This window comes from Mercenaria mercenaria, chromosome 7, assembly GCF_021730395.1.
Source record: "Mercenaria mercenaria strain notata chromosome 7, MADL_Memer_1, whole genome shotgun sequence".
Taxonomy (NCBI): Eukaryota; Metazoa; Mollusca; class Bivalvia; order Venerida; family Veneridae; genus Mercenaria; species Mercenaria mercenaria.
The window spans coordinates 28,542,562-28,603,509 of record NC_069367.1 but is presented as its reverse complement, the minus strand read 5'-3'; the positions used below and the strand labels follow the sequence as shown (position 1 = coordinate 28,603,509).

At 35.7% G+C, this 60,948-nt stretch overlaps 2 protein-coding genes across 7 annotated transcripts in view; one reads left to right on the top strand and one right to left on the bottom strand.

The window, feature by feature from the left end:
- The first annotated feature begins 2,532 nt into the window (after positions 1-2,532).
- LOC128558479 (zinc finger protein 808-like) lies at positions 2,533-50,337 on the top strand. Of its 6 annotated transcripts, none has more exons than XM_053547904.1 (4): positions 2,533-3,027; positions 3,301-3,411; positions 6,204-6,350; positions 48,241-50,337. In XM_053547904.1, the coding sequence occupies exon 4, from the start codon at positions 49,255-49,257 to the stop codon at positions 50,233-50,235; it is 981 nt and encodes a 326-aa protein (XP_053403879.1). In that variant the 5' UTR covers positions 2,533-3,027; positions 3,301-3,411; positions 6,204-6,350; positions 48,241-49,254; the 3' UTR covers positions 50,236-50,337. The 6 variants fall into 6 exon arrangements, with proteins under 6 accessions (XP_053403879.1, XP_053403877.1, XP_053403874.1 ...); XM_053547902.1 differs by lacking the exon at positions 48,241-50,337 and adding an exon at positions 31,978-35,978 and having other exon boundaries at positions 2,533-2,823; XM_053547899.1 differs by lacking the exon at positions 48,241-50,337 and adding an exon at positions 31,978-35,978.
- A 5,797-nt stretch (positions 50,338-56,134) lies between these two features.
- LOC123554498 (spliceosome-associated protein CWC15 homolog) overlaps positions 56,135-60,948 on the bottom strand; it is a 14,861-nt gene continuing 10,047 nt past the window's right edge. The window contains exons 5-7 of the mRNA XM_053547897.1: positions 59,838-59,936; positions 58,947-59,053; positions 56,135-57,794 (exon numbers count right to left, since the gene is read on the bottom strand). Coding sequence (XP_053403872.1) covers positions 57,674-57,794; positions 58,947-59,053; positions 59,838-59,936 — 327 coding nt within the window. The 3' untranslated portion in view covers positions 56,135-57,673. The remainder of the gene's footprint in view (positions 57,795-58,946; positions 59,054-59,837; positions 59,937-60,948) is intronic.

Genomic DNA, 60,948 nt, shown 5'->3' with positions numbered 1-60,948 from the left:
CAAGGATCATGAAAGTTGATAGAGAGGTTGATCATATGCAGCAAATGACCCATATTGATTTTGAGATCAGTAGGCCAAAGGTCATGGTTACAGTGACCCCGATCAGTTTAACCGTTTCTGGATGATAATTCAAGATTACTTGTGCCTAGGATAGGTAGGTTTATCATATGCACTGATGACCCCTATTGATTTTGAGGTCAGTAGGTCAAAGCTTAAGGTCAAATTGACCCTGGACAGTTAAAAGGTTTCCAGATGGTAACTCAAGAATGCTTTGGCCTAGGATTATGGAAGTTGATAAGCAGTTTAATCATGACCAGCAGATGATCCCTTTTTATTTTGAGGTCAGTAAGTGAAAGGTCAAGGTCAAACTGGCCCTTAACAGTTGAATAGGTTTTGGATAATATCTCAAAAACGCTTTGGCCTAGGATCATGTAAGATAGTAAGTAAGTTCATCATGACCAGCAGATGACCACTATTGATTTTGAGATCAGTAGCTCAAAGATCAAGGTCACAGTGACAGGTTAAACAGTCTCCGGGTGGTAACTCAAAAACGCTTAGGCCTAGGATCATGGAAGTTGATTAGGAGGTTAATCATGACCAGCAGATGACCCATATTTATTTTAAGGTGAAAGGTCAAGGCCACACTGGCCCTTAACAGTTGAACAGTTTCCGGATAATATCTCAAGATCACTTTGGCCCTGGATCATGAAAGATAACAAGGAAGTTAATCATGACCAGCAGATGACCACTATTGATTTTGAGGTCAGTAGATCAAAGATCAAGGTCAGAGTGACTCTGAACAGTTAAACAGTTTCCAGAGGATAACTCAAGAATGCTTTGGCCAAGGATCTTGAAAATTATTTAGAAGGTCAGTTATGACCAGCAGATGACACCTATTGATTTTAGGCCAGTAGATCGAAGGTCAAGGTCACAGTGACCCAGATCAAGTAAGCAGTTTTCCAGATGATAGCTTGAGAATGCTTGGCCTAGGATCATGGGAATTAGTAGGTAGGTTGATCATGACCAACACGTACATGACTCCTATTGATTTTGAGGTCAGTAAGTCAAAAGTCAAAGTCACATTAACCCAGAATATTTTTATACAATCATCATATAGTTTATGTTCCATGTGCAATTACTGAATGTATGACAAGGGGGCATTTCATGTTCTGCGAGCTCTTGTTTTTAGTCTATTTTGTATTTCGTAAAATGTGTATTGTCTTGTTTGTTGTTGTTTTTTTCTTCTTCCAACATCCCTCCTCCCATCGTCACTTCTCTCGATCTTTGAAGTATGAGTGAAGTTAGGTTTATGTTATGAAGTTAGTTATGTTTTTTCCTGCTTGTCCATTTGTTTGCTCTGTGTTTAAGGGGAAAGTAATGACCAAAATTTGGGCGGGTTGACCAAGTCTTGATTTGGTTGGGGATAAATGAGTAACCAAATCTGGTGGATAAAATTACTAAATGTGAAAGAGTTGACTAGGTGATAAGTTGCGTGCAAATCATTTGAAATTTTCAATGTGTCAGTTTTGTATCATTCCTGTATAAAAAATAACAAACATAAAATCATGGCAAAAAAAAACAAGAATGTGAGAAACCCTGAGAATACGAGAAACACAGTTGTAGTTATGTTAGTATTTTTCTAATTTTGATAAGAAGACAGCCATGTTATACTAAATGCCCATAAATGGCTTTCATATTATTGACTCTGTGGTGACAAAAATGAGGTCTCAATATTTTATTGTTCATACGAAATAAAGAAGGAACTGAATTGGTAGTATGTAACCTTAAAGGAAAATGCGTGAGCGATTTTTATATCGACACCGGTTAAGGAGGCAGTAAACAGTTTTCTGAGCTTCTCGGCCTAGACTCGCCTACCTAACTTTCAAAACCTCACACAAAAGTCTGTAACCACACACCTGAAATAAAGATATATTGCAACATTAACATCACTGTATGTCTATCGTTACAAACCATCTGCAATACATCTCTAATATCTAGTTTTCTGTTTACAAGACCTGAATTTTGTGCTCTCCCGGTCGCGGAAACTGATGACGAAAAAAGCTAAATTTGCCAACTTTTCAGTCGCTGCAGAAAATTCCCAGAAAATGATAGCCCCAATTGCTACACTGTTCCATACTCCAGTAACACTGTAAAATCTGAAAATAAGCTGAAATATATGGGCCATCCGTACCGTTTTTTCACTATTACACTTTTCCTGAGGCCCCTGCTAAAATGAAAACCCCACTTTACGCTAGCTCAGAGGAAGCATGTATACGCTCCTGCAAGTCATTACGTCATACTATCAAGATCAAGGCTACTCAACTAATTTTCTTTAAATAAATGAAACTCAATTCTAGCCGCTGAAACTTCAATTCTAGCAATTATTATTATTTAGAAGTTCAAATATGCACTTCATTCCGTAAATTGCCTCTTATTTGTAAAGTTCACCCGGCCAATTCGACACTAACAGCTGAAAACTGTTTACTGCCTCCTTAGAGAAAACAAAACAAAGCATTATATAGATGAAGCCGCTGCCTTTCAAAATTTCTTAGTGAAAACGAAGAGATTTTAAAACTAAAAACAACGTCCCTCAAGCTATGTAAATTAAGTAACATGAGTAAAAGTACCAGGAGAATACAGTACCGAGAAGACGACAACAGCACATGTGTTCATTGGCGTCAGTCATCGCCATGACCTTCCGGTCAAAAACAGATCAACAACAACAAGGAGGCAGTAAACAGTTTTCAGCTGTTAGTGTCGAATTGGCCGGGTGAAATTTACAAATAAGAGGGAATTTACGGAATGAAGTGCATATTTGAACTTGTAAATAATAATAATTGCTAGAATTGAAGTTTCAGCGGCTAGAATTGAGTTTCACTTATTTAAAGAAAATCAGTTGAGTAGCCTTGATCTTGATAGTATGACGTAATGACTTGCAGGAGCGTATACATGCTTCCTCTGAGCTGGCTTAAAGTGGGGTTGTCATTTTAGCAGGGGCCTCAGAAAAAGTGGAATAGTGAAAAAACGGTACGGATGGCCCATATATTTCAGCTTATATTCAGATTTTACAGTGTTACTGGAGTATGGAACAGTGTAGCAATTGGGGCTATCATTTTCAGGGAATTTTCTGCAGCGATTGAAAGATTGGCAAATTTAGCTTTTTTCGTCATCAGTTTCCGCGACCGGGAGAGCACAAAATTCAGGTCTTGTAAACAGAAAACTAGATATTAGAGATGTATTGCAGATGGTTTGTAACGATAGACATACAGTGATGTTAATGTTGCAGTATCTTTATTTCAGGTGTGTGGTTACAGACTTTTGTGTGAGGTTTTGAAAGTTAGGTAGGCGACTCTAGGCCGAGAAGCTCAGAAAACTGTTTACTGCCTCCTTAAGAGCAAATCTTGAAAATTTGTAAGTTCTTCCATGTGCATTTATTTGATGTCTTAGAGGATTTTCAGTATGATTTGTGAAGGAATATGAGTTTTAAAGTTAATTTTGAAGCAAAATGAGAGTTTTTAAGAGCAATAACTAAGGGGAGGTAACCGCGATTCAGACATGAAAGTCAGTTTTATAGTGTTTTCCGAGCCGATATAATAAAAGATATATCTGTTATGACACCATTTTACTTAGACATATGCCTACTGTGACATTAAAGTCGTCAAATAAGGCATTTACATGCAAATTCATTGATTTCTATTAATTCAGTAAGCTTTTTAACAGCAAAATAGCGGCTCGGACTGCGGAACAGACCTCGGGGGTACTTTCGGCAGTATGTCCTCTGAATCAGTATTTCGTTGTTCGTTTCAGTTTAGAATTCATGTACATATTGCATATAACATAGACTCCAGTCACAGCACACAAAGTTTAGAGAATAGACATCTTTTTCCCTGAAATAGATGGGTTTTGAAAGGTTTGTCTCAAAAGTAACGTTTTTCTCATATTTCATCACTCGCGGAAAGTGATCATTATCAAATTGAGGTCTTAACATGGACTCGTGGTCTGATGCAGTCAGTTCTATGGGTTGAAAGTCATGTACATCATAGCTAAATATCACAGTGCAGATAATTATCTTCAAATAGACACCATTTAGTGTCTTGGAATAGACAAATTAGCATGTAGTGGTATATTTTGTGAAACGTTAAGACGGTGACATATGGTGCTCATGCATGTGCTTGTAGCTTCCTGGAGTAGGTCCAGCACAGTACCAGTGACTTAAAATTGCTATAATATTCAGCCAGCTTGGCAGCTGAACATATCTAGATACTAAAAACATGGTTGAGACCTCATTTTTGTATGCAATGGGCCTTAAATGAAACTATAATGTTACTAGTTAATTTCGGTACGCGTTCCTGGTAGAATTTTTGCATACATGATGTACTCCAGTTGTCAAAATTTTCAACAGCATATGTTGGATATGTATGAAATTGGGTTTCTTTTGGTCAGAATTGATTAAATTACAAAATAAACAGCAAATGTCATACTATTGGGGTCACTTTTGTCTCCCTTAAGAGCAAATCTTGAAAATTTGTAAGTTCTTCCATGTGCATTTATTTGATGTCTTAGAGGATTTTCAGTATGATTTGTGAAGGAATATGAGTTTTAAAGTTAATTTTGAAGCAAAATGAGAGTTTTTAAGAGCAATAACTAAGGGGAGATAACCGCGATTCAGACATGAAAGTCAGTTTTATAGTGTTTTCCGAGCCGATATAATAAAAGATATATCTGTTATGACACCATTTTACTTAGACATATGCCTACTGTGACATTAAAGTCGTCAAATAAGGCATTTACATGCAAATTCATTGATTTCTATTAATTCAGTAAGCTTTTTAACAGCAAAATAGCGGCTCGGACTGCGGAACAGACCTCGGGGGTACTTTCGGCAGTATGTCCTCTGAATCAGTATTTCGTTGTTCGTTTCAGTTTAGAATTTATGTACATATTGCATATAACATAGACTCCAGTCACAGCACACAAAGTTTAGAGAATAGACATCTTTTTCCCTGAAATAGATGGGTTTTGAAAGGTTTGTCTCAAAAGTAACGTTTTTCTCATATTTCATCACTCGCGGAAAGTGATCATTATCAAATTGAGGTCTTAACATGGACTCGTGGTCTGATGCAGTCAGTTCTATGGGTTGAAAGTCATGTACATCATAGCTAAATAGCACAGTGCAGATAATTATCTTCAAATAGACACCATTTAGTGTCTTGGAATAGACAAATTAGCATGTAGTGGTATATTTTGTGAAACGTTAAGACGGTGACATATGGTGCTCATGCATGTGCTTGTAGCTTCCTGAAGTAGGTCCAGCACAGTACCAGTGACTTAAAATTGCTATAATATTCAGCCAGCTTGGCAGCTGAACATATCTATATACTAAAAACATGGTTGAGACCTCATTTTTGTATGCAACGGGCCTTAAATGAAACTATAATGTTACTAGTTAATTTCGGTACGCGTTCCTGGTAGAATTTTTGCATACATGATGTACTCCAGTTGTCAAAATTTTCAACAGCATATGTTGGATATGTATGAAATTGGGTTTTTTTTGGTCATAATTGATTAAATTACAAAATAAACAGCAAATGTCATACTATTGGGGTCACTTTTGTCTCCCTTAATTAAGGAGGCAGTAAACAGTTTTCAGCTGTTAGTGTCGAATTGGCCGGGGTGAAATTTACAAATAAGAGGGAATTTACGGAATGAAGTGCATATTTGAACTTGTAAATAATAATAATTGCTAGAATTGAAGTTTCAGCGGCTAGAATTGAGTTTCACTTATTTAAAGAAAATCAGTTGAGTAGCCTTGATCTTGATAGTATGACGTAATGACTTGCAGGAGCGTATACATGCTTCCTCTGAGCTGGCTTAAAGTGGGGTTGTCATTTTAGCAGGGGCCTCAGAAAAAGTTGAATAGTGAAAAAACGGTACGGATGGCCCATATATTTCAGCTTATTTTCAGATTTTACAGTGTTACTGGAGTATGGAACAGTGTAGCAATTGGGGCTATCATTTTCAGGGAATTTTCTGCAGCGATTGAAAAATTGGCAAATTTAGCTTTTTTCGTCATCAGTTTCCGCGACCGGGAGAGCACAAAATTCAGGTCTTGTAAACAGAAAACTAGATATTAGAGATGTATTGCAGATGGTTTGTAACGATAGACATACAGTGATGTTAATGTTGCAGTATCTTTATTTCAGGTGTGTGGTTACAGACTTTTGTGTGAGGTTTTGAAAGTTAGGTAGGCGACTCTAGGCCGAGAAGCTCAGAAAACTGTTTACTGCCTCCCAACAACAACAACTTATATAGATTATAGAATATTTGGAGTATTTGACGTTATTGTTAAGGTAAGAGAAAAAAAATCTCATTAGAAGTTGTCATTTAATAGATATGACGATGTATAAGCCCGAGGTTTAGTTGTCTAACATCAGGCTTAATGTAACGATCTCCCCAGTAGTGCACTAGTCCTCGACTGGTAGTGGTATAGTCGAACTAATCCGATGTATACAGTTGTTTTATATTGTGATGGTCAAACTTTAACGCGGTGGCTGCAAAAGTAAATTAAAAGGCAGGCACTCAGCGACAGTAAGCTTGTCTAATAGTGGTAGACCTATACAGTACAAAGTTTTGAAATGCTTACAATTTTCATATTTTCCCATTTAAATATCTTTTTAAAATGAGTATCTGTTTTAAATGACATAAGATTTTAATAGCGGCATAGCGATTCTCCAAACTTTTAGAAAAAACACTGTAAGTAAAGCGTTCATAATCAGTCCATTTAATTTCGAAATTATAATTAAAAGTTAGGCAGTGGCTACCAGTTTGGAGTCTAGATGTCTCTTCTCAAGTGCGCTTCACCTAAGGTGTTCTGTCGGTCCGTTAGTCTTGTGTATCATGAATAATCATTTTTTACCCATCTGATTGAATGTCGCTGGACCATTTCCAGCTTGTGTATGTAAACCTGTGTGTGAGGGGACCATACATATGATGCATATTCTAATTGTGGTCTGACCAGTGTTTTGTATGAAAGTGCTTTGACCTTTTCGTGTTTTGTTTTGATGTTGCGTTTCAGGAAAGGAAGGAAACCTAGTGTTCTGTTTGCATTTGTTGTTATTCTGTTGATATATGTGTTCCAGTTGAGGTTGTTGCTGATATCGACACCAAGGTATTTTGCATCCTTAACTGGGGATAATGTTTGACCATGTAGCTTATTAGGAAACTGGATGGGCTTTCTACTACTTGTGATATGGAGGACCTGGCACTGCTGGGGTTGAATTCCATGTCCCACATTTTTTCCCAACATGCAAGTTACTATCTCCAGAACTAATGCAGGTATTGAATTGAAACTTCATATGTGTCTTTGGGGTTATAAGACTAGTTGATAGCATCAAGTCCCATAACTCTGACCTGCATTTTGGCAAAATTATGCCCCCTTTTGGACTTGGAAGTTCATGGATAAGTTTTGAGTGCAAAAACGTACAGCTATTACTTAAAGGCAAATAGATTTTAAACTTATTTTTTCTTTTTCTAGACCAATAACCAACCTCACTGGGTCTAGCCTCATAACTCCGACATGTATTTTGTGCCAATTATGCCCCCTTTTGGACCTAGAAAATCCTGGTTAAAGTTTTACATGCAAGTTACTGTCTCCAAAACAAATGCAGATATTTTATTGAATTTTCACACGTGTCTTCTGGGTTATTATAACACTACTTGATAGCATCAAGTCCCATAACTCTGACCTGCTTTTTATCCCCCGCTGATGAAATCAGGAGGGAGGTATTGAAATGGCATTGTCTGTGCGTCGTGCGTCCACAGCCATTTCTCAGTAACTAGCTGGTAGAATTTCATGAAACCTGAAATAAACATGAACCAACATACTGAGATGATGCCTGTCTAGTTTTTTTTTTGATCGGTCAATTTCCCTTAGAGTTATTGCCCTTGATTTAATGAAAAATGCCCAAAAATGACCGTCTGCAGCCATTTCTCAGTAACTATCAGGTAGAATTTCAAAAAACTTCAAATAAACATGCACCAACATACTGTGGTGATGCCCGTCAATTTTTTTTTGATTGGTCAATTTCCTTTAGAGTTATTGCCCTTGATTTAATGAAAAATCCACATCTGCAGCCATTTCTCAGTAATAAGCTGATAGATTTTCATGAAACTTGACATTAATATGAACCAACATACCTGTCATTTTTTTTTTCAATTGGTCAATTTTCCTTATATTAAGAGTTATTGCCCTTTAATTGTTTAAAAATCTACAGATTTGTACATAACAAACCAGCCAATTCGTAGACTTTCATTAAACTTCTTTCAATCTTTTCCATGAAGATTTGTTATAAACATGTGAAGTTTTGTACCCACACCTGGTCACCACCTTGCCTTGGTCATCCCCCCACTCCTCCCCCACTCCCCCACCAAAAAAAACAAAATTTCATTCCTTTTTATTATTATGTCTTTTAAAGCCTTCCATGAATATTTATTAGCATGCAAAGTTCCCCCACCTCACTCTCCACTCAATCTTGCACACCACCCCGATCATGCAATCCCATTCCCCACCCATTTTTAGCTCGACTATTCGAAGAATAAGTAGAGCTATCCTACTCACCACGGCATCGGCGTCGGCGTCACACCCTGGTTAAGTTTTTCGTACCACTCCACATTTTGACAAAGTCTTTTGAGATAAAGCTTTGAAACTTTCAACACTTGTTCACCATCACCATGTCCAGTTATAGGCAAGAGTACATAACTCTTTCAAGCATTTTGACTGAATTATGGCCCCTTTTGACTTAAAAATCTTAGTTAAGTTTTTCGTACCAGTTCATATTTTGACAAAGTCTTTTGAGATAAAGCTTTGAAACTTTCAACATTTGTTTACCATCACCATGTCCAGTTGTAGGCAAGAGTACATAACTCCATCAAGCATTTTGGTTGAATTATTGCCCCTTTTTGACTTAGAAATCTTGGTTTTTTCGTACCAGTCTACATTTTGACAAAGTCTTTTGAGATAAAGCTTTGAAACTTTCAACACTTATTTACCATCACCATGTCCAGTTGTAGGCAAGAGTACATAACTCCATTAAGCATTTTGGCTGAATTATGGCTCCTTCTGACTTAGAAATCTTGGTTAAGTTTTTCGTACCAGTTTATATTTTGTGTAAAGTGTTTGACATATGGCTTTGAAACTTTTGTATCTTGTTCAGTATTATAGTCTCTATCAATAGGCAAGAGTACATAACTCTGTCATCTTTTTTGGCTGAATTATGGCCCTTTTTGAACTTGGAAATTGGTTTTGTTTTCGTATATGTCCATGTTTTGTCAAAACTATTTGAACTGTGGCTTTGAAACTTTTAACACTAGTTTATCAACATGATTTCCATCTGTAGGCAAGTGTACATAACTCTGACAACTATTTTGGCTGAATTATGGCCCTTTTTGGACTTGGAAATTAGTTAAATTTTTCATACAAGTCCATATTTTGCCTAACATATAACTTAACATATTTGCCATCATGGTCACACTTTGCCATTTAGTGCAAGACTAATCGAAATCCACAAATACAGGAACATTTTTTGTTTAATCCATTTTTTTCTTTTGTCTGAAAATCTATGGAAATATTTTGACCCCATTCTTCAATCAATTCTTCGAATAGTCGAGCGCGCTGTCATCCGACAGCTCTTGTTTTAGCTCACCTGTCACAAAGTGACAAGGTGAGCTTTTGTGATCGCGCAGCGTCCGTCGTCTGTCTGTGCGTGCGTGCGTGCGTCAGTCCGTAAACTTTTGCTTGTGACCACTCTAGAGGTCACATTTTTCATGGGATCTTTATGAAAGTTGGTCAGAATGTTTATCTTGATGATATCTAGGTCAAGTTTGAAACTGGGTCACGTGCCATCAAAAACTAGGTCAGTAGATCTAAAAATAGAAAAACCTTGTCACCACTCTAGAGGCCATATATTTCACAAGATCTTCATGAAAATTGGTCAGAATGTTCACCTTGATGATATCTAGGTCAAGTTCGAAACTGGGTCACGTGCCATCAAAAACTAGGTCAGTAGATCTAAAAATAGAAAAACCTTGTGACCTCTCTAGAGGCCATATATTTCAAAAGATCTTCATGAAAATTGGTTAGAACATTCACCTTGATGATATCTAGGTCAAGTTCGAAAGTGGGTCACGTGCCGTCAAAAACTAGGTCAGTAGGTCAAATAATAGAAAAACCTTGTGACCTCTCTAAAGGCCATATTTTTCATGGGATCTGTATGAATGTTGGTCTGAATGTTCATCTTGATGATATTTAGGTCAAATTCGAAACTGGGTCACGTGCCATCAAAAACTAGGTCAGTAGGTCAAATAATAGAAAAACCTTGTGACCTCTCTAAAGGCCATATATTTCATGGGATCTATATGAGAGTCGGTCTGAATGTTCATCTTGATGATATCTAGGTCAAGTTCGAAACTGGGTCACGTGCGGTCAAAAACTAGGTCAGTAGGTCTAAAAATAGAAAAACCTTGTTACCTCTCTAGAGGCCATATATCTCATGAGATCTTCATGAAAATTGGTCAGAATGTTCACCTTGATGATATCTAGGTCAAATTCGAAAGTGGGTCATGTGCCTTTAAAAACTAGGTCAGTAGGTCAAATAATAGAAAAACCTTGTGACCTCTCTAAAGGCCATATTTTTCATGGGATCTGTATGAAAGTTGGTCTGAATGTTCATCTTGATGATATCTAGGTCAAGTTCGAAAGTAGGTCACGTGCCATCAAAAACTAGGTCAGTAGGTCAAATAATAGAAAAACCTTGTGACCTCTCTAAAGGCCATATTTTTCATGGGGTCTGTATGAATGTTGGTCTGAATGCTTATCTTGATGATATCTAGGTCAAGTTCGAAACAGAGTCATGTGCGGTCAAAAACTAGGTCAGTAAGTCTAAAAATAGAAAAACCTTGTGACCTCTCTAGAGGCCATACCCTTGAATGGATCTTCATGAAAATTGGTCAGAATGTTCACCTTGATGATATCTAGGTCAAGTTCGAAAGTGGGTCACGTGCCTTAAAAAACTAGGTCAGTAGGTCAAATAATAAAAAAACTTTGTGACCTCTCTAGAGGCCATACTTTCCATGGGATCTGTATGAAAGTTGGTCTGAATGTTCATCTTGATGATATCTAGGTCAGATTTGAAACTGGGTCAACTGCGGTCAAAAACTAGGTCAGTAGGTCTAAAATTAGAAAAATCTTTTGACCTCTCTAGAGGCCATATCTTTCAATGGATCTTCATGAAAATTGATCTGAATGTTCACCTTGATGATATCTAGGTCAGTTACGAAACTGGTTCATGTGCAGTCAAAAACTAGGCCAGTAGGTATAAAAATAGAAAAACCTTGTGACCTCTCTAGAGGCCATACTTTTCATGAGATCTTCATGAAAATTAGTAAGAATGTTCACCTTGATGATATCTAGGTAAAATTCAAAACAGGGTCACGTACCTTCGAAAACTAGGTCAATAGGTCAAATAATAGAAAAACCTTGTGACCTCTCTAGAGACCATATTTTTCATGGGATCTGTATGAAAGTTGGTCTGCATCGTCCATCTTGATGATATCTAGATCAGGTTTGAAACTGGGTCACATGAGCTCAAAAACTAGGTCACTATGTCAAATAATAGAAAAAACGACGTCATACTCAAAACTGGGTCATGTGGGAAGAGGTGAGCGATTCAGGACCATCATGGTCCTCTTGTTTATACCCTCACCTGGTCACCCTGCAGCACCCCCCCCCCCCCCCCCCCACCAAACAAAACATATTTTCTGCTAAAATGATTTTGACTAATGCAATTGCTTCTTAGTAACATACTTCACTTTTTGCCGGATATATTTTTTTGACATTCCTCACCACAAGCCCTTTTGGTGGGGGATACCAATTCATCGAATTTGCTTGTTTGCCAAATTATGCCCCTTTTGAACATAGAAAATCCTTGTTAAAGTTTTGCATGCAAGTACATACAGCTATTACTGAAAGGCAAATTGATTTGAAACTTATTTTTCTTTTTCTAGATCAATTACCAACCTCACTGGGTCAAGTCCCATAACTCGGACATGTAATTTAGGCAAATAATGCCTCTTTTAGCACTTGGAAAATCCTGGTTAAAGTTATACATGCAAGTTACTATCTCAAAAACTAATGCAGATATTGAATTGAAACTTCACATGTGTCTTCAGGGTTATAGAACTAGTTGATAGTATCAAGTCCCATAACTCTGACCTGTATTTTGGGCAAATTATGTCCCCTTTTGGACTTAAAACTGGTTAAAGTTTAACATGCAAGTTACTATCTGCAGAACAAAATTAATGTAGATTTTAAATTGAATCTTTACATGTGCCTTCGGGGTTATGAAACAAGTTGATTGCATCAAGTCCCATAATTCTGACTTGCATTTTGGTCAAATTGTGTCCCCTTTTGAACTTAAAACTTCTGGTTAAAGTTTTGCATGCAAGATGCTCCAAAACTATTTAATGCAGAAATTGGATTTAAACTCTACAGATATTTTAACATTTATGGTAATATTTTCCTGCATCTGAGACAATATTTCGAATAGTCGAATACTGGCTGTCTTACGGACAGCTCTTGTTTAACTATGAGAAATGGAATAAGCCAAGCTTGGCGATTAATGCCTGTGCATGGCTGGAGCCTCACACTTTCCTGTATATTTCATCATTTATTTTCATTGCCAAGCTAGGCTAAACCACATAATTATGTTGGTTAAAAGAATGGTAAGAGAACTACCTTGATAACTCACCTTAACTTTGTTCAAGGTGTATGATAGTATAGATGGATGGCCTGATGTACTGTGTCAATATTTTTACATCTTCTGCACTGACACTACTAGTCAGAATTACACCAAACTTGCTTAGTAGCACTTATCAAATTTGTTCAAATGGTTCATCTAGGGGCTGCCATAACTGAATTTAGAAAATCCTTCTCATGAACTGCTTGATGGATCTTCAACAAACATGGTCTATAGCATCATTATAAGGTCCTCTTCCAATTTTGTTCAAATGGCGGCATTAGTCGTTTTGTATTATAATCAGCAATTTTTCCATATCTTGAAGAAGTATTTAAATTAAAAGTTGACTAATTATATCTTCGAGCTATAACATATCCATCTGTCACAATTCCTTGAAATACTGTTGAAAAACGGCGTTAAACCAAAAACAAACAAACAAGTTGATTATATATCATGAAAACAACTTGTATAAACAATTTTAGACAGGATCAGTATCAGTCAAATCACTGCTGTAAACATAGCTGCAAATTGTCTAGCTGTAGAGTATTTGTTGGATGAGTTGTCTGCAGCTAGGGTTTCAGTTACCAGACCTCTAGACTCTGGCTTTAGAGGTCTGGATACCAATTTTCTAAAAACAACCTGTATATTGACTGTCTAGATGTCTGTGCAGAATACTGAAAATCATATTCAGAATGGATATATTAGTGATATCCATAAGACAATTTCAAATTTACTTTTTTATGCCCCCAAAGGGAGGCATATAGTTTTTGAACTGTCGGTCTGTCAGTCTGTCCGCAATTTTCGTGTCCGGTCCATATCTTTGTCATCGATGGATGGATTTTCAAATAACTTGGCATGAATGTGAACCACAGTAAGACGACATGTTGCGCGCATGACCCAGGTCCGTAGCTCAAAGGTCAAGGTCACACTTAGACGTTAAAGGTCATTTTTCATGATAGTGCATTCGTGTCCAGTCCATATCTTTGTCATCCATGGATGGATTTTCAAATAACTTGGCATGAATGTGTACCACAGTAAGATGACGTGTCCCGCGCAAGACCCAGGTCCGTAGCTCAAAGGTCAAGGTCACACTTAGACGTTAAAGGTCATTTTTCATGATAGTGCATTCGTGTCCGGTCCATATCTTTGTCATCCATGGATGGATTTTCAAATAACTTGGCATGAATGTGTACCACAGGAAGACGGCATGTCGCGCGCAAGACCCAGGTCCATAGCGCAAAGGTCAAGGTCACACTTAGACGTTAAAGGTCATATTTCATCATAGTGCATTGATGGGCGTGTCCGCCCCATATCTTTGTCATTCATGCATGGATTTTAAAATTATTGGGCATGAATGAGTACCACAGTAAGACGACGTGTTGTGCGCAAGACCCAGGTCCGTAGGTCAAAGGTCCTTAACTCTTAACATCGGCCATAACTATTCATTCAAAATGCCATCGGGGGCATGTGTCATCCTATGGAGACAGCTCTTGTTTGTAAATAAGCTTTCATTTGTTTCATTATTTGAACTATTTTACAAATGATAAGAAACATACCTGTAAGTATTCATGATTATTTCATCTCAAATTTAGGGGCCTCTGTGGCTGAGTGGTTAAGGTCATTGATGTGGGTTTGAGTCTCATTCGGGCGCTAAAGCCATCCAGCGGTCGATGGTTCTACCCAGGTGCCTGGTTTTGGTGAAATTATGAGCAGAGGGGCTCCATTGTGTCTTCCACCATCAAAGCTGGGAAGTCACCATATGACCTAAAATTGTGTCGGTGCGACATTAAACTCAGTAAATAAATAATTCCAAATTAGAAATTACTAACATTGCTTATTGGAAATATGTAATTCTTGTAGCATAATTACAGCTTTAATCAAAGTCATGTTTTCTCAAGACTGAAGGATTGAAAAAAAAACAATGAAAAGTAATGATTATGATTTACTTCTGCATTGTTCTCATTGTTCTTATGGACTGTTGAATTTAGTTTACTTTTTAGCTTGACTATTTCAAGAATAGTCTAGCTATTCTTTTCACTCTGGCGTCGGCGTCGGGGTTACACGTTGGTTAATGTTTTGCATGCAAGTTAACATTTGGCTGCCATTTAAAGGCATGTAGCTTTGAAACTTACGTATTGTGAGCAAATTATGCCCCCTTTTGGACTTTGAAAATCCTGGTTAAAGTTTTAAATGCAAGTTACTGCTTAAAGTATCTCCAAATCAAATGCAGATATTTAATTGAAACTTAACATGTGCCTCCGGTGTTATTAAACGAGCTGATTGCATCAAGTGCCATAAGTCCCATTACTCTGAAATGCATTTTGTTCATATTTTGGCTCCTTTTGAACTTCTGGTAAAAGTTTTGCATGCAACTTACTATCTTCAAAGTTAATGCATATACTTGATTGTAACATTTAGGGTAATATTTTCCTGCTCCTGGGACAATAATTCGAATAGTAAAGCATTGGCTGTCTCTTGGACAGCTCTTTTCTTCTTCTAGGTCAATTACAAACCTCACTGGGTCAAGTCCCATAATACTGACATGTGTTTTGAGCAAATAATGTCCCTTTTTGACTTACAAAATCCTGGTTGAAGTTTTACATGCAAGTTACTGTCTCCAAAACAAATGCAGATATTTTATTGAATTTTCACACGTGTCTTCTGGGTTATTATAACATTACTTGATAGCATCAAGTCTCATAACTCTGGACTGATTTTGGCCAAATTATGACCTCTTTTGGACTTAAAAAATTCTGGTTAAAGTTTTGCATTCAAGTACATACAGCTATTACTAAAAGGCATATAGATTTGAAACTTGCGTTTGGGGGCAATGCCCCCAGATTTAACAAACCGTCTTTCAGTTTTCTTGTCGAGCTTATGGCCAAACTGACAACACACAGAAAACAAGTTCCAAAGTATTTACCAAACATAATGTTCATATTGCATTTTGCAATTATATTTTCGATTCAGATATGATTAAATAGATCTATACATTTTATATCAACAACAGTATGTGAAGAAAACTAAACTTCATTATAAATATAAATTATAATAGATCTTCTTAAGCGTAAGAATAATAAAGACGCTTGATTTGATCATGTGATCGATTCTGAAACCGACACTTGTTTTGATCATGTGACCTATTCTGAAATCCAATAACTAGTTTCAATACGCTCAAAAAAATGTGTTCATGATTCTGCCTGAAAATAGCAACTACTAAGGAATTGCAACGCCACTGATAAGCCAATAGATTATTGATTTTCTCATCACCATGCCTCGACACTGTTGTGGATGTGTATTATTGAGAAACTTTATCAGTTTGCGGCGATCAGTACCGTTTATCAGTAGGCGAATCTATAAATATGCGGCAACATCCTACAGATCCCGATTAGCAATCTGTTAAAATATCTTTTCTGCGCAGGTGTTATTTCTAAAATATTATTTCAGAAAATAGAGTGCTGAAATGAAATACTTTTCGCATGTCTAAGAAAATATTTTCAAGAGATATGTTATTTATAAAAATTAATACTATATAAAAGATAATACTAATAAAAATAAAATAAAAAACAGTGGGTTACTTGAAATAGAATAGGTAGAAAAAATTCATTACTTATTCGTCAGTTTGAATTTATGACTTATTTGGTTCGGGGAAGGGGGGGGGGGAAGGGGGGAGAGGGGGGGATGGGGGAATTATTTTGACAGTTTGATTGTGCCCCCCATGAGTGGTGGGGGCATATAGATTTGGTCTTGTCCGTGCATCCGTCCGTGAGTCCGAGCTCACATTTGCATACTTAGGTGGCTATAGGAACAATAGGTAACTGTACTTTTCTTTGATGTCATTCATTCTGTTAGGCTTTTATGTGGCTATTTTTCTCTTACGTGGCTAAAAGAACAATAGAGAGAACAAGAGTAGCCACATAAGTATCCATATGTAGGAACGTCTGTCCATCCATCCGTCCATCCGAAGTTCGTGATGCGCCTAACTTGAAAAGTATTTAATATAAATTGATGAAACCTTTCATGAGTCTTTATCATGATATGAACTTGCGCACCTCCTATTTTTCGTCTGGCTCCGCCCCCTATTTTCAGAGTTATGGCCCCTGAAATAGTCAAAAATGCACATTTTTACCTTGTGACACGCCTAGCTCAAGAAGTATTTGATATAGAGTCATGAAACCTTACATGAGTCTTAATCATGATATGAACTTGCGCACCTCCTATTTTTCAATTGGGACCGCCCCCTATTTTTAGAGTTATGGCCCCTGAAATAGTCAAAAATGCACATTTTTACCTTGTGACACGCCTAGCTCAAGAAGTATTTGATATAGATTCATGAAACCTTGCATGAGTCTTAATCATGATATGAACTTGCGCACCTCCTATTTTTCATCTGGCTCCGCCCCCAATTTTCAGAGTTATGGTCCTTGAAATAGACAAAAATGCACATTTTCACCTTGTGACATGCCTAGCTCAGAATGTATTTGATGTAGATTCATGAAACCTTACACGAGTCTTAATCATGATATGAACTTGCGCACCTCCTATTTTGCAATTGGGACCGCCCCCTATTTTTAGAGTTATGGTCCCTGAAATAGTCAAAAATGTACATTTTCACCTTGTGACGCACCTAGCTCATAAAGTATTTAATATAAATGGTTTAAAACTTACATAAGTCTTTATCATGATATAAACCTGCACACCTCTAATTTTTTGGCTGGCTCCACCCCCTATTTTTAAAGTTATGGCCCCTGAAATAGTAAAAAAATGTACATTTTCACCTAATTATGTGCCTAGCTGAAAAAGTCTTAGATGTAAATTCAGGAAACCTTGCTGGAGTCTTTAACGTGATGTGACCTGGCACACTTGGCATTCTTCTTGAGAATCTAAGCTCTTATTACAGAGTTATGGCTCTTGAAATAGCCAAAATTGTGGATTTTTTTTTGTGATGCTCATAGCTCAAATAGGGCCCAGAATAATGAATCCTTTTCATAAAATGTTTGTTGAGGCTATACCCCATTAAGATTGCAAACGTTTGAATTATTGCCCCTTATTTGTGACAAATGTACCAGTGGGGGGCACACCCTGTGTCCTACAGACTCTAGTTTTTTGTAATTATTATCTAATCTAATAACCGTCAGTAGATAGATTTTTTCTCTCATTGTTCGAATTCATAAAATCAACTATGAACAGATTACTTCTGTTTTACACTAACTGTTAAGAACATTTTAAAGCTTAAAGGCATATTTATGTACTTGGTCGGACCGTCCTTATTCGTGATTGTTTATTATGTATAATTATATATTTTGATCTCGAAATCAGCTGTAAATCGTTGATCAAAATGTCTTGTCCACAGAAGTTGCATAAAAATGAATTGGAATTCAAATAGTTACTAAAATTTATTACACAGTTGCACGGTGCATATCCATATTGGCAGACTCTTTGTGAAATATGCTTTATCGGCGGTTTCTTGGTAGGCACCGGCGATTCTTTGCTATAAACAGGTTGGCAGTTATAAAAAGTCAGATAAACACACCAAATTAATTAAGCTATAATGTTTCCACATAGTCATTAGCCTAGAGCCTCTCTGTGCGTAATGCAGAGAGCCTGCCTGTGCATAAAAAAAAAAAAAAAAAAAAAAATGCAGAGAGACCACCGGTGCCACTTCAAAACCGAAAGTAAGTGGTTTTGAAAAATTCCGTTTACATTTCGGCCTATTTATCTTTATTATTTGGAAGAATATTGATAAATGAATACAAAAAGTGTGCTTGATATGTATGATATCAAAGCAAAAACTGGTTAAAGACTGTGGAATAGTCCGGCTAGTGTTCCATGTCAGTACACCGTCAACAAATTTCATCAAGTTCCGAGCAAAATCGCTGATGATTAAAAAGTAAACACTGTAAAATATAGGAAAGACAATCTTATGTTCCTTGCTCTACTTATTTTGAGCAACATACCTATGATCATGGATGGCAGCTGGATTTTTCGCCTGCCATACCAACCTGGGCACTGTTTATAGCAAAAAATAGCCAGTGCCGATGCAAAGAAACCCCACCAATATAGCGTCGATATGGATATGTACTGTGAATTGGAGAGAGCATCCTGAATATACATGTCATCTAGGGAAGGTTTGAATCCATGGAGATGTTGTCAAAAGTTATGGCATCAGAGTCTTGCGGGCATGCAGTAATTTCAGTTGGAACCACCACGCCACTGCAAATCAGGAGAGATACTTTTTTTTACTTTTTCCTGAAATCCGACCTCACAACAGGGCCAATAGAAACGCGCTTATTCTGGAAAAGTACAGCATTTCCCAAACTGAACATGTGCCCGATTCTTTAGTCTAAAGTTCAGAACATTATGTATATGACGCGTATAACATAATTATAATGTTCGGGAAATCCTTGAAAAAGGACCGAGGAAAAAATTCGTTCCCATATTTTTATTTAAAAAAAAAACACGCCATATACGCTGATCAAACTGGTATTTATCTGCAGGAAAATTAACGTTTAACGTAAAAAGTGCGCTAAATACTGTTATAATTGCGTGTACATATACGTATTTCATCATTTTTCAGACCGAGTAATTTTTGCTATGGGAGGTAATCCACCACTCCGCGATGATAACTTGCCACATGTGCCCGTTATATTTTGGCCTCATTTTCTTGGTAATTATCCCTGCAGATATACATTTATGTTACCAGTTTAATGTATTTCATCTATCTGAGGGTGCAAATGGTTTCTGATGGTGATATTCGAAGGCAGAACCACCAGAAATCTTCTTCTTTTTCCACGGGCGTTTCGTATCCTAATTTACTCGAACCTAACTGTATACGCCAGTTCGGTAGGTTCATTGATACAACGAATCACGGTTTTCATAGTGTTTAATGTATTTCTTATATCATGATATAGATAGTTTGAAATACAGTTGTACATTAAATAACCTAAAATTGAAAAAGACAATGTTATTTTGATCAACAAACATAACAAACAATATGAATAATAATATCATCATATATCATGTATGTTTTTAAGAAAACAGTTACTGAATTTTAGCAATAGTTGGAATGGAAAAAAGGTAGATCTATAAAAATATTTTTTACAGGTGTTTGTGTGTTAACTAATGACAACTCCTTATTAAAATGATGCTTATTTGTAACAAAAAACATTCCTGAATTTTTTAATTGATAAGTATTGTACACATTAGAAAACATAGCCTAGATTTTTTCAATGTCAGTTCAAGGAAATCCTGTTCCTTTAAACTTTCACATATTGGAATATTTTGACTTTCTTTCCAAACTTTCATAAAGTGTTACAAAGTTTGCCTGTTTCTGTTAGACTGTCAATAACACATGATGTCAGGACATAGAGTGCAAACAGAAGTATTGAAGAAATTGAAATACATTGTAGTCAAGTCAAGTCAAGTCAAGTCAAGTCATATTTTTTTAGAGTCTCATCTTTGTGTACATTACAATATACAGATAAAACCATTAACATAACACAAAGCCACTCCTTCATAGGAATTATAAGAGACTATAAAACATCCCTATTAAAAATCATTATTAAAATTCTATTTACATTCTACCAATATTATAACCCGAACAGTTCTGTTCTGTTAAATATTATAACCAATATTTAGCTCATTAATTACGAAGTGTATATATTCTATTTTGTTTGGCTATGATATTATATAGTTATATATATATATATATATATATATATATATATATAAAAAAAAATTAGCTAAAATTTATGACTATTCCTATTTATAATCTTTTAAGCATGATGTACAAAATTCATATTAAGCTAATTCATAATTTCCAATTTTCTTGAGTCATTAGAAGGTATTGATAAAATATATAAACAAACTGCTACTTATTACTGCTAGAGTCATTTCAAACTTACAGCCAAAAATTCATATTATTTTAAAAACTTCTCCTTAAACTAAAATTACTTCTCAAAGGTTCTAAAAGAAAAAATAAAGTTCACAGTGAACACCAGATTTGTCAAAATTATCTGCACCTAAGTTGTAAAATATAAAACCAGAATACTATATATTACAACTATAGAGTCATTTCAGCTTACCATCTTATTTTAAAATTTCTACTTAAACTAAAATTACTTCTCAAAGGTTCTAAAAAGAACAAAGTTCACAGTGAACACCAGATTTGTCAAAATTATCTGCACCTAAGTTGTAAAATATAAAACCAGAATACTATATATTACAACTACAGAGTCATCCATTACACTTATTAAAATTTTACTTAACCAAATACTTTTCAAAGTTCTAAACACAATTTCACGTGAACACGATTTCAATTACTGCACTATTGAAATAAAATCAATACTTATATTTCACTAAGAGTCATTTCGCTTACCATCTTATTTAAATCCTACTTAAACAAAAGTCTTCTCAAAGGTTCTAAAAAAAAAAAAAAAAAAAAAAAAAAATGTCGTGAACACCAGATTTGTCAAAATTATCTGCACCTAAGTTGTAAAATATAAAACCAGAATACTATATATTACAACTACAGAGTCATTTCCGCTTACCATCTTATTTTAAAATTTCTTCTAAAACTTAACATTACTTGTTAAAAGTTCTAAAAACAAAGTTCATCAGTGAACACTGAATTCATAAAATTTATCTCCTGAACAGTTTTAAGCGTCTAAATTGAAGTATTTGGAAGCAGGCTTTGGCAGAAAATTTTACTATATCAGAATTCTGAAGTATAAAGCAAAGTTTCTCTCTATCAGACAACATCTCAAAAGTGTTACAAACATTTCATATTTCCACATACAATTCCTCACGGATTTCATTGTATACCGGACAGTGCAGAAGGACATGGATCTCGTCCTCAACACACAAATTACAATTAAAACATGTTCTACTATTAACATCCAGATTTTCAAACCGACCGGTTTCAAGACGGATTGGTGCCACACCACACCTAAATTTTGACAAAGCACTTCTATGATGAAATGGTAAATTATATTGCAAATATTTTTCAACACCAGGTTCCTCTTTAAACAGTCTATAAGTTCTAAGTTTGTTACCACCACTACTTCTATTTGAGACATTCCTATTTAATAACATTTTCCATTTATCAAGTTCAACTGATACTATTTTACTTTCTACCATGTCAACAACATTCTTTGCACTTAAAACTTGTGTGTTATTAACATCTACATCAATGCTATTAAACATTTTACATATTCTGAAATATTGGTTTTTACACCTGGACGAAGCACTCCGTCTGGCCCAATCAAAGATCTTTTGGTTAAGCCTTCCATTATCCATATTTGACATTCTACAAAGCTGCCGTACAACCGACCCCCATTGCCGTACTATGGATGGTTGTATAGCTTTATCTTTTTCATTTTATCAAACCTGGCAATGAAAGGTTTTTGTTTGTCGATGAACAGCTGCTATTGAACAAGACTAGATTTTTATCTTTACCTTTTGAACAAAATATAGAAGTGTATTGAACACAAAGTTAATAAATTTTATTGTTGTGCACTCTTAAAGTTGCGACCACTCCATTTCTTGCCACACACAAGTGCATTACATAATGCCTGCACGTACTTCCCTGACATGAATGGGTTACATCAAGTCTTGAAACTGCAAAGCATTGCCCCCATCAGTCCTCTCAGTACTTTGATTTCTTTTGCTAGATCACTTGCCAATCTCACTGGGTCAGGTCCCATAACTCGGACATGTGTTTTAGGCAAATTATTTCCTGTTTTGGACCATGAAATTAGATGCAAAGGAAATACTTTTAAATGATCTCACAACATGTGTTTTCCGCAAATTAGTTTCAGAATTAAACAACTACTTAGGAATATATATTAAAATCCTGTGATGGAAAAATTACCCGGCTGTAGAATGTCCATGGCCAGATATTTTTATCCATGATTAAAACATGGATATCCATGGCCAGAGCATGGATATCCAGGTGAATTAGGAGTTTTGCCATGGAAAAGTTGAATCCATGGACAGTTGTCCAGGGATGAAGGCAGGGATATCATGGACATTGTCCATGGAAAGTGAATAGCAGCATGGACATGGTCCATGGTCATGTTTTCTGTTCACACTTAGAAATTCTCTGATGAATAAGGCAGAAAAAGTTCTAAGTCGAAAAAATGGGATTTTTTTTAAAAATTATTAATTCATTACTGTCCTTAGTTTTATGGTCATATAGGTATTCAAATTAATTGAAATGAAACAAGGAATGTAACTAAATAAAATGTTTTCATTTTGCATATTAAAAAAAAATGTAAATTAGAATTACATCATTTTATTAATTCATCCTGACAGTTGATGTAACAAGATATCATACATCATTGAAAATATATCCCACTATATAAGCTATTTATTTCTTTCAGTTTGTTATTGAACATCTCAAACAATGGCACCAAAAAAAATACAGTAGTTCATACGGATTAAATGTCATATAGTCAAAGAAATTGTTATGAAATTATGCTCATATATCTAAACTCATCATATTATAAACTGAATTAGTCTATGCCTTTGATAATCCAGGCAGTGATCAGGCATCGATCTTAACCTACTTTTGCTGGTAGCCAGCAGGGCTACCAACTTGTGAAATCAAGTAGCCCGACCAGGTTTCTGGTAGTCCCGTTTTGGAAAAGAGAAAAATATATTACAGTCTTCGCCTTAATTTTTTTTCAGCACTTGTCCTTTCGGGCAAGTAAGTTAAGAAAACCATTTGCCCGAAAACATTTTTAATTGCCCGAAATCATTTTGTTTATAAATATGATGTATTTTAGTTTGTGCTTGATTCAACATTCAGTTATTTAAATGGTAGGCAACTAACCTACCCACACTACCCATGGGCAGGCTAAACCAACGTAAGTGGATAACCATGTTGCAATATTCAAGTAACTAGCAGACAGAAATTATGGGAGAAAACTGTAGAAAAAAAGTAAGACCTATACCAGTATCTAGTTATATGCCAGACGTGGGGTTCAAATTTGCACTACCCTTCTAAAACTTACTTTTTTAGCCAGGGCCTCTAAAATATAGTGTAGCTGTTCAAAATTAACTGCAATAATGGATCAGCCTGGTTAGCCCCCACCCCTCCACTGCCCCCAACCCCCAAAAAGTAGGTCGGTATATTTTTTTAAAGGGTATCAAGTCAAAACGTCCCCTAGTCAAAACGTCCCCTGGTCAAAACACCCCCCATTTTGGTCAAAACGTCCCCCATTCAGTTTAGAATTTGGTCAAAACGTCCCCCTAATTTTTTTTTGTATTAGATCTATTAATTCTTTTTAATTAATTCATATCTTTTAAAGGGTTTGAAACGTATGGATTATGTTTTGATAATACACAAAATTTTATGATTTATTAGCACCTAAATTAATGCAATCAACACCTATCAACTATACATGGTTGTGCATTAATTGTGCTGAGGGCTTAATATTAGTAGGTGTTATAAACCCATTAATCACCAGTAATAAGGTGTGAACATTTAAGAAGGGAAAATCTTTTCTTCTATACAATCTAAATTTGTGTTGAATGAACAAAAATCCTGATCAGAGTTATAACTTTATTTATAAAACATTAATAACACATCAGAACAGTCACAACTGCATAGTTATTAAGTAAAAATCACATATCGCACTATTCATTCACTGTTCTACACCAAGAAGTCAAATTCACAATATAATAATTCAAAGTGTTCCAGCTACACAATATCAAGAAGTCAAATCCACTCCTATGCTAGTTAATGTTTTTATCACAATTATTCCTCCTCGTGAACTGTTGTAGTGAGCCTGGGTTTGTAAATGGTGCTCATCTTTTTTAGCAAGGAACTTGCAGACATACCCCCTGCACGGTAGCTGTAAAAGACATAAGAAACATTTATAGAAGATAGAAATGACAAATTATGCATAAGTAACTGAAAAAATATAGTAAGAGAATGATATTACTGAAAAGAATGTTAATACATTTTTACACAAACTATAAATAATAATACCTTTTTACACAAACTATAAATAATTTTCCGAAAAAAATCTCTTATCATGCTGTTGCTGGAAGAGAAGAGTCTTATAAAATTCATATTTTGTTTTTATCAAGGCAGTGAAATACTAATAGCATGAACATAATCACCTGTCCAAAGTTGCGAATACTCTGGCCAATGCATTGACCTATACTTTAAGATAATTACTTCAAATTTTAAGATTATAAAGATAAAAGAATGTTCTTAATGAATATTTTGTTATCTTAATTTTGATTTTTTTGGTCACTAATACAGGTTTCCTCATGGAACGACCCATTATTTCTTTTTAATTCTGGTACTTTAAAATAAATATTTTTTATTTATTTCTCATTCCATTCAATATACAGAATCTCTTGATTTAATTAACACCTACTGATAACACATTATCTCCTCTGATTGGATTAACTTGACAATGCATTGATTACTTGTATATTTGAATTTGTTTGCTTTCATAATGTGATTATGATCTGTATATTGTTTATTTCTTTCTGACCAGATTTTACAATATTTTATAAAATAAAATAAAAATATTATTAAATGGTAAAAAGTAGTTAATCAGATTTTGGTCAGCTAATGGAATGTAAATATACAAGCTGTATAACTCCATGTAATGGGTCTTTTTGTTCCTTAAATAATGTATATATCTAAATAATGTATAATTTTATATGATGTATAGTTCAGCCAGAAAATTACATATTTGCCAAAAAAGTAGTTAGACAATTCGGAATATGATAAGTATTCCGCAAAAGATATTGTTAACTGAAGTCTAGTAATTCAAGAAATCAATAATAATAATAATAATAATAATAACATGAATATAACTTACCTGTGTCACAGGTTCTGTGTTGCCAGCTGCCATACGAGTCGCAGGCAATGGCATGTTGACGCGGTCTGACTTTATAAAAGCACCGATATTTAAACAAATAACAATCCAACACACTATTCACAGAGACAGACAGTATACATACACTAGGATACTAAGAAAATTAGTGGTTGAATATAATAGTTATAACTTTTTCCACATTATTTAATTATTGTGCAATTAAACTTCAGATACTTAAAAAAAAATGTTTACAAACATCTTGTTTTATGATCCATTATCCTTTGTCCTCATGCAGTTGTAACAATTTCATTTATAACATAACAACATTATAATTTAATTTAATTTTATTATTAAATAACAGAAACATCACTTTTTCACTATATAAACATCAGATATAATTTCACAACAATGCTATAACATTCTAAAACTAATGGTTTACAACATTCTAATTAAAAACTATGCATGTAAAACAGTATAATGAACATTTAATATTTACCAAATTAACTTTATTACATGTAATATGTATTTACATAATTATGTAATTTTTAAGGGGGGTGTTTTGACCTGGTAATTTTTGGAAGGGGGGTGTTTTGACCAGAAAAGGGGGACGTTTTGACCAAAATGGGGGGTGTTTTGACTTGGTGACGTTTTGACTAGGGGACGTTTTGACTAACATCCTACTCACCCGTGTTTAAAGCGAAAAGAAAAACATTAACAATTATCGGTAATTATTCTGTTTATAAACAAGTAATTGGCCTTGTTTTCATCATCAATTAAAACCCCCTCAAACAGCTAAAAGAAGTGTGTCGGTATCATGGCATCTGAAGTGGAGATCAAAGCGGTTTATTTGCCCGAGATTGTCATGGCATTACGTCATGTTTTCGCGCCATGTGGCACATCACTGTCTGATCGTACGGCCTCGGTTCTTTAGATTGCTGAGAAGAAATCAGTAAAAAAGTATCGTCTTTATTTTTTTTTTAAGCGAATGTGCAATATCCCGTATAAACTGACAGGTAAATGTGTCAAACGATAATAGTTATAGGTTATTAGCTTTGTATCGGGAAATATGCACGAGTTCTTCAGCGGAAATATTGCGCGACTTTAGAAGCGCAATATTCTTCCGCTGAAGAACGAGTGCATATTTCCCGATGCAAAGATAATAACCTTTTTATTACATACGCATCTACACGTATAAATATTATGTAAATATCATAAATATGTTCAACAGCCTGAATAGGATTGACAATACTGAACTAAATAGAAAAAATAGTGCAACTACACACGCTGAATTACGTCACGCACCCGATATGAAATTCAGGCGTCAGTGTATGGAAAAATATTGACTTTTCCGGTATCATTGTAACTTAACGGGGAATAGAAACGAGTATGTAATAATAGATAATATCCTACCTCTGTGACCTATTTGCCCTCAAGGAATTTACATTATTGTTTGAAAAGAATATCTGACATAGTGTCGAGCCAAAAAAGACATGTACAAAGCTTCATTTACTTATTAAACTTATTAAAAACCACAGCGACATCATACTGCTTTATTTTAAAACAATCATTGTTTTTATTTACGTTCACGAGGTCCCGTAACCTATTCATCCGCACTTGCAGAAATCTGTTTGCCAAAAATCGTTTTACTTGATGTATTTAAATTGTTGCCGCTTTTTCATTATTTAAGATTTTTTAATTCTGTTTTTTTTGTACTTTCTTGTCAAAAGTCTGAATTTTATGACCATATTATGAATTATTTATTTACTGTTAGAAAGAAATAAATAATTAAGATCGCGCTGTTTGAAATTTTACAAATAATTGTATGAAACTTCAATCGTTTTTATAGAATTTTGCCTACATTTCTGTCGACATCTTATTAAAATCGTTATAAAATTCAAACTGTATTACTTCTAAAGCGGTGCTGAAAATTTGAAGCGATAATATTAAAAAATGAATGCACTACAAGCGTTTTTTGTGTACGTGTCGATAAACATTTAAGTAACGGCGATACAATAGGTCGCACGTGCTCGTGGAATGGAAAATTACTGGCATGACGTTTTGATATCCTTACGGGTAAATTCCAGTCAATCCGGGTAATTTTTAGGGATGTAATTTCTGAATTTTGTAAAGTTACTTTATATATTGCAAATCTAAAGTCATCAATTCATGCATAAATATACGAAAGCTAGTATTTAGGATGTTCATTTCAGATTCATGAAGTCCTTTTTATAATTATTGTGAAAATTAAGGGATTTAAATTTCGGAAAAATGGCCGACCGGTGTTATGCGGACCGAACATATCGTTGTCATTTAAAAGGAAACATCAGATAAATCGGTGAAATTTCAAGCCTTTATTATTAACATGTTTGAAAACTTAGTAGCCCGACGGACTACCCAGCATGGGAAATTCGGTAGTCCGTCTGAAAAACTGGTAGCCTCGGGCTACCGGGCTACCGTCAAGATCGAGGCCTGGTGATTAATAATCTAGCTTTTACAGCCTTTTAATACACTGCTGTTCAATGTGTACTGTTGTACAAATGAACACACAGAGATAGCTGATAACATCTGGAGATTCTGACCAAGATAAAGACCAATGGAAATGCAGGCTTCTGAAGCCGTTTTACACATGTAGCCCCAAGAAATAATCCCAGTACTTATTATTTATTTTTTTCTCTGTGACCTTTGCAAATTCTGTGAGCAAATAAATGGAAAAATTCTCATGAACTGTATATATATATTTTAAGAACATTCCAGATATTCCCTTCAGTAACTATACTGTACCAAGGAATATTGCTCATGAATACAAAAATTTGAATGTAAACAGGAAGTGCTTTGTTCTCGATGTTGGCATTCTCGCATACCAGAGGTTTACCGTGGTTCCCCGGATGAATGTTCGTCTCGGGAATTTGACGAACATCTGATGGATGAGAATGGATGTTGGAGGCAAAATGGAATGGAGCTAAATAATTTTGTACCTTGAAATTCTAAAATGCTTTTAGAGAGATATCAGGTAAGAACATTAAACTTTCTAAACTAAAATATAATTTAAATCTATATATCATAGAACTAAAACAAATAGACTGAAGCAGGAACTTTATTCATCTCAGTGGCTTAAACTTTCACCTGGTTGCAGGTATTTTTAAGGTATATGTGAATGATACATAATTATGCTTCTGTAGCAACAGTTTATTTAATGCATATAGTTCTTGCAGTTTTCTATTATTCATTTCTTGTAGTTAGTCCTAGCTACAATCACTTGGCTTACAACAAAGTCTAAACATTATGTTGTAATTTTACTTTGCAGATACAAGAGTGTACATATTTAGTTATTAGAAGCATTGTCTTCAACATGTATGAATGAAATGATGTAATCAGAGATAATTGATGGCTTTAGTGACTATATATGCTATATGATGAAATGAGATCACAGACAGAGACCCCATCAAACACTTAACTGTAAGTAAATATTTGCAAACACTTATACTAGTATATTTATTAGCCCACCATCATCAGATGGTGGGCTATTCAAATCACTCTGCGTCCGTGGTCCGTCGTCCTTCCGTCCGTTAACAATTTCTCGTTATCGCATCTCCTCAGAAACTACCTGGGGGATTTTGACCAAACTTTGTCAGAATGATGTATTGGTACCCTAGTTGTGTCCCCCTGAAAATCAGACTGGTTCAACAATTTTTTAGTAAGTAATGGCCCTTTGTTTATTTCTATAATTTACATAGACTTATATAGGGAAAAACTTTGAAAATCTTCTTGTCCAAAACCACAGAGCCTAGGGCTTTGATATTTGGTATGAAGCATCATCTAGTGGTCCTCTACCAAGATGATTCAAAATATTTCCTTGGGGTCTAATATGGCCCCGCCCCGGGGGTCACATGGTTTATATAGACTTATATAGGGAAAAACTTTGAAAAACCTCTTGTTCAAAACCACAGGGCCTAGGGCTTTGATATTTTGTATATGACATCATCTAGTGGTCTTCTACTAAGATTGTTCAAATTATCCCCCTAGGGTCAAATATGGCTCCGCCCCGGGGGTCACATGGTTTACATAGACTTACATAGGGAAAAACGTTGAAAATCTTATTGTCCAAACCACAAAGCCTAGGGCTTTGGCATTTGTAATGTAGCATCATCTGGTGGTTCTCTACCAAGTTTGTTCAAATTATCCCCCTAGGGTCAAATATGGCCCCGCCCTGGGGGGGTCACATGGTTCATATAGACTTATATAGGGAAAAGATTTTAAAATCTTCTTGTCAATAACCTACAACATTCAAACTTGGACCACATGTATGGTTTTGAGTGGCAAGATGAACCTTGACATGAGTTAACCTTGATTTTGACCTAGTGACCTACTTTCACATTTCTGTAGCTACAGCCTTCAAATTTGGACCACATGCATAGTTTTGTGCACTGAAAAAAACTTTGACCTTGACTTTGACCTAGTGACCTACTTTCACATTTTTGAAGGTACAGGCTTCAAATTTGGACCACATGCATAGTTTTGTGTTCTGAATTGGAATTTGACCTTGATTTTGACCTACTGACCTACTTTCACATTTCTCCAGCTACAGCCTTCAAATTTGGACCACATGCATAGTTTTGTGTACCGAATCAAACTTTGACCTTTACATTGACCTAGTGACCTACTTTCACATTTTTGAAGGTACTGGCTTCAAATCTGGAACACATGCATAGTTCTGTGTTCCGAAATAAAATTTGACCTTGATTTTGACCTAGTGACCTACTTTCACATTTCTCGAGCTACAGCCTTCAAATTTGGACCACATGCATAGTTTTGTGTACCGAAATGAACTTTGACCTTAAGATTGACCTAGTGACCTACTTTCACATTTCTGTAGCTACAGGCTTCAAATTTAGACCACATGCATAGGATTGTGTACCAAAACAAACTTTGACCTTGACATTGACCTAGTGACCTACTTCCACATTTTTGAAGGTACAGGCTTTAAATTTGGACCACATGCATAAATTTGTGATCTGAAGTGTAATTTGACCTTGATTTTGACCTAGTGACCTTCTTTCACATTTCGTCCTTGAAATTGATCTAGTGACCTACTTTCACATTTCTCAAGCTACAGCTTTTGAATTTGGACCACATGCAAAGTGTTGTGTACGGAAATGAAATTTGACCTTGAGCTAGTCAGTAAGTCTTGAAATTTGGAACACTCAAAAATGGCACATTGGTGGGCGCCAAGATCACTCTGTGATCTCTTGTTTCTATAAAAGGTTGATGATGTATTAATTTATCTTGTTGGGGATTTATGGTTTCACTGACAGGCTGATAATTCCATCAACATTTTATGACATCAATTTTTTGTCAGTACGAAATTCTAAAATTTCTTTTTAAGCTTGTCTGTCATCATTATTAATAAGCATTTACTGAGATGAGGGATAGTACCCACAGATTGTGCTCTTATTTTCATATAAAATAATTGGTTTTGATACAACATTTAAATGGTAACTGCAAATTAATTCTGGATTTACAGTTTTCATTTCACATAGGTAATATTGTATTGTCTAAACATTTTAATTGCAATTATTAATATAAATTGTTTATATATGCGTTATATCAATTTCAGAAATGGCTGGAATGAGGTTCCTGACCCTGGTGATGGTTTTAGCAAAGCTAAGAGACATTCTGGTGCCACCTATATTGAGCCAACATAACTCCAAAAATGATTTTATTGTATTCATAACTTTCTATTAAATAATTTTTATATTTAATATATCTTGTAGTTTATTTTTTTAGTTAAAGCTAAGTGAATATTTATCATTCTTAACCAGACATCCACTTGTCTGATATATAGATTTGAACAAATGCCCTGTTACGGTAGGAAGTTCAAGCCACAATTGCCAGGTTAGGCTAAGAAGTGCTGCATGATGACAGGTCCTTGGACGGCATGGACCCAGTCCATGGATGGCATGGACACCATCCATGGATGGCTTAGACACTGGACAATGTCCATGGATGGCATGGCCACTGTCCATGGATATGCCCTGGACACTGGCCATGGATGCCATGGACATTGTCCATGGCCACTGTCCCTGGACAGGCATGGATTTTTATCCAGGGATACACAGTTTTTGTCCATGGATATGTGTTCCAATACTCCATGGACAACAGACCATGCTGAAATCCATGGAATCCATGGACATACTACAGCCGGGAATTGTCCGGCTGAAGGAATGTCCAAGTCTGAAATTTGCACTAATTCTGATGATCTTTATACTATAAAAATTAAATGGGTGTCTGTTTGAGCTAATCTGTATGACAGTGTGTAAATATCTGTAGGATGTTATCTTTTGTAGATAAACCCAGGTAGCAGCCCGGTTTGTAGACGCAAACTTCTATCATAAAAGAAGTACATGTACAGATACAATCATTATGGAAAGTGAAAATAGCACTATGCTAGAAATAAAGAAGGAAAATGTTTCCCCAGACAGTGCTTGTACTGCCAAACAAGGAATAAAGCACAAAGGTCAAAGCATTTTAAATGTACAGTTTGTGGTTACACAAGTAATTTGAGCATTAAACTGAAAAGACATATGAGAGTACACACAGGAGAGAAACTGCTCAAATGTGATTTTTGTGATTTCGTATGCAGTGATAGTTTGGGCCTTAAGAGGCATAAGGAAGTGCATACAAAAGAAAAAAACTTTAAATGTGAAGTTTGTAAGTATGTATTTACTAGCTCTTCAAACCTTAGGAGACATACGACAATACATACAGGAGAGAAACCATTTAAATGTGAGGTTTGTGATTATGCATGTAGTCGAAATTGTAATCTAAAGAAACATATGAATAAACATACAAGGGAGAAATGCTTTAAATGCCATGTTTGTGGCTATGCATGTCTTGGAAGATATAGACTGGAGGTGCATATGAGAATACATTCAAGCGAGAAACTCCTCAAATGTGACGTTTGTGATTTTGTATGCAGTGATAGTTTGGGCTTAAAGAGGCATAAGAAAGAGCATACGAAGGAGAAAATCGTCAAATGTCCAGTTTGTGATTATGTATCGGCTCATCCCATATACCTTAAGAGACATATGTCAATATATACAGGGGAGAAGCCATATACATGTGATGTTTGTGACTATGCATCTAGTCGAAATTATAGTCTAAAGAGACATATGAGTAAGCATAGTAGATCTACATGGGGAAAATGCTTTAAATGGGATGTTTGTGGTTATGTATGCCATTCAAGATCAAGATTGAAGGTGCATATGAGAATACATACAGAAGAGAAAACTTTTAAATGTGATGTTTGTGACTATGTGTGTAGAGAAAGACGTACGCATTTGACAAAACATAGTGAAGAAAAACTTTTTAAATGTGAAGTTTCTAATAATTCATCTTTTTCGTCCTCTAATTTAAACAAACATATGAGAATTCATACAGGAGAGAAACCTTATAAATGCAGTGTTTGTGATTATGCATGTAATGTAAAGGGTATCCTTATTATTCATATGAGAAAACATACGGGAGAGAAACCTTTTAAATGTGATGTTTGTGATTATGCCTGTAGTGTTAAGTGTAACCTTACAATGCATAGGAGAAAACATACAGGAGATAAACGTTTTAGCTGTTATATTTGTGGTTATGAATGTAATCAAAGTGGTATTTTGAAGAGACATATGAAGGTACATACAGGAGAGAAACATTTCAAATGTGATGTTTGTGATTATGCATGTATCTCTAGTACTAGTCTGAAGAGACATATAAAGATACATACAGGAGAGAAACATTTCAAATGTGAAGTTTGCAGTTATGCATGTAATGATAGTACTAGTCTGAAGAGACATATGAAGATACATACAGGAGAGAAACATTTCAAATGTTAAGTCTTTACTATGAATGACATGAAAGTGGTCAACTGAAGAGACATAATGAAGGTACATACAGGAGAGAAACACCTCAAATGTGAATTTTGTGATTATGCATGTAATTCCTTTAATTTGAAAGTACATATGAGAATTCATACAGGAGATAATATTTTTATGCACCCGAAGGGAGGCATATTAGTTTTCAGCTGTCCGTCCATTCATGAGTTCATTCGTCACAACGTTAACTTTTTGCATGAAGGCACTTTACTCACGAACCACTGCACCAAGGACCTTCAAATTTCACATGCTGATAGTACTTATTGAGTACACATCCCCTTCTGACTTTTGGGTCACCAGGTCAAAGGTCAAGGTCACCATGTCAAAGGTCAAGGCACTGCAGGGGCATTTGTCACCATTAGTGACAGCTCTTGTTGAAATGTGATTTTTGTGGTTTTGTTTGTAGAACACAATGTCTTTTGAAAGTACATATGGGAAGACATACAGGAGAGAAATTCTTTAAATGTGACATTTGTAATATGCTTGTAATTGCAGCAGTAATCTGTAGAGACATATGAAAGAACATGTTCTTTGATAAAACACTAGAGATTGTAATTGTGGAAACCTAAGATACATTAGAATTGACACAGAACAGAACTGTTTGCATGTTGTTATTAAGTTGGAACCTGAAGACATACTGAGTATACTATACAGATGAGAATCGCTTTTAGATGTGATATTTGTAGTTATATTAGTGGTACTTTGAAGAGTCATGTGGGGAAACACATAAGAGAATGGCTCTGTAAATGTGATGTGTTTCATTAACAGTCATCTGAAAATGTATATGAGAAGTCATACTGCAGAGAAGTACTTCAGGGGTGTAGAAATCTAAATATCACAAAAAAATCCACTTTCCCGCAGTCAAAATTTGCTTGTCCGGATTTTCAACATTAAATGTTTCACTATTTCGGGCAACTGTTTTTATACGCCCAAAGGGACGTATTATGTTATGACGCTGGTGTCTGTCTGTTTGTCCGTTAGCAATTTCGTGTCGGCCCTATAACTCTTGAACCCCTTGAAGGATTTCAAAGAAACTTGGGAGAAATGTTCACCACAGTGAGACGACTTGCAGAGCGCATGTTTTGATTGTCTCGCTTCAAGGTCACACTTAGGGGTCAAAGGTCATATCAGTTTGTTTCGTGTCCGCTCTGTAACTCTTGAACCCCTGGAAGGATTTCAAAGAAACTTTACACAAATGTTCACCACACCAAGATGACATGCAGAGCGCATGTTCAGGAGGACTCACTTCAAGGTCAAGGTCACACTTAGGGGTCAAAAGTCAGATCAGTTTGTTTCGTGTCCGCTCTGTAACTCTTGAACTGCTGGAAGGATTTCAAAGAAACTTGGCAGAAATGTTCACCACACTGAGACGACGTGCAGAGCAAATGTTCCGGATGACTCTCTTCAAGGTCAAGGTCACAACTAAGGGTCAAAGGTCATATATGACTTTGCTTTGTGTATATTGCTAGATGCATTGCAGTACTCTTGTTTTTATTTGGCAGATCTCTTTTTTGTTCACTTACAATAAATTGTTTTTGAATTACTTCCCATTTATGTTACTATAGATAGCTTATTTTGAAACTTTTTATTATTGACCATAGGGAAAAACAGAGACCACTTTTCTGTGGTACAAGATGGATGGTACTTCCAATTTATAGGTGTATAATGGGATGTTAAGAGTTTTATAGCTTTAAAACTTTTGCGTAAACCTTTATCAGCCTTGTGTAAAAAATTTTACTGCATAGCTAGAGTTCAAGGATTCAGTAAATAATTGCATTACCGGTAGTTTCATTCAAAAATGAGGAATTTGCACAGGTCTTAGGGTTTTGTAATAATTTATGATAACTGAAACAAGTTATATAAGTATAAGCAATAACTCAGATGGGTTATAAACTGTGATAACTTGAAACAGTTACACCGGGGCTGACTGTCAATAGACTTGTTTTCATGTAAATATAATTATTAAATAATGGTATCAGTTGGTGGCAATCATCCAGGTCCTTTCAAGCTTAAATTTGATTGGCTGTTTATAAAAGAATGTGTCTTTTAATTGGTCAGTTTAATCTATTTGCAAATCTTGATCATGCAGAATGTTCAGCTATTCAAGGAGTTGAGTTTAAGCAAAGAAGTATAAAAATTTATTTTATAGCTCTTTGGTTTAAGACACAAAACAAACAAGATGTTCTAAAACGTTTCTGGCGTGTCTTGCCAGAAAAAAAAGGCATAAATGTGACTGATACCTAAACAGCTTATAGAAAGCTTAGAAGGAACATTTCAATTTCGACTTAAATAATGAATTAAAGTTGATTTCACTAGAACTGTTACTGTTACACGGGATATTCAAACACATGTGTACAAATTAGAGCTTTGTAAACAGTTTATTGGATTTTTGTTATCTTTATTGGGAAAATTCAAAATTAAACATAAAAAACCAGTTATATTGTGTTTTATCTGTGGTGTAGACAACTATTTAAAGTTAAGCCTGAAAACTTAGACTTAAAAGTTTGTCAAATAGAGGTCCCCTGGAAACACTGGAATTTTACAGGGGCTCGAACCTAAGTGACCAAAATCATCCGGTACCTCATATGAGCCTAAAGCACCACCCCAGGATCCTTTGAACAATATGACACTCAATGACAGATGTAGTTTTTCATGGATTTTTAGAGAAATCATTTTGGGCTTAAAAAATGATTGAGTTAGTACCTTTAATTCATAGATTTGTGCTTGATCGATAAAAGCAAATTATAAAAGTAAGCCAATAATTAATGAATGTTGAAGCAGGTTTCCATCATTTTTTTAAAGAACAGAAATCTGCAAAACAACATACGTTACCTTTGTCATTTGAAATTATGTGGCCATGAAAATGACATTTATTTGAAGAATAGGTTTATTGCACCCGGTCGTTCGTTGTTGTCTGTGACCAAGTTTGTTATCGATTTAAGCTGTTCTGTCAGTTACCACTAGCGAGATGATCTAAAATGCAGTGAACAGGTTCCATGGCTCTGTTTTGCATCTCCTTAAACTTTTGGGGGCTTAAAATTGTCCTTGTCCATCAATCTGTCCGAAATTATTTTCATGCATATTTCAAAAAGTATTTGACCCAGAATCATCAGACCTCAGAAGATTGTTTTTCAGCATGGAAATATGTGCACCTGATGTTTTAATTTGTATCTCACACAGTCAGGCCAGAGTGATGGCCCTTGATTTAGTAAAACATTAATAAAATGGCTTAAATTTGTGTCGCATGTATCTAAAAAAAAAATAATTTAGGATTATGAATTATTACAGGAATATTTCTCAGCAAGTAAAATTGTGCATCTGAGAGATATTGTTGAGCTGAACCAGAGTTATGGCCATTGACCTAGTCAAAACTATGTATAAAGGAGCATAAAAGTTTGTGTCACACATGATTTAAAATATTTGACATAGGGTCATTAAACATCATAGGAACATTATTCAGCATCTTGTTCCTGGTAACTTTCAGTCAAACAAGATTTATGGCCATTGATTGTCAACAATAGGACATAAAAGTTTGTGTGACATGTGTTTCTTAAAAAGAATTTGAATTAGTCATAAAACATAGGGGATTTTTATATAAAAATTACCCTGCATTTATCTAGAAATATTTCACCTAGAGTCATGAAACCATGTAGCAATATTGTGACCTTGTGCACCTGATTTTTTTCCACACACTTGTTCGTTGTGATAAGCTGACAGTACTTTAGATGTTTACAAAGTAATGTCCCTATTTTGACTTGGCTGTTTTAGGGCAAGTTTGGAAACCATCTGTAGGAATGAACTGAAATCTCACATATTTACCTTAGAAACCATTTGTAGAAATGAATTGAAACCTCACACACTTGTTTACTCTAATGATATATGATATGCACTGTGAAAAGTCAATAACTCTTTTGCATTTTTGCAAAGTTATGCATCCTTTTCGACCTACAATGTCAAACGCCAATGAGGCTCATAGTGTCTGAATTCCCAGCGGCTGGTTCTAAGTCTATCTTTGTCAATCTCTCTTTCTTGTGTTTGTACATATCCCATATATTTATGCCCCAACCCAGTGTACACTAAAGGAGACAGATTGTTTTTGCCCTGTCCATCCGTCCTTCCGTCCGTCACACTTCATTTCGGAACAATAACTGGAGAACCATTTGACGTAGAACCTTCAAACTTCCTAGGATGACATGGCTTATGGAGTAGACAACCCCTATTGTTTATGGGGTTACTCCATCAAAGGTCAAAGTCGCAGGAGCCTGAACATGGAAAACCATTTTCCGATCAATAACTTGAGTACCACTTGACCCAGAATGTTGAAACTTCTTAGGATGATTGGACATGTAGAGTAGATGACCCCTATTGATTTTGGGGTCACTCTGTTAAAGGTCAAGGTCACAGGGTCTGAACATGGGAATAATTTCCTATCAGTAACTTGAAAACCACTTGACGGGAGTGTTGAAACTTCATAGGATGATTGGACATTCAGAGTAGATGACCCCTATCGATTTTGGGGTCATTCTATTAAAGGTTAAGGTCACAGCAGCCTTAACATAGAAAGCAAATTCCTGTCAGTAACTTGAGAACCACTTGACCCAGAATGTTGAAACTTCATAGGATTATTGGACATGCAGAGTAAATGACACCTACTGATTTTGCAGTCACTATAAAAGGTCAAGGTGGCAGCGGACAGAACTTGGAATTCCATAACTTGAGAACCATTTGACCTAGAACCTTAAAACTTCATAGGGTGATTACAGTGTAGATGGTCCCTATTGTTTTGGGCTCACTCCATCAAAGGTCAAGGTCACTGGGGCCATCTGTTCGTCACACTCGATCAATAACTGGAGAACCATTTGACCTACAGCCTTCAAACTTCATAGGGTGATAGGGCTTACAGAGAAGATGGCTCCAGTTATTCTGTGGTTACTAGATCAAAGGTCAAAGTAACAGGGGCCTCAACATGGAAAACCGTTTCTGATCAATAACTTCATAACCACTAGACCCAGAATGTTGAAACGTCATAGAATCATTAAACATGTAGAGTAGATGACCCTATTGCTTTTTGGGTCACCTGATCAAAAGTCAAGGTCACAGGGACCAAAACATGGAAAGCGGTTTCCGCTCAATAACTTGAGTAGCCAGTGATTTTTTTCAGTTTTGGGGGAAGGGGGTCGGTGCCCTTTGGAGGGGGAAAAATTCGACGTAAAACTAAGAAAAGGGGAATTTTCATTTGTGTTGAAATAAACTACAGTTTCAAGTTTATTGATAAATTCAGGGCCCATAAGAGCATCTGACATGACATATAACACAATGTAGCATATCAATACCAGATAACCAAATAAATTTTTCAAATGTGGAGGATAAGACATTCATTAGACTACCAAAATTTACAACAGACATTAGGTCCCTTCTTGAACAAATCGGTGAGTGGCTGTTTTTTATTTCTGTCAAAGTCTGACATTTGCAGTCACTGTTACATTTGACCTGTCACAATAAAAACAAACTGTAAAAAACAATGTATGCATTGGACTAGTCCCTTCCCAAAGCATAAAATCAAACCCTGACTGACTAGAAGATGGAAAACTCAACACTACCCGGCCAAACAAATAGAATGCAAATCATTCGCAGACTAACATTCAACAGCGTTGTTGTACAGAATAATAAAGCGCTTCGATGATTCTGATTTATCAAGGGAAGTTACTCCAACCGGTGTCGATGTAAACAAAACGCGAGATACCGCGGTGAACTGTTTTCTATATGAAAATAAATAAAATAAACTAGTGAATTATGATTTAATTGATTGGATTTTTTTTTTTTATTTTCAGAGGGGAATTTTAGGCATCGGAAAGGGGAAAAAAATATACTATTTTGAGGGGGGAATGGGGCCGAATTTCGCCGAATATTTTGGTGAAAAAAAACGCTGGTAGCATTGAATCTTGGACGTTTCGACCCCAAGACATTTCAACCCCAAAATTTAATTTTCTTGGACAATTCGACCCCAAAGACATTTCGACCCCAAGACATTTCGACCCCTCAGAAAAAGTTGTATGTTTTCATTTTATATTTCTTCCATTTTGCATATTTTAGAAAATATTAACATATAGATGTATAAACATTCTATTTTTAAATGAATCATACACAAAATACATGTCAGTGAATAAACTGCGCTGACCGGAAAGTTTATCATTGGAACTAATTGAATTATTTCTTCATGTTTAATTTGATAATTTAAGAAGAAAATTTATTATGAAAAATCAGTTTTTAAAAGAATTATATCATGTTTATATATGAATATAAAAACGTTTACTGCATTTATTGCCAAAGCACAATTAATGTCCTTTGAATATATGCGGCGTAACAAACACGTGCCTCTGATTAGTCCTGATAGAGTTTGATTGGATTATCACACCTATTGATTATATCAATTAATCAGTATATTTGTAAGCACACACAAGTGACATGGGACAAATAATGTCTTACAAGCTTAAGGTAAGTGCAGTTAAATATGATAAGCTTTTATTTAATTTAAAAGCTAACAAAATTACGGCGATTGTTGTTCATCCACGAGTGCGCAAATTTCCCGTGCGCTCAACAAATTTTCAACTTGGTGTAAAAACGTTTTGTGCATTTTATTTTCCTATTGTAAATTAATTATTTATTTGAGATATGATTGAACTCTATCATAAACCCTAAAAACACGATTTATTAAAGAAATACCTGTGTACATTACAGAATCTAGGACATGGAAATTCCGAATGCACAAATTTCCAGTGCGCACGCCGATTTTCAATCATGTACAAGACGTAACGCGCAAAAGTATTTAATTTCCTTTTGAAAAATAATAATTTATGATATATATGTTTGAATTCAGACATAAATCACTTCAAAAATACAATATGTTAAAAAAATACGGGTGTATTTCGGTTATGGTAATTTCCCGCGTGGTCGCCGAATTTCAATCTCTTATAAAATCGTTTTGCGTTAAAGAATTTTATTTATCCTTCTGAAACTTACTGCCAGTATTATTTATATTATACACGAATGATTTCTGCAATAAACCCTACAAAAATACCATTTATTAATAAAATAATGGTGTATTTCGGTAATGGAAATTTTGCGTGATCAAACGTATTTTATTTTCCTTTCGCATTTTATTCATTTATGATATATGTGATTGAATTATTTAAAAAAAAATTCAAAAATACCTTTAACTTACAAAATACAGGTGTATCCCGGTTATGGAAAATGTATTCCGGTGTATCCCGTTTTTTTAGGTGGATTCCGGTTTAATGTGTGACCGAAATCGCTTGAAGTTGCTAAAATCATACTTTTAAAATCATACTTTAAATCACGTGTATTTGCTAAAATATTTAATGTAGAAAAAAGTAATACGGCTGCCACATTTTCTTTACAGATATGAAATATGATAATAATTTTTTCCTCGTTTTTAACAGAACAGTACTCATATATTCTTATATTTTTCAGTAACGGTGATTTCGCGTTTGATATTTTACAACTGGAAGGAATGTCGTTTATAGAAAAGAAAAGAGCAGTTTGTAAATAACAAAAATCATATTCTGTATTTTGTAAAGCAAATACTTTATGTGTGCGTCAAAATCGCTTACGAAAATAACATTAAATGCGAAAATAAGCAATGTGTTGTTTAATTTCCTATTGTTTTCTTTATATTTTCGCCGAAATTAAAGATAATGTTGACACATGTTTATAATATCCGATGTCACCACAATCGCTTAATTGATTGTTAATTGCAATGCGCACTGCAGATAATTATACACGTGCTTTTATGCTGTATACCAACAAACAATTAATCAAGGTGTGATAATCCAATCAAAAGATCACTTTTTTTCTGATTATGATTTTAAATATCAATGTAATGAAGATAGTGACATCTTAAACTTCTTTGAGTTACATTATAATTATTAATATTTGGCTGAAATAAATAAATAAAGAGGTATTAAAGATGTGACTTTATTAAAGTTATTTTCATAATTAAAATCAGCGAAATCGGCCCATGATTTAAAACTCTTGTTTTTTTTTTAATATAGCCGTTTTAAGATGATCTGAAAATATAAATAAAAACCAAGTATGAAAATATGTTATATAAAGGTTATTTTAAGATAGATAATCAGAACGGTTTGTTCTTAAATTATTTACGTAATAAAAGCGGCTGATACATAAATCCCGTTATTTTCGTTAATATAAAAATTATAAGTGATGATTATTTCGTTATTGTGAGATAAAAATCACTCATTTCTCATATGAAGGCAGGTACTAATAAAGTCTTTACGTAAAAAAAATCTTATTTCCGCGAAAATAACCGTATTTTAACATTTTAATTGCTAATTAAGCATTATTACATTTTGAAATTGCTCAATTATCTATAGATTAAAGCTTAATTATAATAATGATGGCATTCAAAGATGTTTTCAGGCATATCATTGAATGGGGTCGAAATGTCCAAGGAGTTGGGGTTGAAATGTCTTGGGGTCGAATTGTCTCTTGGGGTTGAAATGTCTTGGGGTCGAAATGTCTTGCTACCGTAGCATTCACAGGTGGCAGTAACGTTCCTAGGATACAGTATGGGTCCATGGGCCATATGCACTTAAATTTATTACAATTATAATGTTTTCTTAGGAAAAAAATGACAAAAAGCCATTTTGAAAAAAATTTTGCTCCTGTGACAATGAGCCATCTACAAGGTAAGTATGAACAGTTTCACACGTGCATTTGCTACCAGGTCCGTATTTTTTTTTCAAAACAATATTTCCTTATCAATGATTGGCCGCCTTTTCGGCAAGAGATTAATCTTTCAGAAAAAACCTTACTTCAAAACCCAGTTCCAAACCGTTTACGCATCACGAGCGAGCAACGGCGTACAAAACGATAGTGATTTCTCCACCCGAAAAAATCCCACACATTTTTCGCACCGAAGTCTCCCCCCTAAAACACATCAAGTACTCCGTCCCAGTTAAAAATAACGTTACAACCGGTCAGAATTGGCCAAATGCAAACTAGCAAGACCGAACATCAGGTTTAACTCTTCGTAATTACTTACAAATTTGCAATTTAACTTTTTCGCTTTCGAAAATTACTTTCGCCTGCCATGATTACCGTTGACAAAACGGTGGTTGTAAAGAACGTTTTCATTGGCGGAGACAGTTTACGTATTTCAAACGTAGCGATAAAATCCAAAGAGTACCCGAATATAAACAAGCAGCGATGGCTCACGAAGATTATTTACCAAATTCAAATAAATAACAACTGGTAAGTAATAAAGTAGAATTGAACCTTACTTTTAGTCTTGTTAGTTTACATTTAGCATATTCTGACTGCTTGTAGCGCAACTTTTAACTGACAAGGTGTACTTGATTTGTTTTAGGGGGGAGACTTCGGTGCGAAAAATGTGTGGGATTTTTTCGGGTGGAGAAATCACTATCGTTTTGTACGCCGTTGCTCGCTCGTGATGCGTAAACGGTTTGGAACTGGGTTTTGAAGTAAGGTTTTTCTGAAAGATTAATCTCTTGCCGAAAAGGCGGCCAATCATTGATAAGGAAATATTGTTTTGAAAAAAAAATACGGACCTGGTAGCAATGCACGTGTGAAACTGTTCATACTTACCTTGTAGATGGCTCATTGTCACAGGAGCAAAATTTTTTTCGAAATGGCTTTTTGTCATTTTTTTCCTAAGAAAACATTATAATTGTAATAAATGTAAGTGCATATGGCCCATGGACCTATACTGTATCCTAGGTACGTTACTGCCACCTGTGGTAGCATTTGACCAAAGGATGGTAGGATTTAAAGATGACCTTTATCGCTTTGGGGTCATTTGAGTTGATGTCAAGGTCACAGGGGCCTAAACATAGAAAACTCTTTCCAATCAGTAACTTGACAACCACTTGACCAAGAACGTTGAAACTTAATAGGATGATGCAGAGTAGGTGACCCCTACTGATTCTGTTTCAAAAAAGGAGTGGGTGGGGATAGCGTTCCCTTTATACCTGCTTGGTAAACTTTGAAAGTCTTCTTCACTGGAACCACTAGACCGATTTAAAATCATTCACAGCAATGTTCTCTGTTCCAAAATTATTCAGTCCAGTTGTAAATATCTGATTAGCTTTATAGTTCCACCATGGTCACCTTGTTTGAACTTTCGAATGTTACAAAAGCATCTGTACTTTGTGCACTCAACTTTTACAGCTTTCATACAATCAAATGGAGCATGGCACACCTAGTAAACATGGAGTGACACTTCATTTGTTCCTTGGATGGTCCTCTTTCAAAATCGTTCAAAGAAAGCAATTCAATGGATAGGAAAAAGATACAGATCTTTTCAGAAAACAACTGCCCACATTTTAAGGTTAATGTCAATACTGAACAGCAAAAGAAACTATCCAGTTTTATAACTTGGATATTTTTTATTTAAAACCTTTAATTTATAAATCATATGTGTTTTTCATATCACATTACACTTGAAGAACCACAGAACTTCATGTGTAAAATTTTAAAAAATCAGTCAACCGTGAAGTCAGAAGACCCACAGTAGCCATTTTGCACAAAATTCAATGCGCCTGTAATTAACAATTTTTTGTGTGAAATTTTAATGTCATTGGAAATATTGATAATTGGCTAACTCGAAAAACAGAATAAAGTTTAAAAAATATTGTTGGTTGCACCGCACAACTAAATCAAAATTAGCACTAGCGCCCAATTGGGATGTTACAATGCAACTGACGCGCAGAAGATATAGCCTTTCAAACGGCTATTGTGGGACTACTGACTTCACGGTTGATTGAGTTTTAAAATAGTTATCACGTGAAGATCTTCAAGTTTAATTTTGGTAAGAAGAAACAATTCAAATTTGAAAAATTATTTTTTATGCCCCCGAAGGGAGGCATATTAGTTTTCAACTGTCTGGCCGTTCGATAATTTGTTTGTTCGTTCGTCACAACGTTAACTTTTTGCATGAAGGCACTTTACTTGCGGACCACTGCACCCAGGACCTTCAAACTTCATTTGCTGATAGTACTTATTGAGTACAAGACCCCTACTGACTTTGGGGTCACCAGGTCAAAGGTCAAGGTCACCAGGTCAAACGTTAACTTTTTGCATGAAGGCACTTTACTCGCGAACCACTGCACCCAGGACCTTCAAACTTCACTTGCTGATAGTGCTTATTGAGTACACGACCCCTACTGACTTTGAGGTCAAAGGTCAAGGTCCCCAGGTCAAACGTTAACTTTTTGCATGAAGGCACTTTACTCGCGAACTACTGCACCCAGGACCTTCAAACTTCAAATGCTGATAGTACTTATTGAGTACACGACCCCTACTGACTTTGGGGTTACCAGGTCAAAGGTCAAGGTCCCCAGTTCAAACATTAACTTTTTGCATGAAGGCACTTAATTCGTGAACTACTGCACCCAGGACCTTCAAACTTCACATGTTGATAGTACTTATGAGTACACGACCCCTGCTGACTTTGGGGTCACCAGGTCAAAGGTCAAGGTCACCAGATCAAACGTTAACGTTTTGCATGAAGGCACTTTACTCGCGAACCACTGCACCCAGGGCCCTCAAACTTCACATGCTGATAGTACTTATTGGGTACACAACCCCTACTGACTTTGGGGTGACCAGGTCAAGGTTCAAGGTCACCAGGTCAAAGACCAAGGTGCTGCAGGGGCATTTGTCACGATTAGTGACAGCTCTTTTTTATTTCAAAATATACCAGTAATTTATCTGAATAGTTTCTTTTGCTGTTCAGTATAGTAGTTTCTCATAAAGCGGCCTTTGATGACACTTTACCAAGTCTGTTCAGAGTATTTCAATCCCTCAAAAACATTGCTACCATAGAGCATGGCCACCCCACTTGTATTTGTTAGTCCCCTACTGGTTGAAAACCAGTTTCGGGGACTATAGGAATGCGCTTTTCCGTCATTCCGTCCGTCCGTCCGCAATTTCGTGTCCGGTCCATAATTCTGTCATCCATGAAGGGATTTTAATATTACTTGGCACAAATGTTCCCCATGATGAGACGACGTGTCATGCGCAAAACCCGGACCCCTTGCTCAAAGGTCAAGGTCACAATTGGAGGTCAAAGGTCAACAGGGCTTTTTTCCTGTCCGGTCCATAACTCTCCCAACCATGAAGGGATTTTACTATTACTTGGCACAAATGTTCCCCATGACGAGACGATGTGTCATGCGCAAAAACTGGACCCCTAGCTCAAGGATCAAGGTCACAGTTGGAGGTCAAAGGTCAACAGAGTTTTTTTCCTGTCCGGTCCATAACTCTCCCATCCATGAAGGGATTTAAATATTACTTGGCACAAATGTTCCCCATGACTAGACGATGTGTCGTGCGCAAAACCTGGACCCCTAGTTCAAAGGTCTGTCCAGTCCATGACTCCCAATATAATAACAAAATGTGTCGTTGTCAGTTGTCCTTCGTCAGATGTTTTAGCTCACCTAAACATTGTTCAGTGTGAGCTATGTAAGAAATAATATATCTCATCCAGTGATTTGTCGTTGAATAAATCATTGTTTGGAGTTTAGATGCGAATGAGTTATATCACGAGGGCGCAGCCCGAGTGATATAATAATACGCATCTGAACGACAATGATTTATTCAAGAGCAAATCTTGAAATGAGATATATTATTTTGATTCTAGCATGTTACCAAGGATTTTTTAAGTACATCCTTGACGACATTAAATATTTGTTTCGTTTTCAATCAGTTTCTTTTCCAGCGCACCACTATGCCGTTTGACGCCGTGACGTAATAATTGTGACGTCAGAACAGGATTTGTTGTATAATAATTCACTGTTTTCTGCCTTCTTTGTTTTTTTAGGAAAATGAATCGGATCGTGTTAGAATAGTATTTCTTACATGCCAGACGGGGATTTCTGGATATTTCACAGGTGCTGGAAAACTCCATCTTACACCCTGGGGTGGGTGTAAGATGACTCTTGTGCTGTAAATGACGTATAACGAACTAACTACATATGTACTGTAACAAAAGATGTGTGTAGTAATAATAATTTTTTACGTAAAACGGGATAAAATTTAAATACCTTGATAGTTCCTCTTTGTTCCTTATAACATATTTCTCGATTCAAAAAAGCATTATTTTAGTTAATATAACATAACGTTTCATTGCAGGTGATAAAACAAAACCGGAACTATTACATTGTTTTCGTCTCTGTAACGTCATGACATACTTCCTGTTTACGGACGTAAAGTTCCCGCACTTTGTTAATACGCTTCTATAAGAAAAAAGTGCTATAAGAAAATCATTTGTTTGAATTTATTTTTTCCTCTTATTTGTTGAATATGGTATGCAAGAAAAAGATTCTATCACTGGCTGTAGATACAGATGGAAATATCCGGCTCTTGGGTAATGGTTTACGCGGTAACGAGGCTGGAGCCTCGTTACCGCCTAAACAGTTACCCTCGAGACCGGAAATTCCCATCTGCACCTACAACCAGTGAAAGAATCTTATAAGCTGGATGGTTCATCGTCCCCTGCCCATCAGTTTTCACCAACACTTGCTAAAACATATTCACCTCTGATACGTTTTGACTGACCTCTTATATTGATCACCAGAGCTTGTGCTAGAAAAACCTTTTAGTCCGATTTTGAGCCATATAACCTGTATTGTGTTGATGTGCTATAAAAACCCAAATAAGTTGTCACTGCTACATGTTCATATGGTTGAGTTGTCAGAAAACGAGACAGCGCAGATGCAGAATCGAAGAGTAAAGTAGAAATAAATGAAATCAGTAGTGTTGAAAAACTGTAATAGACAACAGAAATTCAGTTTTACAAACATCATCATGATACTAATCAGATGTTGGGACCATAGCACGTGTGTGTTCTTTGCAAACTAGACCGCAAACATTTTAATGACTTTAACCAGTTCTTAGTTCACAGTCTCTTGAAAGCCCGCCCGCTTAGCTCAGTAGGTAAGAGCGTTGGTCTACGGACCTCTGGGTCGCGAGTTCGATCCTCGGGCGGGGCGTATGTTCTCCGTGACTATTTGATAAACGACATTGTGTCTGAAATCATTAGTCCTCCACCTCTGATAATTCATGTGGGGAAGTTGGCAGTTACTTGCGTAGAACAGGTTTGTACTGGTACAGAATCCAGGAACACTGGTTAGGTTAACTGCCCGCCGTTACATGACTGAAATACTGTTGAAAAACGGCGTTAAACCCAAAACAAACAAACAAACAAAAGTCTCTTGAAAACAAAAATGATTGGAAATGATGAAATTATTATCGCACATTGCTTTTTCATAAGATTATAGTTATTTTTGGATGTAGCAATTTGTCATCAAGTTTGTGTATGTAAGATGATAGTCTTTACCCTCAAGTAGCAACTGATTGCAACTCCATACACTTTGTTCATTATGGTTATATGACCATCTAGCTATTGCATACAAAGTTATTCCAATTTTTCGACTTTGCATTATATGGGTATGTTTTCTAAATGTTAGCTGGTATATCATTCAGCATCATACTTGAGGAATGTTCTATGAACTTTATAACTTAAGTTCAAACATTTGTTTGTTGATGTCATTTAACATTTTATGTGACAAGGCTTCTGAACAATTCGAGCGTTGCTGTCTTCCAAAAGCTTTTGCTTTATTTTTACAGGTCTGAAGAATATATTACTTCGGCTGTATTGAGATGAATACCCAAGATTATCCAGGGGCTTTTTGTCAGGAAGTGGGATTAAGTAAACGGGAAATTACGTCAGGAAATATCAAAGAAGTACCACCAGGAACTGTCAAAAATGGAATAGTTATTGAACTAATTAAGTTTAATACAGGTATAAAATCAAACGTTGCAAAATTGCTCTGTTTGCTCCAATTACCAGGCTGGATAAATATCAATGCAGACACATTGCGAAATAGGGTAGCAAGGGCTTATACAGCACATGAGGAAGTCAGGAGAAGAGGGTTCCGGAAAAATGCATATTTCAAATCAATTGAACACTTTCACAATTCCTTATTTGATCCAGGTAGAATAAGAGATAAAGACGAGTTAGTAGACAGTGAGGGCATTGGCAATAAGGACGATCATGTACCAGTACAAAAATTGGAACTTTCAGACTGTCCAGGGCCTTTCTGTCAGGAAATTGGACTGACGAAAGACTCTATACATTCTGGAAACATTAAAGAAATTCCAGGAGGTTCCATTAAGAATGGTGTTGTAGTGGAGCTTATAAAGTTTAACAAAGGTAAAAAATCAAATGTAACAGAGTGGGTTAGTCTGCTCCTTCCAAAGACCCAGCGTGTCAATAAAAATACTTTACGGAGCTGTGTTGAAAGAGCATTTAAGAAACATAAGAAAGCTGTTAAGGGACATTTGCGGCCGTTCAAGTCAGGGCTTGAGTTTGACAACACATTGTTCGCACAGTCAACGTAAAAACTGGAGCCTGGAGTAGTATGCAAGTATTCCTATAAACGGTACAGAGTAAATAGTAAATTACAAGCACGCCAGCAACTGAGATCAGAAATAAAACAAGATATACGCAAGAAAGTTGTACGTGTGTCTGCTGCTGGGGGAAGTTTTAATAATGCTTTTGTTGTAAGGGTTTTTTATAACCAAGATATCTTATCTGTCAGACATACTCTTTGTGATAAAGTTGGACTTTCAAAATTGTGTATGAAAGCCACTGTCTTCGATGAAAAAGTCTCCATTATTGTTAAAAGAGCGGAGACATTAAAACAGAAAAGGGAAGTTAATGAGTACATACATTTCATGAATGCTGAGTCAAGTCTTGTGAAAGTTCTACATAAAAGCCTTGAACCGAGAAGGAAGTTTTGTTCAAATACACCCCAGTCAAAATGTTTACTTTCTTCCAAAAACTTGGAAAATAAATGCATTCAAAGCACAGACATTTGTGCTAAAGCATGTGTTGAAGATGCAAAACCTGCATCTGGAAATTGCTTTGATGAACCTGAAGCAGCTGAAGTTAAAGTTGATGTTGATGATTGGGCGTTTGTACAGACAAAATTAGAAATGGAAGATACAACAACTAATAAAAACTACACGGAAGTGAGAAATAATGATGAAAGTGGGACTTTTCCTTTGACAAATACTGAGTACAGTCCATCTACTGAAGTCAAAATTGATGTTGAAGATTGGGCATTTGTAAAGACGAAATTAGAGGTTGAAGATACAGCAGTCAGTGAAAATTGCACTACAACAAGAAATCATGAAACAAAATCAGAGACGGAAGATACAACACATGATGGAAACAACACTGTAATGCGAAATCATGATGGCAAAGAAGAGAATTGTCGTTTCACCAACAGTGAATGCAAACCTGAATTCATAAGGGTACAGGAAACAAAACAAAACATATACAAAGATCAGAATGGAGATATGACGAATTACAGTGAAAAGGTCCGACCTTCATCTGCTGAAAATGTAAAAATTGAAGAAAACTCTCGGGATTTAGCCCTTCCGAAACACAATTCAGATTCTCTGGTGTCGGTATTTTGTAATGGGAAATTGGTGGAAATTATAAATGGAGACAACAGCAGTTCCCATTTGGATAAAGGAGTTGTAAGGAATGATGTTCTGTATGCCAATCAGTTTGAAGTAGATGTACCGCAAATGGTTAAACAGGAGCCCATATAGGTGGTTTTTGGTATTATTACATTTTATTTATTTTGTCGAGTTTAACGTTGCACGCTTAACTTACACAGGTTTTTTTTTCTAAAAGTTTGGAGCATCGCTACACCGCTATTAAAATCATATGTCATTTAAAATTGTGATTAATTTTAAAAAGATACTTGAATAAAAAAAATATGAAAATCGTAATCATTTCAAAACTTATTAAGAATTAAAAATTCCGAACCTGTACATAAACAATATAGAAACATTTGTTTTGCCCACCACCAGATAAACAGGTGTTGATACGTGACGTCACGGTGATCTCTCCTATAGATAAGGATATAACTTTGTCTTCCTAATGCCCTAGTCATAACTAAGACATTGACCATGCCATTTCCTTAGCTTACATGCCAAGGTATCGTTATACAGCTATAATCACTTCTACTTCTGATTTTTATACGCCAGAATGGAGCATATGTAATGACGCCACTGTCCATCTGTCTGTTATTAATTTTATGTCCGCTCTATAACTCTTGAACCCCTTGAAGGATTTCAAACATTAACTTGACACAAATGTTCACCACATCGAGATAACTTGCAGAGGGTATGTTTTGGGTGGCTTGCTTTGAGGTCAAGGTCACACTTGGGGGTCATATGACTTTGTTTTGTGTCCGCTCTGCAACTCTTGAACTGCCTGAAGGAGAGTAATATGTTATGACGCCACTGTTCTTTCGTCTGTTAGCAATTTAGTGTCCACTATGTAACTCTTGAACCCCCTGAAGAATTTCGAAGAAACTCGGAACAAATGTTCACCACATCAAGACTACGTGCAAAGCGCATGTTTAGGTGGTTCTACCTAAGAGCCCGCCTTTGATGAAATACATGTATATTCGTCCTTGTGCAACTTTCCCCTTCGGGATCCTCCTGAAGCAACCCGTCTGAAATATTTTTCCATTACAGCTTCTTTTTGTTGTGGCTACTATGCAAATGCTTGTCTATGGGGCTGTGTTTTTGATGCTCTGTGCTTCGGAGAAATCTACCCTTACCTATTATCTTTTGGGAGAGGACCCTAAAATTATGCTAGATACCAAGTTTGACAACGATCCATCAAGCAGTTCATGATAAGATATTGTGAGCTTTTGTGACCACTCGATGTCCGTCGTCCATCGTGTGTCGTCTGTCCGTCAACATTTTCTAAAAAAATCTTCTTCTTGAAAACCACTGGACAGAATTACATCGAACTTCACAGGAATGATCCTTGGGTGGTCCCCTTTCAAAATTGTTCAAAGAATTAAATCCATGCAGAACTCTGTTTGCCATGGCAACCAAAAGGAAAAACTTTAAAAATCTTCTTGTCCAAATGCGCAAGGCGTAGAGCCTTGATATTTGGCATGTGACATCATCTAATGGTCCTCTATGAAGATTGTTCAAATTATGCCCCTTGGGTGAAAAGAGGCCCCGCCCCGGGGGTCCCAAGTTTTACATAGACTTATATAGGAAAGGAAACTTTAAAAATCTTCTTGTCTAAAACCACAAGACCTAGGCCTTTGACATTTAGTATGTAGCATTACCTTGAGGTCCTCTACCAAAATTGTTCAAATTATAACCCTGGGGTGAAAAGAGGCCCTGCCCTGGGGGTCTCAAGTTTTACATAGACTTATATCGGAAAAAGCCTTAAAAATATCTTTTCTGAAACTGCAAGGTCTATGCTTTTGATATTTGGTATGTTGCACTGCCTTGTGGTCCTCTACCAAAATTGTTCAAATTATGCCCCTGGGGTGAAAAGAGGCCCTGCCCTTGGGGTCCCAAATTTAACATAGACTTATATAGGGAAAAAATCTTCTTGTCTGAAAGTTCAAGGCCTAGGCCTTTGATATTTGATATGTAGCATTGCCTAGTGGATGTCTAACAAGAATGTTCAAATCATTCCCACGGGTAAAAAGAGGCCCCACCCTCGGGGTCACTTGTTATATGAGTTTTATAGGAATAAATACCTCAAAAATTATCAGATCATATTTCCTACACTGTTTACTTATAATTACCTGATAACCCCAAGTGATTAGGAGTCACCTTGACCTACTGACCTACTTTCTTGTTTTTTAAGATACAGCCTTGAAATTTGGATGACACGTACAGTTTTGCACACTGATCGTAAAACTGACTTTCATTGACCATGAATATTACCTTCTGACCTACTTTCTAAATTTTAACATCAGTTTGCCATTTTTAACATGTGGTTCATATTACTCAGGTGAGCGATTCAGGATCATCATGACCCTCTTGTTAACTCTAGTGGCCCCTTAAAGGGGCCAAATGCCCCAATTTGAATACATTTTGGCGAGGAACATATAATGATGCTACATACCAAGTTTGATGAAGATCAGTCAAACGATTCATGATAAGAAGTTGTTTAAATGTATTTCTATTTTTAGCTGTAGCTGCCCCTAAAAGGGGCCAAGTGCGCCCATTTGAACAAATTTGTGAGAGGACCTTATAATGATGCTACAGACCAAGTTTGATGAAGAAACTGAATCATGAAGTGGTTCACGAGAAGCAGTCCTTTAAAGGTTTTTCTATTGTTAGCTCTAGCGGTCCCTTAAAGGGGCCAAATGTCCCCATTTGAACAAAATTTATAAAGGACCTCTCCAAGATGCTACAGACCAAATTTGGTGTTATTCTGACCAGTTATTTAAGAGGTGAAGATGTTTAAGTAACAAGAGCTATTGGAGGACAGCAACTTTTGACTATTCAACAGCCTTGTCAATTGAATGAAGACAAAAGTCAAAAACGGGGCATAATCTTGTAACAAGAGGGCCATGATGGCCCTGTATCACTCACCTGAGTACCATTACTCAAAATGATAGGATCAAGTTTTGACATAGAGCACATAGGCATGCATTGTGAATATCATCAGGATAAACATTTTCTTGTAACAGTCCCATTTGACCTAGTCAGGGCCAATTTCCATACCAAGTTTGAGGGTCCTAGGCTCAAATGCTGCATGTTTGTACTAACATGACTGTTCCTTACTCCGGAAGACTTTAATAACATTTAAAACCAATCGCATTAGATACTGCTGAGATATATTCGTTTAAATTAAAAAAAGGGAGGTAATTTGTCATAAATTCAGTCAATTTGTATCTTCACTGATTGTCCAAGTCCATCTGTTGACATAAATGAAATTTCAGATCAGTATCTTCATAAGTTACGGTGATATGCCCATTTTAGTTAAAAATAAAGGGAGGTAAACTGACATAAAATCAGTAATAGTTATCAACCCTGATTGTCTCAGTCCAACTTATGACAATAATGAAATTTCAAATAAGTCCTGTGAGTACTTACTGATATAAATCCATTTTGATTACAATCAGGGGAGGTAATAAGATATAAAATAGCTTTGGAACCTACGACTGGATCTGACAGATTCGTCAAAGAATCCAAAATTTATTGTCGTAGAGCTAGAAGATATTTTGGAAATTTGTATCAAATCAAACCATAAATGAAGTCTCTATATGGCTGCAAAAGCCAAAATAGCAAATTTTGGACCTTTCAGGGGCCATAACTCTAGAACCCATGGTGGAATCTGGTCAGTTTAAGAAAGGAGCCATGATCTTGTGGTGATACAAGTTGTGTGCAAGTTTGGTTGAATCAAATCATAAATGAAGTTGCCATTGTGCAGACAAGGTCAAAATAGTTAATTTTGGCCCTTTCAGGGGCTATAACTCTGGAACCCATTATAGGATCTGGCTGGTTCAAGAAAGGAAGCAAGATCTTATGGTGACACAAGTTTTGTGCAAGTTTGATTAAATTCAAATCATAAATGAAGCTGCTATTATGCAAACAAGGTCAAAATAGCTAATAATGGTCCTTTCAGGGGCCATCATTCTGGAATCCATAATGGAATCTGACCAGTTCAAGAAAGGAACCAAGAACTTATGGTGATACAATTTGTGTGCAAGTTTGGTAAAAATCAAATCATAAATAAAGCTGCTTTTGTGCAGACAAGTCAAAATAGTTAATGTTGGCCCTTTCATGGGCCATAACTCTGGAACCCATAATGGGATCTGGCCAGTTGAAGAAAGGAACCGAAGTCTTATGGTGTGCAAGTTTGGTTAAAATAAAATTATAAATGAAACCACTATCGTGCAGACAAGATATTGTTGAAGGACACACGGACTGACGACAGATGAAGGGTGATCACAAAAGCTCACCTTGTCACTATATGACAGGTGAGCTAAAAATGCTAAACAGGGTTATGGAACCTGCACAGTGCATATCACCTTATGACAGTGGACAAGTGTGTGAAGTTTCAATCAATTCCCATTAGTCACTACTGAGATACCAGCTTACATACAAAACCTTAACCAAACAATTTCTGTGTCGAAAAAGGGGCATAATTTTGTAAAAATGCAAAGAAGAGTTATGGGACCTGCATGTCATTTCATGACAGTGAACAAGTATGTGAAGTTTCAATCCATTCCAATTAGTGAGTACTGAGATACCAGCTTGCATTCAAAACCTTTACCAAAAACTTCTAAGTCAAAAAAGGGGCATAATTTTGTAAAAAAAAAAACATAATAGAGTTATTGAACCTGTGCAGTGTAAGTCAGTAAATCACAGTGAATAAGTGTGTGAAGTTTCAATCCATTACCACAAGTGATTACTGAGATACCAGCTTACATATAAAAACTTTACCAAATTGGGGCGCCAAACCATCTGCCCTATACAAATAGCTCTCCCTGAGCCCTTGGTTCAGGTGAGCTAAAATATATATGAAAGTCCTGATAATATGCCCATGACCGCTTCATATTAATTTAGTTTTAGGTTGATTATGAAGCAAGTTCTACAAATGATTATAATAACTCTTGACACATCATTCCTGATGAATATCATTGCCACCAGGCTATGAAAGTAAGATGCCAGTTCCCCGGAGTGCCAAGCGAAGGAGCTACTGGTACCATTTTTCACATCTTTGGCATGAGACACCCAGAGAGTCAATCAATGAAACCCCACACATGAAGTAGATATTCTTCCACTGCTGTTGAGGCAGTTACTTCATACTTTTGTTAAATATAGAGTTTCATTTGAACCGGATGAAAACTATTAAACCTGACTAGACAAGAAAGAGATTAAAGAAAAAGACAGCGCAAACACTATATGCCTCAGGGTCTTCAACAGTAGGGTCATAAAATGTCTGGGTCATATTAGATCTTAAGTAACAACAATAAGGCCAATTCTGAAATAAAACAAGAGGGTCAAGTTTCCATATACATTGTATTGCTCATCAACTAGAATGGGTACATAATTTCTTAGCAGACTCGGGACCTCTACACAATACTATATGCCAAATATCTGATCTTAGATATTTTAACAAACTTGGTATAGGGACCACTACACAATCTTACATGCTAAATAAGTGATGAACCTTGAGGGTTTAGACAAAAAGATTGTTTAATTTTTTACCATGATATGTTTATCAAAAACAAGGGAACTTCGGCAATTCTGACCCTAAGGGGCATGATTTGAACAATGATATGTACCAAATATCAAAACTCTATGCCTTGTGATTTTGGAGATTTTAAAAGCATTTCAGCTTGGTTACCATGGCAACCAAAGTTCTATACTGAATGGAACTTTTTAAGACCCTTTTGGTAGAGGACCATCCAAGGATCATCAACTTCCACCAAAACGGTTTCAGACGTGAATTGTTTTAAGAAAGATGTGGATGAGGATGGACGACATACATTGATTGATCACTTAAATACACAGTTAAACACTTCCTGCCCAGGTGTGCTAAAAACAATCATTTAACAAGCATGTTCTGATGCAGAATCCAGGAATGCTACCGGGTAGTTTGGTTAACTTTTAGCTTATTATACCAGTACTGTGAAAAATGGCGTTAAAACCACAATAATAACACAAATAAAAAGGAAATAATTTCTGTTTGTGATATTATATACATCATAATATATACATTGTTTTAAAAGAACATGTAATAAAACTTGTCAGACATCAAGATTTTTACTATTCTAGTAAGTGTAACCGACACTCAAGTTTTCATGTTTCTTGCAACATATATACAACAATCTGCATTTTTCATTTGTGACGACAATATTAGCATATGTTAAGGACATTAGATGTACACTTGCTATTCTTGTTGAAGTTGAAATATTCTTAGTAACATTCATTGTGTATTAGAATTTACAAAACAACAAAAACTAGATGCATGTTCGCAGGCCACTGGTGTTCACACTTGCTCATATGTTCCTTGCTGACAATGCAAGACAAAATAAACTTTCATATTACCTTGGGTAGGGCATATGGATACTACAAAGCATCCCGAAGAAACAAAGAATAACAGAAACTGAAACAGCAAGTTTTTTTTATAATTGAGAGTGGTGAGAATGCCAAATTAAACCCAAAGGTGCACAACTTCACAGGCTGTTTTTATGACTTCCTAGAGTACAAGTGGGAAAAGGACTGTTATTTGTTACTATGACTTCCTATCAGGGAAAAAAAGTCATTTCAGCAAATATGAATTCAACAGTAGAAGTTTAAAACATATTTAAAATCTGCTCTTGACAAGTACCTATACTGTTACTATGGTGAATGGAAAAGTGTTGTTAAAGGACAATGGTAAACTTTTCCTACAAGCAATGAATAGATTCTGTACAATCTTCAATGTGCTGTACTGCTACATGAAAGTTTTTACATGACATCACAGGTATCTGCATGTTCAAGCTTTGATTTAGAAGTACATGCAGTTCAGAGTTCTTTGAGTCTCTATGTACTATAGGTTCACCATTATTAACAAGTTTCATGAGCAAACAAACTGAAAAACCTCCCAGTCCAAAATGCACACAAAAGTGTTCTCTGATGGGAGCTCTTGGTAAGGGAAGACTGTTACTGTCCTACCTTACACTCTGAAGGATATTATATAAAATATTTCATTTTTCACTCTATTATCCCTTGCTCCAAAGCAGGTTGACCAGTTCCAAGCTTGTAATGTTGTGACAAATGAGCATGGCAAAAGCAGTTTTACTTATTACTAGAGTTAATACTGACAAGTCCGATATTTTATTGACTTAATTTATGGGAGTAATTATATTCACACGACAGCCTACAATACCCTAGAGCTCCCATATGAAAATACACACTGTAAACACTGAGGCAGTCAACATTTTGGTTCCCTTTCAAACGGTATCACAGAATACTCAACTTCCATTAACCAACTGTTACATAAATACAATCTGTTAAACTTTCAAAACACTAACAGTTTAAACATCAGATGTACTATTTTTTTCTGCCTTTATCTCCCCACAAGTTTAGAATGTTACAAATAGAATCAAAATACCATCTAAAATATCTCCCACACAAAGTCATATCTAGGTCACATGTTTTAACTTTTACTTCATGCTGCCGTATCAAACCACAACACCAAAAGACTATCTTCAAGAATCATTCATTTGACATATTTTTCCATAAATTTTCTGTGAAATTCTGATCTCAAAGTGTCATTTATAAACAGAGATTTCTTCTCATCTCCTTTTGCACAATTCTTGAACACCACATCATCATCCCATCTGAAATAAGAAACAAACACATCTGATAAATAAGGTAAGACAAGAGATCGAGAGTTAAACTAAAATTATATTCGATAATTTATATACCAGCTGAAATCTCAGAACCCATCTGCTATATCAAACACTGATATCTTACACCATTTTTCAACAGAATTCCAGTTGTGTAATGGAGGAAAGTTAACCTAACCGGTGTTCCTAGATTCTGTACCAGAACGAACCTGTTATCTGCAAGTAAATGCCCAACATGAATCAGAGGTGGAGAAAGAATTTTTTCAGACACAATGTCTTTTATCAAATTGTCACAAAGAACATACACCCCCGCTGGAGATTAAACTCACAACTATGCAATCGGGATACATCACTGTTTCACTATGAATTACAGATGGATTTGATCATATTACTGGGTTATTGTCAACAAACAAACATGGCTTTCTTCCGACCACAATTTTGCAGGCAGAACAATGACATAAACATCACCCATCAATATAGCAAGGTCTATTGTAAGCATCTTAAATTTACATTTGCCATGTTTTTATGTTGTGATAAACGCTGCAAGTGAAACAATGTCTTAACATGATTACTTTGTGCTATTTGTGTACCCTAAACATGCCTGCTGATTTTTCAGCATAAGTACTGGGTAAAGCAGATATTTTGAGAGTTCAATATAATTAATTGTCCTGGAGTACATGCAGGAACACTGTTGTACCTGGCTATATTGGTTTTTTCTGTGATACTGACGAATTTATAGCCAAAACATAATATATCAGTGTAGCATCCCTATCACAGTCAAACTTTGTTCGTTGAAACTCGACATGAGCAGCAAAATTTGTTCTAGTTATCAGTAGTTTGGGCCATCTGACAAAATACATTATACTCAGATTTGCCAGCTTCTGAAGATAAGTTCTAGTGAAGGGCAATTTTCAAATTATCCAAGTTTGAGCAAACAAAGTTTGACTGTACATTTGTCTTTGTAGACTTTATAATTCTGAGATTTGTTTAAACATATTTTATTCGTCTATATACAGCTACATGAAAACATATTGAACACAACAAAAATGAAAAGGATTAAGCTGAAAGCAAATTAATGCTTATTGAAGCTTTTTCGGTATTAATTTTGTCCTGACAGAATTAAATTGCTACAATCAGTATTACCTTCGTTTCACTTTAAATTCCACTGGTTTGTCCTGGTTCAGCAGAGGATTACCCTTCAAGATAATTTCTGTCCTGATCCTCTCTTCCTCAACTTTCTTGTCTGCTTCCTGTAATACCAAACATACCATAAAAATACATGCTTTTCTTGAAGCTAAAAGTTCACTATTGGTAAGATATGAATAAGTTCATGAGGTATAATAGTTGCAAAATATGGCCAACCTGTGAACTTATCACAGCCAAAAAGCACTTCTGTGAGTATTCTTTCTCCCAAAAAAAGTCAGTTTGTGACTATAGAGAAATTAAATCCCTTGCAAACATTGGTGATTTTACAGTATCTAGTGAGTCTTAAATCTTTTACAAATAAAGAACATACATGTATTTATTCAACTTAAAAATCTAACATTTTTTATGAAACATTAATTTTGTGCTGTGAAATCAAAAATCTGTATCTTCACTTTCATAAACATTCACTTCATTGTATATCCAGATTGCAAAAAACATGTATCTTTCAACACATTATTTTGCAAAAAAAAATTTAAGACGGTTGTCTCCTATTGAACTACTCTTGAACTGACTTCATGGGATATACAGTAACCTCTTGTTGGGATTTAGGTTAATTAAACTAAGTGTCTGCTATAAATATTACTTCTAAACCCATATCATGCTGGACATGATTGATTCTGCCTTTGCTACCAGTGTAGATCATGATCAGCCTGCAATCCATGCAGCCTGATCAAGATATGCACTGTTTGCCATACAGTCAGTATCTTTTTTGGTAAGCACCTTTTTTACACAGTTAATGGTACTGTCCAAATTGAATTTAGAAAGATGGACAAGTTTATTATAGAAATTTAGCAGGGTAAGGGTTAAATCATAGATATATTTTATTACCATTTTGGCCTTCTCTCTCAGTCGTTCTTTCTTGATTTTCTGCAGCTCTGCTAAGAGTTCAGCAGTATCATCTTCATCGTCAGAACTGTCTTCCTCATCCTGTAAAATATCCAATTTTGCATCACTTAGACTGCATGTTATTTTCTTCACACTCATATCTCTGTAAACAGTATATAAATGTTTTACGATTCAGAAATTATCTACATTGACGTAGTTTCTATATTTGGTATTTCATATGTTTTAAGTGAGGAGGCAAAAGGCATTCTTGTGTATTTTTGACACAGCCATGTACTTCATCACCAAATGGAAATTAACACTTACAGAGCTGAAAAATCTTGTAACATTCCAATTATACAATACTGGTTAACAATTTAAGCTTTATTTCTTGAGCTGAATTACTTGACTGTAAAAATGAACCATTAATACAAAATAGTAACTGCTATGGTATATTTTATCAAAATGATTAACTACGACTGATAAATCATTGATAATAATCATTTCTTAACTCTCATGTTTATAAAAATATTACTGTGTTTGAATATTTGTGGTTTGGGGTAGTACCAACTGAAGCATAGATGGTTGTAATTTGTTTCAAAACGACAGAGTTTCCAAGACTTCCAAAGCCTTAAAATTTTTATGATAATTTTGAATAGTAAATTTACATCTGGCTTCCATTTAATTGATATACCATTACAAGAGGGCCATGAAGGCCCTGTATCGCTCACCTGACCTACTGACCTAAAGATCATCAAGATTAACATTCTGACCAAGTTTCATTAAGATATGGTCAGAAATGTGGCCTCTAAAGTGTTAACAAGTTTTTCCTTTGATTCGACCTGGTGACCTAGTTTTTGACCCCACATGACCCACATTCAAATCTGACCTTAAGATCATCAAGATTAACATTCTGACTAAGTTTCATGAAGATACAGTCATAAATGTGGCCTCTAGAGTGTTTACCAGCTTTTCCTCTGGTGACCTAGTTTTTGACCTTAATGACCCAGATTCAAACTGGACCTTGAGATCATCAAGATTAACATTCTGACCAAGTTTCACCAAGATACAGTCATAAATGCTGGTTCTACAGTGTTAAGAAGCTTTTCCTTTGATT

Coding starts and splice junctions, on each gene's coding strand:
- LOC128558479 (XM_053547902.1), top strand. CDS start 32,215: ATGAGAGTACACACAGGAGAGAAACTGCTCAAATGTGATTTTTGTGAT.